The sequence below is a fragment of the Ciconia boyciana genome, chromosome 10, assembly GCF_034638445.1.
Source record: "Ciconia boyciana chromosome 10, ASM3463844v1, whole genome shotgun sequence".
NCBI classification, from domain to species: domain Eukaryota; kingdom Metazoa; phylum Chordata; class Aves; order Ciconiiformes; family Ciconiidae; genus Ciconia; species Ciconia boyciana.
Window position 1 is genome coordinate 1,539,288 of NC_132943.1, and position 69,814 is coordinate 1,609,101.

Sequence of the window (69,814 nt, forward strand, 5' to 3'; positions counted from 1 at the left end):
AAGCAAGCACCGCAATTCATTTTGTTTCAACCACGGCTGAGGAAATAAATTCAAATGTATTCCGCGTCTGGCGACACGGGATGATTGATCCAGCCCCGTGCTGTCGTGCCTTTGTTCTGCCGCGGGTGGTAATTCAATTAGTCCAACGCAGCACCCACACCTCGCTTTGCAGCTCTCCCGGCACAGGCAGCAGCGGGACGGCTCCTCGATTCCCCGAGGATCCCAAGCCGGGACAGCCGCTAGCTGATACAGGTATTCCTGGGTGACTCCAGTTATGCTGTACCGGGGGATGTGGAAATAACAACAAGAATAAAACTCTGAATGGAAACCAGGTGTGTCAGCATGCAAAGAAATCTCCAACTTTTACTATCGCATCACTTCTAACAGTATGGAAAAAATATATCTATATAGCACACAGGGGCAAGCGTACGGTGGACCAGCAATATAAGGTCGGGACTCAGAGCAAGGCGAGCAGTTAACTGGGAGAAACAAAATATGGTTATAGCAACCTTCATTCAGCAGCCTCTTGAGGGGAAGGAGTTAAAGTCAGCTATTGTCACACATCTTTCGTCATTCTTTTATTATTTTTATTTTCTTAGCACAGAACATATTTTGCCCACCCTGCGTGGTGATACCCAGCCACTCATGGGGCGATTTATAGTAAAAGCCAAAGAGGAAAGTCTGCTCTAACGGGGAGAGATCTGACAGCCCCGATTGATTTCTGGAGCTTTAATTCCTGGGGCTGGATGGGGGAGATAACGAGAAAAATGCCTACTTCTCTGTGCAGAGAGAAAGAGCGCTCCCCGCCTCTGTGCTACAGAGGAAACGGCATTTCATAAATTAATGTAAAGTCCAACAATTCAGCAGGACGTTGGCGTATCGGGGCTGCCTGAATTATAGAGCCCATTGGTTTTCAGCACGTACCTTGGGCTCTGCTCTTCGCTGTCCTTCAGAAAGCAGCCTGCGGACTCCCGACTCGGCGTTTCTGGGGCTGGGCTCGGCCAGGCCACCTCCAAAGACCCTGAAAGTGCCGCTCAGCTAAACCGAGGTTTATTTTTGCTGCTTTCAAGAGCAATCGAGAGACTGGCCTTTTGCGCACACTAAATGTGAAATCAGAAGCCCTTACACCGCTTGAATACGTAGTCATTTATTAAAGTAATAAAAAGTGGACTGGATAAAAGACAAACACATTTAAAACGAACAATTTTTGAAAGTTTAATATAGCTTTAGATAAAACTGAGCTTGCAGTATTAATGAATACAAGAGTTTGTTATTTTGTGTAATTCAAATAAACTTGTACATTTATACAGTTATAGACTGCATGCCAGAAAATGCATTTAGTTTATTCTAATTTGAATATGTACAATTTACAATATCATTCAAGCATAAATTCAGCAGTAGAGAACACAGACCGGCTGTGCAATCAAACAGGTACTTTTCCTTAGCATAAGCGTTAGGGCTGGGCTAAAATGTTAACTAGGGGAAAAAATAGTGGCCATGCCAGTAAAAATGAAATATTAACCAGAAATAACTTCCTAAAATGAATAACTAAAGAAAGTTATCATCCATGTTTGTACTTTCACTCTTAGTAATGAAAGACACGCATATTGTCACCTTAACATCCGTAACACATTGCAGTACAAGCCACAACCTCAGGAATCTTGCGTCCAGCAAGGACAGGTGCATATTTTGATTTAAAAAATCAAACTTTTCAGTTAATCATAACTTAATATTTTCTACGGCATTAATTTAATAAAAGTGAGGATACCTTCCCAGTGTTTCACATACTTCCAGATTTTGGTTTTTATACAGGCTGCCGAGTGAGCTGCAGCCACGCAGATTGCCAGTATATTTTACAGCTACGGCACTCCTCCCTGTCACTTATTTTAAGTTCAATTTGTAGAACACGTCCACGCTGCCCCTACTGAATTCAATCTTGTACGCAGATTCACGCCAAAGTTTCCCAAAGAAAAAGGCCGCTTGGCTCTCCCGAAGGCAGGACTTTGCAGCCGCCGAGCAGCCGCCCTGCCAGGGCACGGGAAGCCGGGCACCTTCCCCACGGTTTTGGGGAGGGAGGATGCTGGTGGCCCCGGGGCACGGCTGGTGAAACGCCATTGCTCGTAGTCTGGGGACACCTCACTTGCACTTTTCCATAAAGAAAAGCCAACCGGCCCTTAGGCCACCCCCCAAGCCGAGCACTTCAGGCGGTGGGAGCAGCCCCCAGGTAGGACCCCCGTGTCCCAGGGAGGGGGACCCCACCTTGCAGCTGCGCTTTCATACCAGAGCCCCAAAACTGGGGGCACCAGCACCACAGCGGTGTCACCGAACGGCAGCGGGTTGGTTGGGTCACGCCGCGACAGCATCCCGGGAAGGAGGCAGCGGTCCTCCGCCCGTCCTCAATAAACCAAAGGAGTTTCTGAGGAGGGGTGAGGCTGCTGGAGACCCTTCTTTCAAAACCAGACCGACCTGCTCAAGCCTGCTGGCAGGACTCACACTCGGCTGTGCCACCGGCTGAGTGCTCACCGTGCCGATTAACGTTCCTGGCTCTCTGGTTTGGACTTGGTGCTGTTCGTAGTGTTGGCACCTGGCAATTGTACATGGCTATTTTTGCTGTCAGACAAGGACTGGTAGAAGAGTTATGCGTGGTACAAAAATCAGCGGTATTTTACAAGACAACCTGAGGAAGCGTTAGCAAACGGGGGGGAAGAAGTCCAGGTTTTACCTTGCCACATCGGCAATCTGCTCACCGCGCACGTAGAGCACAGGATCAGCAGCCAGGGAGCAACGCACGCCCTTCCCTTCAACAATAACGTGCAGAGAAGTGCAGTATAGCCAATGGTGTAAAAAAGCATGCAGTGCCACTCAAAAATCATGATAAACGATCAAGAGAAACTTTGGAAGTTAGTACAAAGTCCTTGGGTGTACAACTGACGGGTCATACACTGCAACTTCCAGGGAAAGCACTGAGCCACAGCGGGGTCTGAGCCAACCCTCCAGCAGCGCTGAGTTTCTGAGTTCTTATTCCATGCCAACATTTATAACAAAACCAATTTTTTTTTTCCTCAAAGATCACCAGATCTGTTGTTATCAGTTATGTAGCGAGCGTCAGCATTCGTGCAGGATGGTCCAGAGCCCACGAGTCAGAACTGCCCGTCCACGACTCCTGAGCCACGCGTGTCCGTGTCTGGGACCACCTGGCTGCGGTCTCAAGGGTTCACATGCAGACGGTGTCACGCAGAGCCCTTTTCCTGGCCGCTGCGGGCAGTAGCTTTTGTACCCGGCGCTCTGACGGTGCCGCCCATCGCTCCATCTCGCCCAGATCTCCTCCTCCAAGAAGGAGCCCCCGGGAAGCCATTGCGACCTGGCCCCCAAACACAGACCACGGGTGTCCCCGGGCACCGCAACAGCCGACCTCCAGCATTTTGGGGAGGGTCTGGAGCGGCACGGGGTGCTCCAGCACCGCAAGGCACGATGACGGGGGCACCCGCACAACGCCCAGCCCTCCTGGCTCGACCTCACCGGAGCAAAACCAGATGGAAAAGGAAACCCAAACACAAGCAGAGAAGGATATCAAACCAAACATTTATACAAAGTATTACTCATTTTGAAACCCACAGGGTCAACTTCAGTTAAGAACATGTTTAAACATTATTTTCACCATAGAGAAAGCAGTAAGGAGCGATGCCACCGGCAGTGCAGCCAGCGGGCTTGGGACTTGCCTGCCCGGGCTTGGGACTTGCCATGACTCTGCACAGCTCCGGCCGCGAGACCGCGGCTCACGCAACCGTCACCCGCATCGCTACTGGCCCAGCTGGGCCGTCGAGGCAAGAGGGAGCGAAATCCGGGCACTGCGGAATTAGGGGGAATTGTGACCCTGCCTTTGGGGCGCAGCTCGTCCAGAACAGATGCCTGCTTGGCTTCATGGAGACATCCAGCTACTGTCATGTTTCGCTATTCTACCAACATGAGAAATCAAGCACGTCCCGCTTATTTAAAACGGTTTTCTTGCACATATATTATAAATCACGAAGATTTTAAAAAATTTTTACTAATCGTATCTAAAGTGTGAATTTTATTCATTTATTTATTGTTTTGCCTAGGCTTATTAATACAAGTTTCTTCTCTAAACAATGCCTTATGAAATACATTTATTTTTTTTTCCAGTAGCCTAGATGCAGGAAAAGAAACCCCAAGAAAATATTAAAGCAAAATAGAAACCAGCAGTTAATTTAAGGCTAGCAGATTTGGTGTTAGGAATTAACTAATACACCTTCTTTTAAGAAAAAAGACATGCACCATAACTACTTTGTTGAACAAAACATCACGATCCACATCAGAAAAAAAGAAAAAAACCAAAACATTTTCAAATCAAATCATAACTTACCCTGAAAGTTACCCACTCGCATGTTTTACCTACTACTTAAGAAATACAGGGGAAAGGAACGCCCCTTTCCATATTTTTCAGAATACACAGTATAAATATAGTAGGAGTCATGCCATAAAACTATATGCAAAAATTGCACACTATTATTGCATGCGTGTTGTGATACTACATGCCAACGAACATCAGCTCGCCGATCGTCCCATCGTTCGTACGTACAGCGCAGCCACCGCTACCGAGGGGATGCTCCCGCCCGCCGGCGCGCCGGGGACCACCGAGCTGAGCACGCAACCGGCTGGCGGAGGGCCTGCTCTCCTGCCCGCGCTGCCCTTGCCAGTAGCAGTTCAAGCTCTAAACGATCGCTAGAAGTCCCGTCGGGTTATGTAAACCGATCCGAATTCATTTTTCGCAGTTTGGGCGGAAGGTTCCCTTCCATCCTGCCGCCGCCCGACAGCTTCTGCAGCTTGGGCGGCAGGTCGGCCACCGACTGGCTGATGGGATCCGACATCATCTTTGTGGTCTTAGACACCAGTTTCTCCTCCGAATTCCCGGGGACCGAGCTGATCCGCTGGAGTTTCATGGGTAAATCCCCCATGCTGTAGGCCTTCTCAGAGGTGGTGGAGCTCATCCTGAGGAGTTTTTTGGGGAAGTCTTCCCTCCCAGTGATTTTCTGCAGTTTTGAAGGCAGTTTTGTGCCAACTTCGTCGAGACCATCCAGGCACTCCACCGAGTTATTCCTTTCCTTGCTGTTGCTCACAGCGGGCGCTATCAAGGGAGAGGACATGAGCAGCATCTCCTCCTGCTCCTTCACGCTGTACGGCGGGGTGGGGACCTCAAATGTCGCGTGGAACTGGGAGTAATCGACTTTAAAGAACCCCTCTTCCAAGGAGATAACAGGGAAGAAACGATGACCCCAGAGCACCTCGTCCTCGGTGTAGGATGTCCTGGCTTGGCACGTCATCCCTGCAACGAGCAAGGGAGAAAAACTTTCACCAGTTATGGACAACTGTGGATGCACATAAATCTTGGGGTTTTTTTGAACGTTTCAATGAAACAGATTTTCTGGTTTTAAATGTATAAAAGAAAAGGCATTGGCATGCCTACCATTTACATACAGTCATCCTCAAGGTGAAAGGAGCCAACACAGAGGAAGGAGCGTAACTGAATAATTCACATCTGCTATTATGGACGCTTCTGAAGGTGCCGCTGACAAAGGGAAACACAGGGCTAACTGATAACCCCGGCATTCAATTAGCGAGAGCTGCTAATTCCAGTGTAAAGTTGGACTTGTCAGGATCTTAAAGTATTACTAAGTTATCCATATTTTCATGATACTGATGAATGCATACAAAACCAGACCCTACGCTTGATGCATTGTATGCACAAACCAAGCCTGTGTTAGTGCATTCCAACCCACCGGTGAGCAGTAGGCATGTCCTATAAAATACATTTATTCCTCTTTAAGGGCTTCACCAGCAATCTGCTCACAGATCCATCGCTGCCAGGCTGAGATCCAAGCTTCAAAAAATCAGCAGGGAAGAAGAAATATGACTAAGAGGCACAACACTGCCCTTCCTCTTCCTCCACCGCCTCCCACCGTGGAGAGAAGTCCTCCTCCCACGCACCCAGACTTGGCCATCCCGGTGACCCATCTGACCTCGGAAATCAGAGGGAAACGATGGCTGTGGATCGCTGCAGGCTTCCAGAAGAAATCCTGCTGCTGATTTTTTTTTTTATTTTTGTAAACGGTATCTTTAGCAATCTGTAAAGAGAATTACCCTGCCATTTTATCCTAGTATAGCAAACTGGAAATATGACATTTGGTTTTCAGGAAGCTAAATGTACCTCGGCAAACACATCCTCTGCTTAGCTGGCAAGAATGCCTTTAAGTCAGGAGAAAATGAAAGGCAACTTTGGAAGGCACAAGAAAAATGATAGCAGGGCTGTAGCGAGGGGGAGCGGGGGATGGATATGCGCCTGGTGACATACAGCCAGAAAAATGAAATTTTATTACACTTCATGTTACTGCTAATGGAATCAAAATTTTAGTTGTGCATAGTGATTTCTACTGCTAATACGCCTGAGTCTATCACAAGACATAAAACTCAAGTTTTCTGTTTAATCTCAGGAGAAGAAGATGAACCCAGGGTTTTTTTGCACCGAACGCCACTCCCGCCGCCCGTGCAGGCACCTCACCTGAGCTCCCCCACCTGCGGGAGCATACCCTGAGACCGAGCTACCCTGCCCCTCCCACAGCCCCGGTAGGACGCTGCTTTACGCTTGATGATGCATTTTCACCCGGTCACCATGTGCTTCAGTTCTGTTTACTAAGTGAAGTGGAAGCAATCACAGACCTAATGGGTTTAGAAAAAAACTGCAATTTTTAGAAAAATGGTAATTAGAGTGAGTACTTCTTCCATCTGCGCCCTTCACGCTGCAGCTGTTCATTAGCCGTACCTTCGCCGCGAAAGCCCAGACCTTTCCTCCTCTGCTTCTTCAGACCTGACTTCTGAGGAAGACCTCATTAGTGAACGAACGCGCCTAATAACGCATGCAAATGGCGGGAGCCACGCTTGGAATCGGGTTTACGGTGCCTGTGAAGCAGATGGCTGGTTAACTCCGGTGACCCACGCTTCCGATAACAAATTGCTTAAAATGCAAATCTCTCTGTATAGAAAAGTCGGTAATTGTCGACCTCGCTGCGCCGCAGGCTTTGCGGAGGGGCTGGAGCCGCGCCGCCGGCACGATCCCGTGGGCCAGTGGGAACCCTGCCGGGGCGGCCACCCTGGCCTCAGCAACGCTGCTCTGCAGAGAGCTGACTGCTGCGGGGAAATGACTCGCACGGCTTTTTCCTTGCGTTGGCAACGATAAAAAAGAGAATTAAGCTTTCTTGTGCTATCAAAATGCCACGGGGGGTGTTATCGAGGGGCGTGGGGGAACGCGCGGGTCAGCAACACTGCCAGGGCTCGGGGAAGGGGACCAGTGCACGGGAGCAGCCAGCACCTGCGTCCGCATCCCCATCCGCATCCGCAAGAGATCCCGTGGCCGCTGCTGCCTGCCCAGGGCAATGCCGGGCACAGGACCTGCCGTGTTAGGCTCTCCCATCCCCGCCAGCCACCGTGCTATTTCTACCCCCCGATCTATCATCCTGCCATCCACCAAACCTGCTGCTGCCCGTAGGCTTTCAAAGGAGGAATTTCATACCTGCTTATATCGGAAAATGTATTCGCTGAATCTCAGGAAGATCAGCTTCACATGTTGTTGCACTGATGTAACCCTTTGTAAGCTCACCTGAGAGATAAACATTTCTGGGTACATAATTTTTCTTTAAAATCAATTTATCTTATTCACTAACAAACCCGAGGGTGAAAATTATTTAATAGCCTCTCAGGATGAACAGCAGCAACTAAGATGCTCGTCATTATAGGGTGTACCTGTCACGCTAAGCAGACGATGCTAAGAGCTGCTAAAGTGCTCTGATAAGCCCTTGGACAAGAAATCAATGCTCAGGTTTTCTTCCAGCTCCGCTGCGTTTCCCGGCTCTTCCTTCCCTTTCTGTTTTCTCAGCAAAGCCTCAGACTCCCAGCCACGAGCTTTGCAATGCCTTTCTGCTCTCACACGCTCTGAGCAGCCAGCTCACAACGGCCCGGCTGTAGCCATCTCCTTTGTATTATTATAGCAGTAACAACGGAGTTGCAGAAGGCGCTTGACGACCGGAGCCATTATCCACGTCCTTGCGCAGAACAAGCATCAGCTCTTCGCAAGCGTCCTAACGCACGGCCCGTGCACAGCGCCATGAGCTGCGTCTTGACCAGGCTGCCTGGACAGGAAAGCACCAAACGGAAAATCAGCAGGCATTTCCACGTTTTCCTACAGAAAAAGCAGGAGCGCCTGGGTGCGACCTGCCACTGACAGCCCTTCTTGATAACTACCTCTGGATTATTTCCCATTAATTTATGCTCAGATAAATATAGGCCTTTTATCTTAATGCAGATGTAGTTTCTTTCTGACTTTTAAAAAATAAGATGCATACAGCAGCAGGAGGCCGGCAGCCGCGCTGGGCCATGCCAAGGTCGGGTTGCCGACGGACACGTACCAGGGGACTGCACGCTGTGGTGGGCATGGGCTCACCCCCAACAGCCTCCAGATCAGGCCATTAACGCCAGGCTAGTAAGTTTTTCTCTCCTTTGGTTGGTATGAAAGGCTTTTCAATTTTTTCTTCTTTTTTTAATTCCCTAGGAAGTTATTCATCAGCAGGGTACGCAGCCAGCAGATCCTTCGATGCCTTCATCACGTTAATGGGCCTGTTAAAATTTTACCAAGTTGTCTATATTATTAATATTCATTTGCAGTGTAAATTTTAAACTCTCGTTTGGAAGCAAACACGCTGTATGCAGTGCATATAATTAAAAAGCCATCCGTTTGTCAAAGCACAAGGTTTCGATGCATTTTGTTCATCACTCCTAACACAGGCTTCCATCATGAAGTGCTCTCCAGAGCTGTTAACGGCCAGTGATTGCCACGCACATTAGCAAAGCTCTGCCCGCATACAAATCGCAACAGCACACCTGGAAAAGAGGACTACTTACGCATATATTCCAGCATAAAACCCAAACCAAATGTCCAGGTAAACCCCTCTCTATTATTTCAAAAACAGAGGCTGCAAAAACATTGTTCACTATGTCCAAGGGAAGAGATTTTCATCCAGAAGCACCGCTCCTAAGGGGGCAAGCAATGCTATTTTGTCCGAATACCCCATACTTTCACAAACCTCACTCCTGTGTATTTGGGACCAGCCCTACCCAGGAATCTCACGCTGTTTCCAGGAATTATATTCCTTCTGCAGAAACCAAGAGCTGGCTGAGCTTCCAAAGTATTAGGAATAATGAGCTTAAAGGAAGGCAAGGGCAAAGTCTGGGGACTCATCTCCTCATGGGCAGAGGCTGAAATGGTGTTAGGGAGGGCTTTAGTGTTAAACATTATTAGAAATTTTGCTACTGATTAAACTCAGTCATTTACACCCACCCGTAGTGACCTGGCATCCCCCTGTAGAGTCTGGCACATAACGCCACAGTCCGTAAGACAGGAAAATCCCAGCCATGCATATTTAGGAAAATCTTCCATTAACTTCCTTAAATCATGTACAGCAGAGCAGCTCTGGAGGATGAGCACGGGTTAAACCGATGCATTTATCTCCTCACGTTTGATATGAAAGTTGTTGTTTGTTTGGTTTTTTTTAATAATCATGCCTTCTCCGTTCAGCATTCGCTCTAGCTGAAGCGAGTGCTATCACTGGAGAAAAATGCATCTATCTGTCATATCAGAAGTTATTAATTACAAGTTGTTATTTCTAATGAGGTAGAACTCTTGGTTTTAGAGCCCTAGCTGACCTGAAAAAGTGGATGCAATTATCCCACCCTCAGCCAAGCAGCAGAGTATTTAAGCTTTTATTTTCCTCTGTCTCTGGCTATGGCAGGTTTAGACTCAATACCCCATTTCCAGGAAACGCCACCGAGAAACAGGGCTGTGCAAACACTCAGAGAGAGCTGACAGGGACCGGAGCCCCCAGCACGCTCGCTCAATAAACACGGAACACAGAGGAGGTTTGGTGCCGTTGGGATGATGTTGATGGTCAGATGATGATGATGATGATCAGAATTCCCCGACATCTGAAATCCTAATAATTCAGTTAATGACCCTGATAGCTTCTAGCTTTGCTACGGGATAAGGCCAGTTCCCCAGGAAGGCGAAGACATCCCAAAGGACAACAGTTGCCACCACCAAACCCACCAAAAATCCAGGGTCATCCTGCATCGCCCAAAGTCCTGTCCCACGTACGTTGGCCATGATGTCACTGGGCTCTGTAAGCCTGAGCTCAGTTACAGTCATCGCTGTGGTTAGTGCTGGCTTTAGACGGATTAGACACGTCCTGAAGTACCCAGGTACTCGGCCCCTCCTGAAGCGGCCAGAGAACGGCGAAAATACAAAGCATCCTATTGCTGTCAGCACAGCTGAGAGCTGCCTCCCCGAATTAATAAGGGGGCAGATGGAGGACAAAAAAATCTGTAAATAAGCGCTTGGACTAATTCTATCCTATAATAAGCCTCAAATTATTTCTAAATTTCTAAAGTACCCAGATGGAGCTGGCTGTATTCAGGCAATTTCTAGAACTCGTAATATACTGCCTTGAAAAAAATCACAGACGTGCTGTTATTTATATGGCCCTCTTACATTTTGTTACAGAAGTTGGCTGATAGTTGACAAATCATAGATCACTAATAAGCTTTTAACAGCCCCCCCGTGAAAGTCTTCAGAAGCAATCTAGGCACACAAAGGTTATATGACTCTTTTCTCTCTCCAAGGTAATGCCAATTTAATTCCCCTTAAATCTTTTTCTGATTCTGGGCTGCAATTTGCTGGCCAAGGGCTGGGTGCAGGGACAGCAGGAGGTGTCCTTCTTAACATGGAAACATGGAAAAGTTAATCTTCACCAGTCGGGGAAAGAGATAATTATTGCGGCATTGCGACGACTCAACAGCGCATCGTCCCAGCGGCACCAGAAAGGGGCACCTTGGCATCCCACCCGCCCGGACGGGAGCGAAGAGAAATCCTCCAGCAAAAGCTACCAGCAAAAATGCACAAATACAAGAAGTGTATGCTAATATTTTGTCAGATTTTTTTTCTTTTTTCTTATTAAGAGCTAGAGCCCTGCATGTTAAAATGCCTGGACCTAAGCCGGCTCCGAGAGGCTCCAAGCCTGTGCAGCCGGGTGGCTCTTCCCTTCACATGCTTTACTTTGCATTTTGGGAGGGGGATTTACCTCCCTTAAACCTGCAGTTTATCCATAAAGCCTCAAAAATATGTGTTAAAAATTAATCAGCCAGCAATGCTATATCAATTACTAAGAATTAAGCTGATTTACAACTGCAATCTAAGGCCCATGAAGGCAAGAGTCAAACTTGATGTGAGACTTGACATAAAAATATACCACGCTCATCCTGCACTCTTGCAGGACTCAGGGAAGATTTACCGCTGTAGAAAAAAGGAGTTGCACGACTTCCACAGCAATCTCTCCTCTTCCAGCGCTGCAGAGAAAATACGGGAAGAGAAGCTGGTTTTACCACATTTAGCGAAGTAACAGCGTGATATCCTGATGTTAACATCTGGCCCCCGCACCGCCCTGTATCGGAAACGCCAAGAGATGTCCGAGTTCTGCGATAAGCCAGAAAGTGGGCGCCCAAAACGGGAGGTCAGAACCCAAATGCGGAGTGAAGGATGCTCTCAAGCTTTTCCTCTCAATGTTCCTTGCCACGTTACTGTTTAATGTAAGTTAAAATGACAAGCTGTACTATGCACGGCTGAGAAATGTACAGCCTGACGGAAGGGTTTCTAAGCAGACAGAAAGCGTGGTGTCTAAACTCTAACACTTCCCATCTATTTGGAAAGAACAGCTATTTTTAGCATTAACATTTTCCCGTCATAATTTCAGGGGGTATTTTTTTATTAAGGTGGTGATAGCTTGAAGTGCAATAAAACTTTCTTGTCAATTTGTGGCTGCCAGCCTCTGCCGCTGTCTGCTGTCAAGGTCTGCTTTAATGCACCGGTACTTTTGCAGCCTGATTTTCTTTAGTAGAAGGGAGATGGGCAGCCACCTCGCCAGCTATGCATTTAGTGCTTCTGATTACTTTTAAAGTCATGTTTCAATAAAAACACCCTTTTGTTAAAGACAGAAAAAACATGGCATTTCCTGAAATGCAAGAGACAAAAAGAGTCTTAAAGGTTAACAACAGTAAAAAGGTGCCCTATGGATTCATGAAAACGTTAAGTACGTGCAATGCAAGCCCTGCCCGAGGCTGCCGGGGATGCTTCGGGCGGCGGGACGCCGGCAGTGCCCGAGCAGCGGCTCAGCAGAGGCGCGGGATTCGGGAAAGGCGTGAAACACAACCTGCCCCCCCGCCCCTGCCTCCCCGGCCAGGGCCAGGCAGGGACATCGCCCGTCGCCCTCGCAGCCCCAGCCCTCGCCGCAGCCAGCGGTGGGACTCGATGATCTTAAAGGTCTTTTCCAACCGATACGATCCTGTGATTCTGTGGCTCCGGGTGTGCCGCGGAGCTAGAGGGGAGACCTGAGAGGGGGATGAGGGCACTGGCAAGAAGAAGAAAATAGTTCAGACTGTGGTAATTGTGGGTAATCTGAGTTCTTTCTTTCTGTAATGAGTGAACGGATACGCTGCCCATTTTGTTCTTTAAGCTCACCTCTGGTTTCTTAGATCATGACACAAAGAGGTCCTGGGATGAGATACGAAGCAAAGCAGTGGCCCTATGGCTCAGCTTTGCCCTGTGGATCAGCTCCACAAGACCCGCGTCCCTTCTGCATAGCAGAGAGAAAAAGTGGGAGAAAACGTGGAGAGCCTGCCATCGCCCACGAGCCTGTGGCACCAGCGGAGAAGACACCGGAGCGGAGGTCCAGACGTGTCCTCGGGCACCCGCTCCGTACACACGCAGCTGGGACAGACGGCGGGCGCCGGGCGTCCAACCGGGCAGGGTAAGGCGGCCAGCTCCGCAAGGGAGAGCATCGTTTCCCTCCAAATTTCAATCTGCAGCAGGCCTTTCTGGAACACTTAGTGCTTAATCACCATTTATTACTGAGATCTAGAAAGTGCCCCAACACAAGGAGGTCAGAGATTAAACAAATGAGGCACGCGTGCAAAAGGGAACCAAAGGAGCAGAGCAAACCAAGGAACGCGATGCACGCGTTTATGCAAGAGTCAGACATCAGTCTTATGCTAAACATTTTAATTTCTCATCGCACTGAATAGCAAACCCAGGCTTCTGCTCTGCTACTCGATTTAGACACGCTGTTTATGCTCCGGCACTATAAATACCTCCCGGTTTAGTCAGACTGTGCTGTTCTCCCAGGAGCTATCTTGACACTTAAAAAATAGCGGTGACAGCCAAGGTATTTTTCTTATCGGCCGGTCCTCTTCTCAGGACAATTTTTAATCACTCACACACACATAGTTTCCTGACACCTTGCAGACAGCTCCTCTTGATGCTTACCAGGACCACAGCTACCCACCATTAGCACAAATTACAGCAGGTTTCGGAAAATGTCATAAAACCAGCGTGTAAAAGCAAGGCACGGCTGCACATATTAATAGTGTTCCCATGCCAAGGAATGCAACAGGCTACTGTCAGGTGAGCTAACCTCCCTCTTTTGTGTTAGCCACTCACCAAAAAAAAGGGGGAAAAATAAAAGCAGGGCAGCCTTCAGCGCTGCCCTTCTCTGCTCAGCCCGCAGACGTCTGCAGTAGTATTTTCCATTCTTTTGAAAAAACGGAGCCAGAAGTGCAGTTATCCGAACAAAACTGTCTAACGCACATTCAATGCAGTGATAGAAATTTATACTATCTGAGAATCTGACCTGGTATTTTTATTATCTCTTTTTTTTTTTAACCAAAACCCACCATATTATTCGGAAAGACTGATCCGTTCCCTTCTACCTACGTGCAGGAGTGCGTCAGGGCTGATTGCAGCCCCTTCAGCTCCTTTCTTTGAGCAGATTTTTTTTGCGGAGCCATCTGCCACATTCCCGGTTTTGCATCATTTCCCTCCTACCGGGATGTTATTGAACAAGCAGCAGCAGCAGCACCAAAATGGAAGTATTTAATTCCCTGCTCCATGCAGCTCTCTGCTAGGACGCACCGAGAGCGCTGCCGGCGTCGGGCATGGGCGGGAGGAAGGGGCAGGAGGAAAGGGACAGCGGGAGGAAAGGGGGACGGTAGCGGGGAGAGGCAACGCACCCGTTTTCGCTGGATGGGGATGTTTACAGGGTGCTCATACACAGAGCTGGCAATACCTACAAAGCGGTGCTCCGACATAAAATAGAGTTGCCCATCCGTGCTGTGGCAACGCGCAGCGGATGGTCTCCAGAGCTCCCCTCCGGCCTCGAGCATTCCGTAATTTTTACTGATAACACAGTCCTATGATAACTTTCCTCATGCTAACAGCTGATAATATTTTCAAAACCTTGGAGCAGACAGGGCAGGTTCCCCACCGGCGGCAAAGCGCACTCCGGGGAGCCGAGCGGCCAGCGGCAGTGCCGGGGAAGGGTGGGATGCCCTCGTCCCCCCCTCAGCCCCAGCCCGGGCACCGCGCGCCGCATAAGCGACCGAAATTCTGCATGGCTGTGGATGCATTGCAACTGGCAAGGGAACATCTTCAATAACCCAGAAACTCTTCCCAGCTCTGGGCTCCCCAAATTATTGGAAAGTAGAAGTGTTTTGTTTAACATTCGTCTATGCATAACTCCTGTCACAGAAGAAATAATTTCTAAAACTAAAAATGAACACTTCACCATAAAACGCACCTTTCAGCATAACACGATGCTGGAATTTCCCCGCCGAGATGACCGTTCTCCTCGTCTGTAAGGAAAGGCAGCCCTCCCCAGGATCTCCCCCGGTCCCCAGCTCCCGCGGCAGCGGTGGCAGCCGCGCTGTGCGGGTCCCACATGGCCAAGTCCCGTTGTCACCGGGCTCGGGGCTGATCGGCCGCGGGTGCTGCAGCAGCAGCCAGCACGGGGCCTCGTTAAACGGGGTTTGCTGCAGGGGCGAATGGCTGTGAAACCACGACCGAGCGGCGGCTGAAGCCTCGTGGCAAGCACGGGCGGCCGCAGCAGCGGCCACGACCACGACCACGGGCATGCCAGAGGACAGGGATGAAATCACCACGCTTCTTTTATTATTTCATGCCTGCTCCATCAATAGCAAGCTTGGATTTTAAAAGCAAGAAGTTCTCAGTTATCCTTAATTAATATCAGAATAACTTTCTTCCCTTGTTTAGTATCAGCAGTGATTTCCCTTCGCCTCCAAGCTGCCTGATCACCTCCTCTCCTTGGCTGCTGAAAGAAAAGCCAGGAGTAGCTGCCTCTGCGCTGGATTTCTCTTCAAATTGCAACTACAGTTCTTCACTAAGAATCAAAAACCTGAGTTCTGCAATTAACGGCATTTTGGCTCCGAAGTGCAGTGAAAAATGCAGTGGTTTTATTTGCAGCACAATGTAACTGTCCATCGGGGATGCTGGGGAAGAGACGCGGGAAGAAAGGATTGTTTTGTTAAATCAGAAGAAAATTGTCTGAGGCCAGCGGATGCCCCTGGAACATACGGCTAGAGTGAAACGTGAGAGAAGTCTGCCAATCAGTCAGTTAGAAAAGGGAAAAAAATAAGACATTTAAAATAAATTATCCTCTTCGAATGAGCGCATTTTAATTATGAGGCAAGAAACACAAACCCAAACCCCAACCCTTCCCTTCGAATACACAATTTCTTCAGCATTCCTACGCTTCTCCAAACACCCACCCAGCCATATGCCGCTGAGCACCAAAATAGAGCGCTTTAATCTTCAGGGCTTTGGCAGAGCTAAAAAAAAACCGGGAAGAAGTATTTCACATTAGAGACTGCCTTCCTGGGATGGAAAAACTATTTCTCTTCATACTGAAAAGTACCATTTGCTGGTGCTATGCAATACGGCCACGCAGTCGGTGCATTTTCGGGCTCCAAGGTCCATGGATGTCTCCTGACTGCTGCCTGCAGAGAGCGGAGGGAGCGTGGCAGCGGCAGCAGTGGAGAACGGCTTGCTGCAGCACCCGCTCCTCCTTCCCAGCTTCCCTGCCTGCATCCAGGGTACGGGAAAAGGCTCGCAGGGGACGCCTGGGAGACTTAAATATACCATAAACCTGGCAGCCAATTTCTAAGCTGAAAATAATGTGCCATTTGGTATGAACTGTATCAATAGAAGGATGAAATACAACACGGAGCTGTGTTTGGAAAGAAACTTTCCTTATTTAGTGTTGTTGGTCTAACATATGTATTAATTTGTTGAGTATCTTTGCAACACTAAACATTTTGAGGCAACCAATTCATCCTCAGAACTGCTTCAAACCAACCTGCTCCTGTACCACCTGACTTCTGCTCCTGACCTGCAGCCCAGCTGGCCCGTGGCCACTTCAAACAGGGAATTCAGCATGAGACACCCCATACAGACCGTGAGCCTGCCGTGAAAGAGGGGAAACCTCCTTTACTGTCCTCTCTTGGTGTACCAGGATTTAAAAATGATGGCGATCACCGACCGCCCTAGTACTCCTATGTACCCCATAGGTACCTCAGGGCTGGATCCAGGGGTGACGGAGGTACTTGGCTGCTGGAAACCAGGGGACGGCCCCCAAATAGAGGGGAGATGGGGGACAAATGACCTCCTGCTTTGGGAAAGGGGCTGCCTACAGCAAATCCATAGCAAATGCCTGGAGAAGGGGGCTGCCTAACACTGGCAGCCCTAACAACCCTAAACCACTGCCTTCTGTTTTGAGGGAATACTCTGTTCCTCTCTGCTACACAGATAACTCCTGACGTTGTGTTTAAACCAGCTTTTCTGGCTACAGCTCTTTCACCCGCACCTACCCTCTGCAAGAGTACCTGTCTTGCACTTGAAATGCTCGTAGGTCCCGGCTCCATCACCAGCATCTCCCAGCCTGGTACAGCTTGTATTTAAAATTAATGCACAGTGCTTAACACAAGATCCCTTGAACTAAACATAGCATTTGCCGCGCAGTCTTCAGTTTTAGCTGACAAACATTTCTTGCAAACACGCCAGGCACACAGAATTTCCTAGGGACGAGATGCGTCAGTTGTGTCAGTGCTGGGGGCAATGACTGTCAGGCTGGACTTCGGGCTGTAAAAGTCTCTTCAGGAAACCAGACACAACTTGCTGCACCATATATATATACATATGCACCATATATATATTTAGAAAACAAGTTATGCTCTTCAGCATAGTGCTGAATGCCCCTTGGCAGGAGAGCGGCCTCACAGGGTGCTACAGGGACGCAAGCACCAGCATCAATTATCTGTACCGTTCTCTAATGTCAAGAATTACACTTAAATTACAGCAAGGCCACGAGAGCAATAGTATTTGTACAGCTTTTCAGAAGCGATCCGCGAGAAGAGCATCCGTGCAAAGGCTGGGAGAACTGGGATGCTTCGCCAGGAGAAACAAACACCCAGCCAGGTGCCCACCCAAAATATGCAGTTTTAAGTAGTGCTCTTAGTCCCGGCAGCTCCCACAGAAAATAAACACAGCTGCATGAAGACGAGTGGAAAACCAGGCAGTATATCCTTGCAAATACACGGTTCTTCATTAGGCCTCATTTCCTGGCAGCAATTTCAGGTTTTCATGACAATTGTGTATCTATGTAGGTCCAGAAATGCTTCCGAGGTTTCAAAATAATCACAAACTTTAGAAAGCAGAATACCTTAAAAATCGGGATTTTCTCACCTTTATGCAGTAATTTGTTGCCGGTGTTGCCGGTAGTTCCTGCAATATGTATGAGCGCATCCATCTAACCCAACATCTATTTACATTCTGGGAGGCAATGAACATTCATTCCAGGTTCCTCTCCCTCCCTAGTGTGTTGTACACGCTTCACCACGGGCTCGGTACAAGCTTAAACAAATCTGCTGTGCTCCCTTTGATCAGGACATTTCACGTTTCGGTTTAAGTCAGATGCTACATCTCTCAGCCGTTAGCGAGGAGGCAAAACAATGTTCTCGCTTGTACTTTCTGTGCAAAAACCTCTACCTAGGTGTGAGTCCCAGATACCAGTGCACAGCGCTGCTTGCCCTTGCTATCAGCTGTGCAGACTCTGCTCAACTGACCGGTTGGGAACGCTGCTAAAATATTGAAGTTGAAATGGCAATTTTTTTAAGGATGATTTTTAGCATTAATTAACAGAAATGCAATTGCTTTAATTTTCCTACGAGCCATGACTGAGCCCCAGGCACCCGGTGGGACATAACTGGGTTTTGTCCTTCCCATCCGAGTGGTCCCTGGCCACAAAGAGTAGTGAAATAAGTTGCCCATTACCTTGGGTTTGCAGCCCTTGAAGACGGGGCTCGCTCAGCAGCACGCCGGTCCCTGTCCAAGGACAGCCTCTAAGCCCTGGCCTGATGACTGAGTGTTATCTTTAAGGCAGAGAAGATGGAAGACAAAAGATGCTTTTCTTGGAAAAACCATGGGACTAATTCACTTCCCCTTTGCTCCTCAGAAGAAAGCGTGTGGAGCTTTGTAGCTACTATCACACAGACGCTGGCTACGTGAAGCCATGCAACATGCTTTCTCAATAACAAAAACAATTTTAAAATGGACTGAGCACAGAAAGATTCGCACTCTTGTCTCTGATGCCCATGGCGCAGCTTCGGCAGCCTCGGGCGAAAGCCCGGGAGAAGAGCTCGGGTGGGCAACGGTGGGCTGAGCCCTCGGCTGGTGAGCGGTGTCACCATTCCCCGTTCACCCATGCAGCGTGCACCCATGCTCCGCAACTTCAGCCCTGGGCTCCTCCTTACAAACACGGGGCCCTGCTACCCCTTCTACCTAAGGACGCAGTGGTGGGAGTGTTAAGCCAACGAGTGAGCAGGAGACCACCGCAGGGTATGGTCCTGGCCCGGGTCCTTGCAGGAGCCAGTGAAGAGCATCCCGTTTCCATGTGCAACTGGTCCTAGAGGATGAGCATTATTTCTTGTTCGAGGTATTTTATCCGGGTGGTTTGGAGGCAGGCTCGGACTGGAGCTCTCGACACGTGAGCAGCTTCAAGACAAAAAAGAAGCTAAAGGGACAGCTCACCTTCAGTATTCCTGCCCAGAGGTGCCCTGGTCTGTCCTTCTCCATCCCCTCCTGTACCAGCCATCCCACCCTCTGCGCGGAGGTCCCTGGAGGACCCACCCACAACCCCATCTCGTGGGACTGGGGGGGGCACAGGCCTCGTGCCGCCCTCTGGAAAGGCGAGTTTTCCCTTGGCAGAGAGCTGTCAACTTCTCCATCCTCCTGCAGAAGCCGTGGTGGAAGTTGGCTGGTGTTGGGGCGAAGGACCTGAAGAGAAACAGGCACTACCTGGCAGCTGCTTTCTTCTCTTTGAATTAACGTACTGGCTCAACGTCTCAACGGTACACGTAAAGAAGACATAAATAAGCCTTACCACTTGTAACCAATAAACACTGGGTCTTTCCATAAATTTGAGATGTGAAAATCAGCCTGCCCAAATCTAAGGTCTCCCCTTCCTATGCGGTGAGCAGAGCATCTTCCCGTTACCTCCCCAACCTACCCAGCTCTTACTCTGCTAAACTTAGGCTTCCCTCCAGACAAACTTCTATAAAAAGCGTCTTCATGCATGCAGTAATTTTGTGTTGGTTTTTTTCCCCTTGGTAATATATTTGACTGATCTCTACAGATTATACAGGTCCATTCCTATCACCAGGTGCACAACATTTCAGAGCTGTTCCTTCATTTGCAGCATCATCAAACCTCTCCCATATTAAAATAAAAATCAAAATCCCAAAATAAAACAGGACCAACATTTCCTGATGCAAAGGCAGGAAAGGCAGATAAGGCTCAGAGTTATTGAATGCTGTTTTCTTCATATGGCCCCATCTTCCATTATGGTTTATATACAAAGCATCAAGAAGATAATATAGCAGAAAATAATTTCCTGCGGCGTGCACAGGAGTGAGACCATTACAGCAGTCAGCGAAGGTTAATTAGCGACTATATATGTATTGCAATGCGATGTCATGCAGCATACTTGTTATTTCCATGTGCACCCCAGGAGAATAAATAAGCCACAACTCAAAGCTGTACTGTACAAATAACTATATGCCTACGAGGAGTTTCTAATTTTATATACAGACCCTTTTCCTTACATTTGAACTGCACTGATATTAACTCTCACCGGGCGAGTTTAAAATCCTGTAAGTCTGGGCCCTTTTTTGATATTTTTGGGGAAAAATCAGTACTTTTCTTCCTGAAAATTTCAAAAGCGAGTCAGTATTTTTGACATTTCCTTGTGAATTTTGTACAGTATTCTTTTCCACTTCCAATCCTAAATGTCAGTGTACTGCTTTTGTTCTGGGAAAAGACCTGTTGGGCTGCGGAGGTGCCTCCGCACCTTCCTACAGGATGAGGGGGAAGGAGTTAACATGAAGCCTTGAGATGTTTGGATGGCCATCACCACGAAAGCCCTGTTCAAATTCAAGAGCAGCATTCATCAGTTGCCATCGCTTTTTCACATTTAGCCTAAAACCGAACAATAAAAATCCAAGAAAGTATTGAGAAAGTCTTTGATGCACACATAAAATCTAGCAAGCATTTCAGAGCTAAACAGTTTTCCCAATTCAAAGATTTGCGAATTACTTCCCAAAATATGCTGGTGGAACTGGTCGAATCCTCGGGGCTGGGCATCTGCCGTGCCACCAAGGGAAGCCGGCGTGTTGGCTTTGCCCAGGGCTGCCGGAGAGACCTGCGCGGGCAAGGGCGAGATGGAGGAGGGCAAGAGATGGAGATGGATGGGCAAGAGACATGGAGAAAGAGGAGGAGGAGGAGGAGGAGGAGGAGGAGCAGAGGCTGCCGGAAAGTACTCAGTTCACCAACAAGTACTCTGAAAAAACACCACCACCATGGAGCACTCCATGGAAAAACACTCCTCCTTCACCCCCACCCCAACTTCTCTCTTTTGTGATACTGTCATATTCAGAAATTCAACACAGCGGGCACAAACGCTGCTGGGACTGTGTGAATGATCATTCTTTGCCACGGAAAAGTCAGTTAAAGGTGTTGTCGATTTTTCTTTTGAGAAATACAGCTTTTTAACCCACTGATGGACACAACTCTATGTGCCAAATGCTAAACACACTGCTTCCATGTCCGAGCGGGGCCCCACGCCCTCATGCCAGCACTGTGGCATCTGGTCTTTTTCCCCTTTCCACAGCACCGTTGAGCATTTCTAGCTGCTGCAGTCTTTCACCAGAGCCCGTTTGATATGGGCACTTGTGCAGGGCATTCATTAGCCCCCCCGCCACCGCTTTTCAATGCAGCAGCAGAAATGCTACGCTGAAATGAATGAGATTTCCAATAGAGATATTACAATAAAGGACGACTAAATGTTCGGAATTCTCAGGGAAAAACGGGCGAGTTACAGCAAAACCGAAGCCTCTTTTCTCCTACTTTAAGCTCCACATGCTGGAGCCAGTGAAGATGGGCACCTCACTTCATTTGCGAAGGCTGGGGACCTGCTGCTACGACCTGTACAGCTCGCCCCTCTTACGCAGCCCGGCGAGCGCTGCCTGTGCCCCCTGCATGCGCAGGAGCAGGGCGGGGGGGTCAGCGCCCACCTCCTGTCCTTAGCAAGGAAAGGGACTCAGCACTTTTACGGCAAAATTCAGTGATTCTTGTAAAAAACAAGACCAGAAAGAAAATAATAAAAGCACGCAATAAACACACCATTTATCAGAGTAATTTAAAGCTAAGTGAACCAAGAAAAAGGTTGCCACTTGGGTAGGCTGGCATCGTGCACGCGTAAAACTGCAACTGCCCTGTTGGTTAAGTGCCACAGCCAGGAAACACGGCATTAGCCTCCGACTAGAGAAGCTGGTTTTATAATCCCAGACTGACTTACAGTGAGAACATTTTTCTAGGGATATCCTTAGTTCAAAAGGTGTTGGGAGGAGGGAGGGAAAGAGCGCGATGCACACGCGTCCCCAAGGCCAGCTGCTTCCAACCTGGGACCGCACTTTCAGGACTAATCCAGATCTCACTGCAGGAAAAGATAAATCCGTATTTAGCTATATTTTAGGGTTTATGCTTGGGAGAGACTGAAGTGGAGAAAACTTAACTCTGTAAATAAACACTGCAAATAATTTTGCCCTCGACACAATTCTCCCCCCATCCCTCCAAAGACAAACGGTCCGTTGCCACGCAGGTGGACTGCGACAGCGGCTGAGGTACAGCCATTAGCAGATCAAGGCACTTGCTTAACGTCCCATTTGCAGCTACGTTATTGTTAGGAAAACGTAACTTTCCAGGTTTAATAGAACATATGCATTTTAATGAATAATCAGCGTCCTGAGAGATAATGAAGCAAGTGGTATTTGCAGATCCTGTTCCCATTTTTCACCACTTTTTCTTCCCTACTGTAATTTTTTCCTGTATTAAAAGAGCTATGTACAGCCACTTTTGAAACACAAATTATAGCCAGTAGAAGAAAAAAAGTATATTATTTCCAAGGATGAACGCACAGACTGACACGCTCACTGGTGCATTGCTGAGGACAAACCTTCTCAGATCTCAGAGGGTCTTTGATGAACCCAAGGAAGCAAGAGGGGCTTGGGGAAGAAGTAGGGGAGTCTGAAGAGCTTGGAGATGACAGCTGCATCCCTATTCCCCTCACCATCGCTCCTCGCTGTAGCACCACCCACGGCAGCAGCACGATGGGGCACGGCCGGGCCCTTCTCCCCAAGCCGCAGAACGACCCAGGCTGCCGGCCGTTGTTGGGTGCATTGAGCAGGTCCCTCCTGCGCTGCCACGGGAAAGGGGCGCGCGGCCAAATCCCCCCTCCAGACCCAAAACTGCTCCAGCAGCCGTGAATTTGGCCCAGATTAATTGCTTTGCATCTTTCCCCTGGGGCTTCTGACTCTTAACAACCGAGATACTCCATCACAGGTTTTCCTTGCGAATGCACCATAAAAAAAAAATCGAGAAGCGTTTTGTCAAGAGCCAAAGCTCCGGCTGCCTCGCGGGCTGCCCGGGGCCTCCCGAGCATCCTCCGCCCCAGCCCACCGGCACCGGCACCAGCTGGCACGCTCCTCAGCACACCGAGAGCCAAATACGTGATTTAATCCAGACTGGATATAGCCAATTACAGCTGTCGTCTTAAAAAAATAATCAGAAAATATACTGAAAAACAACCCTGGGAAAATGATCCACAGTGAAATGCAGCGGCCAGGTTAACTGCAGGCATGATTTGGTTCCGCACTTGTGTCAACGCGTCGAACGAGTAAAACTGAATAGAAAGAAGGAAACTGAGAAAGTTGTGTTCCCCTCCGGGTTTCCCCTCCGGATCTCAGTGCAGCCCCGAGGCTTTGCCGCCGGCTCTCTGCCAGGCACGCAGCAACGCCTCCCCGGTGAACGCCCTCAGCGTGCCGGCTGTTGCGGCACCAGTGCTGCTGCTTGTCACGCTCCCACGCATCAGAGGAGCCGCCTCGACCGCAGAGGACACGGTCCCACCTCGTGGGACACCGCGCTCGGTGCCTGCCCCGGCCGGGCAGCGCGGCTTGCAGGCGAAGCCCAGGCACTCACCCCGACCCAGGTGTTCCTCATCGGGATTAAGCAGCACGGTGCGGCAGAGAGCACAGAGAAGTGACAACTTCATTTGGTGGGGAATACATTAAATTGAGAAAAAAATCAAATAAAAGAGTTTACAAGCTCCTGCATGCACAGCCTTGCACACGTTTTGTTATAAAGGCACGGTCACTTGCAGTTTTTCTCCACAAACTCCACATCTCAGCTTCTCATACATGAAAACTACTCAATAAAAATGCCATTGTTCCACGTTTCCATAGTTTTAAGTAGGGACGTTACACTTAACATACTCAACTTTGTAATAATGATCTTATGGTTGGACTCGATCCTAAAGGTCTTTTCCAACCTAAGTGACTCCATGAGTCTATAATCTGGGTGCTTCCATGGGGACAACTGGAATAAATATTTGAATCGCAAATTCAAATGTGCGATTTGCAATTGTTAGTGGACAGGCAGCGCTGCGGGCAGGGCGGCCGGGGCTGCGGGCAGCTGCAGGCGCTTACCCTCCCCGCCACCCTCGGTGCCATGCAAAGCTGGGGCCGCGCATCACGGCAGGACAACAGCTTACTGGTCACTATTCGGTTTCTTGCAAAGCAAAAATAATAATAAAAGCCAGGCCAATTTCATCGCCTGAAAGCCAGGCAATGCCACGACAGGTTGTAGGTGCGAGCACTGCCGACGCAGCTCCTGTCTGCAGCTTGGAGAGGGGAAAACCCTGCTCTGCAAGTGCAAAGTTGGAGAAAATACAGAGCCGAGCCCAAAGTGCAGACTGGTCTAGCGGAAAAGCGGAAGGAGAGGTTTAGCTGCTGCTCGGCTGAGGAAGAAGGCGTTCTCCAACAGCCAAGCCGGAGCGCGGCTGTCAGCACCGCCCGGGGCTGAGAGTTTTCTGCTGAAGCAGGGACCCGCACCGCGGCGGGCAGGGCACAGGGGCCGCTGCCGCAGGGCAGCCCGGGGCAAAAAACGTCCTTTTTCCACTCAAAGTCAGCAAAAGTGAGACTCCTTCTCTTGGAAGGGATTCAAGGATGCTCTTTCCCGCCTGCCAGCGCCCATTGCTAGGATCTGCAGCTCTTTTTCTCTCTCTCCCCCAAAGGACTTTCATCTGCAATATCAGGCTTCCTATGTACATTTAAATAAACAGTTAAATTTGCACAAATGCAAAGCAAAGTTGTTAACTTTAATCACTCTCTAAGACAAGTCCAGCCACATCTCAAAAATCCTGGCTTCTGCCAGGAGCTGCGCACCGACGTGACCAGGTACTCTCCAGAGCGTGCTTCTTCTCCTGTCCACTTGCAAAAAAATTAATAGTCCTTTTTTATTTTTTCTTCTTTTTGTCTATTACTCACTTCTCTGTGCACTGAGGTACGAAAAACTATTTTGTGCATTTTCAAGCTATTATCCTTCTCTCTCTGAAAGATGCAACGTTCCTGAGACCAAACAGACGGGGTCTTCTGCTGCTGGGTTGCTGCTGCTTTTCTGTTGCAGCCCCTCATATAAAACGTGATGTATATGTGCACTTCACGGACAGTATACAGCACTAAACACAAGCGTGAGCATCATTTCACGTAGCACTGGAGAAGCCCAAAGGTCTGCTTCATCCCACTGTGCCGGCTTCACCATCCCAGTCTCCTACCCCTTCCTTCATTCTCACCAGCAAACTATCCCACCTTTATGGGGCTTTATAACTTTCTGGATAGCAGCCAGTGCTGTTCATTTTATAATTTTATTTTTTTTTCCTAAAACACACATGCCTATTAGTGCCATTTACCTAGTTCGAGTCTAACAAGGAGGAAGGCGTCCATGCAGCGCGGCAGGCACCCAGGCAGGAGGCGATGGCCATCCCACCCCAGCTGCGCAGCGCCGAGCGCGCCTCGTCCCAGCACCTTCCGCAAACGCCGGGGAAGTTATCTTCTTAGTAGAGTCCCCAAAATCCACGGGTTCCAAACCACGCCTGGGCCAGTCCTACCTCCGTGTTCAGCTACCCCTCCGGAATAGCGTATGACACTACCTGAAAGTCATTAATTATTTTGTTTGTGTTTACTGATGTTCTCAGGTTGATCTGTTCAATGCTAATGAGCCATTTACTGTCAATTAGAAGCCTCTCTCAGAACAGAGTTCTAATTCCAGTGAGTGTTGCTGATTAATTAATTACAGCGTCAGCTCAGCCTTCTGCAGGAGCCTCTCCTTCCCTCGGAGCGAGGTCCCCGAGCCACGGCACCCAGAGAATATTATTTACCTTAACCTTACTGTTAGTGACACATTCGCATGGGTAATATATACCCACAAACACCCTCGGAGTGGAAAGACAGGACGGTTTCATGGGTATCATGGACCAAGCAACACCTTGAGGCATGTTTGTTGGGCAGGTTTTAAACTCTTAAGCTCTTCCAGGTAAAAAGAAAATTAAAAATCCATTTTTTGTTACGTATGAGGCGCTTGGTATAAAGCATTATATGAATTTTCCACAGCTTTAAAAACCCACCCAGGTCTGGCTTGCTGAGCAGTACTGCGAGAAACAGCCACAAGCAGAGAAATCTTGCACTGCAATGCCTGCTTGAAAAGAAATATTAAATATAAATCCGTGCTATTTCATCATGCAACATTAAGTCAGCAATGTTCCACTGTGGGAAATTTCATCCCCATCACTGCGTACCGCGTGAATTCAAAGCATCTGCAGCATAATGAGGAAGACGAAAGGAGCTCCAGTGAAACACCGTGGATATGCTTAGCACGACGGTTCGCGTCCCGTTAGATGATTGCTGCTAATATATGTGAAGTGTCACGCTACAACATAAAAAGGCAAAAAAGAATGAATAATTAATAGGGCTCTGAAGGGTAGTTTGGAAGATAGCTATATTTAGAGAGGGTCTGCTTTCTCTCCGGTACTTGGACTCGGGACCCTCGATTGCTGCAGACGGAGCGAGCGCCCCGGACCCCCTGCAACGGCACTGCCCCACCCCTGCTATGAACACCCGAGCTTTTACAAATGGAAGTACAACTTTGCATACAACCACCTTTTAATAAGACGGCGCCAAAGATATTCTCCAGGCACCGAGGCATGTACGAGCTAGAAGCGATGCCCCTTTCCTCTGTGCCGAAGCGTTGCTCCTTGGCACGATGCGGCAGGTACCTGCTCTGACGGCTGTTAACAAGAGCTGGCTTGCGGGCACCCCGGTGCAAGAGGAGAACATCCAGGTAGCCCCAGAGGACTCGGATAATCCCGATACTTTCCAGTGAAGTTTCTATACTGTAGACATCAGCATCTCCAAGAGCTGAAATCGCCATTCTCCTGAGATGCAAAATACTTGGGAGAAAATTCTGTGTTACACGGAAGGTGACAAACTGGAGACAAGGAACTAAGAAGAAAAAAAACCCACCCTAATTATAGTGCTGCAGAAGCTGGCTGAGAAGCAAAAACTGTGAGATACACTTGGCTTGGTCATGTCATGACAGCATGCGAAGTAGGTGTACATGGAAAATATTGGAAAGGATTTAATAATTTAAACAAGACAGAAGGTTCAGCTACTTTGAGATGAAGGGAAAGGCAGATGAAATCTGTTTCAGAAAACTGCCAGCCCAGCCAAGGGAGCACCCACAGCACGACACCCACTCCCACCCCGCGGGTGCCCCACGGACACGGCGCAGCATCGCCTTATCCCACCCATCTGAGCTACGGCCGCAGTACCACTGTGAGTATCGAAGGGACGGCAGGAAACCCAAAACCTCAAAGTATGCCCACACCGGCTTTTCTGTTCTACTGCTAGCGTCGCTTAGCGTGCGTAAGCTCTCTCCAGAAACTCTCAACAGACTATCCAGAAGACACGTCCCTGCCTCAATCCCAGTCCGGCTCTTTGCCAGGTACATAAAATAAAGGGGGCAACCAATTCTGCTCAGCTTTCCACAAGGGTTTTTTCACGACTGGAACTCATGTCAATAGAAATAGTTCTTTAAGGGCAGAAAAGCATAAACATTTCAAAGAGAAACCTGTTGGTGAACATAGATTGCTCAAGAATAATTCCTATGCAATGCATTACACAATTTGTGGGAAAAGGAAAAGATAGGGCAATAATGCACGCCATGGGCTGGAGACGCAAGCTTCTAGCTTTAGTTAAGATATTAAAAGCTCATTTTAAGTATTTACCCCTGTGGGCAACAGCTATTTAAATGGGAAATCCTGGGGGCAATGACTGCAACTTGCACACCACTGCAAAGTAAACGCTACCGGAGGCTCTCCTTCCTATCCCTGCCCCGCGTCTTTCGGAACATCCTAATAAATCTCACATCCCCACACTTGCCAGCTTCCAAAATATTTTTTAAAAGGGTCTTCACCTGTGTCGAGTGGTCCAGGACACACGGAGGCAGGAAAGCAACCCCTGTCACCCGCTGCCCGCGCCGTCCCGGCCGGACCCCCGGCCCTGCAGAACCAGCCCATCCTCTGAGCCACGAGCTGAAAACATCGGCAGCCATGAAAATCCTCCTGGAATATTTCGGCTTTAAATTTTAAGACATAGATGATCATTTTTAGAGAGCATTACTGTCGCAGGTGCCAAGAGGCTGTTTCTATATTGCCCTGATAAGGCGTTCGTACGAAGCGACTGAGGGGTTTCAGCTTTTCTCGAGCAAAGTCTCTCTCTGCTGTTCTCCTGGAAAGGCAGGAGGTGAAAAGCTGTGTTTTCACAGGTGAACTGGAGGAAAGGCAGGCTATCATGAGAGAACAGAAAATTCATCTCCAAATGACAACATCAATAGTACCGCTTTGAAACATCATTTCCCATTAGGAGTAATGGTAATAATATGATTTGAACAATAAATCTTAATGCCACTTTAGAAACACAGCAATCTGCGTGCTCTTCAAATGCCAAAATTGGGCTCATTTATGTTAAGAAAAATATGTTTGCCATTTAGTTTGTTATGTATTATTCTCCCCCCCCACTCCTTTCGGTTTTAAATATTCTTCTAATTCTTTTCTCTCTTTTTCTTACTCCATTTCCTTCCTTCACCAACAAAATACTTACTGGCACGTTCAAGCCCCAACCTGGCAGCAAAACTCCAAGAGAGGAATTCAGAGGATGACACCAGCTCCCAGCTAACTAACGACTGCCTACTCCATGGCCCAGGGCACCCTCAAACCAACCACTTCTTCGGATATTCTTTGCCTAAAGACACAGCAGCAACCGGGGAGAATTCAGTGGGACACCCACCCCTCTGCTGCTGGTCTCGAAAATCGGAGTATTTGAAATTAAAGCTTTTGCTGTTATATCCATAGCCAGAGGAATAAGAAACCACAGACCAAAAAATCGTTGACTTTTTATAAGCCTTTTCTAACGTCCCTTGATATTTTTCAGTCATTACTTAAGTTTCTGTTGAGTTTTGTGTGGTTCCCTATTTCTTTGATAACCCACAAACACTAATGTGCGAAGCGTGACGAGGGGGTGCAGAGCCAGAGCCACGGCTGCACGTGCGCTCTGCAGCTGGACACCTCTGGGCCAACTTTGGCCTCTTATCCAGGGTAATGATTCCTAAATTAGAGACCCTGCACTTCCAGTGCTGACACAGCATTTATCACTGCAGCTGTGAACTTGGTGGAAGCACAGTTTTTAATGTGGGAACTAAAATTACAGCTCCGGGAGCGAAGGTGAAAGGGGACGGCCAGCAGAAAGAGCCCAGGCTCTTTCTGGGATGGGAGCGATGGGCTGGGAACATCGGTCTGCAGTTCTCCACGTGCAAAGGAAACCAAATTCACCGCTGAAAGCAGCACATTATTGATTCGCAGCTCCGTCCAGGCATCATCTTTATTACCCTTGCACCTTCCTATACTCCGAGGTCTTAATTTTAACTTTAAAGTTGTTCCAACTCTTAGTTACTCTGGTCCCAAAAGCACTCCAGCCAGAAACCCACATCCACCCTACAATAAAAACACCGCAGAAGGGAGGGAAAGCATCGTGGATTTGCTGGAGAAGCCACTTTGCAATGCAAAGCCATGGAACGCCTAACAGCAATCGACAGAAGAAAGATTGAAAGACCTTAACGCAACACAGCCTGGTCGGACACGGTGGTGTACACATGTCCTTAATCACAAACAATTAGTCACGCCGTGTCCTCGGTTATTTACGCAGGAGATGGGAAGCGCTCGGCTTTGTCCTGAATTATCCTGCTGCAGACACAGATCGATATCTTAACGAGGAGCAGAGGAAATCTTGTTAGAAAAATTGTCGCTCCAAGAGGTCACCTCATTTTTACTACATTTATTTTTGCATTTCTGTGTTACCTGTCCTTAGACCTGCTCAAATTAAACACGTGGCGATTCCCGATGGGACTGGGGTGCTCGACTCACACCGGAGCAGGCGCGGGACCCCGCAGCATCTCAAAGTCATCGCTCCCACAAATATTCCATAAAACCCATTCTCCGCCTGCGGAAAGGATGCAGACGCTACCTCCCACAGCAGCAGTGCCAAGCGCAGCTACGGCATCCCTTCCTCGTGGCTTTGCCCAAAAAGCGAGTCCCCCGCACGCCGGCGCTGCCGTGCCGCAGCTCCGGGCACGGGCTGAGAGCAGCCGGGCAGCGCTCGCCCTTCCCAGACATTCTGGGCATTTCTCAGGTATCCTTACAGCCCCGACTGCTATCCACGCGTACGTATTGCACCTCCAGCCCAGCGCTCCTGCAGTTCACAGCACCGCCTCGTCGCCAGAATTAGCTGTTTCAGACAGTGCCTGTGCTGGGGGAACCCGTTAGGGTGAATGACTTCAGGAGGTGATTTTACATACATTTTTAAATTTTTGCCTTTTGAATAGGTAAGTAGGCTTTTGACATCATTTGCTCAGCTCAACCGCAGGTCATTAATTTTTTTAATTTTTTTTAAGCCGGCAGAAGCCCTGCTTGCTCTGCAGGGGCAGAGCCGACTGCAGACGATGTATATAAAAAAAAAAAAAAAAAGAGTTGCTAATCAGCATCCTCTGTTAGCCCTCAGTACCTTTAGGTGTGCTTCTCTTCCCTCATGGAGCACGACCCCGCCTCGCCGAGCCCCGCGCTGCCCCGCCAGCGGGCCGGCAGGGACCCCCAGGGTGCTGCCGCGGGGGGACAGCGGTGGCCTGCGGACCTGCACCCCTGCGGATGTCCCCTCTGCTTGCGCTGGGCTGCAAAAATCGTAGCACGCACGTCACACCTCCTGATAATGTCCTGTCACCAACACACACGTGCATTCTTGTAATTGCGAGTGATATTTAATGCAGATCATGTTCAACTCTTTTTTTTTTTTTTTTTGCCTTTACTATGCCAAGGAGTTGTCTTTCTCTCACTATACAAATTTTGCAAGCACATTTGGTGCTGGCAGAACAAAAAAACCAAAAGAAACAAGCAATTCCGCCACCAGACAGTAAAACGGTCTATGAAGTCTATTTATCCGAAGATTTATTGATTGTGGGATTAGAGCTGGTTCAGCGTGTTATCTGTGCGAGACTGTGGCAGACACGATGCAGTCCTGGGCTGGAAATCATCCGCTGCTTATTCAGCTTCTGGATTTGCTTTATGCCTGTGCCCTACCCGTTGCATTACAATTCTTTCTGTTGTTAGAGATTTATTTCATTTCTTTCCTAGAAGTACTCTTTGTGCTCAGGTTTTGTCACAAACGGAGGAACCATTGTATGACAAAGATGCTAAGACCTTGGCAATGACTTTTGTGTTTATGTGACTGTAGTGCTCCCTGATACACAAAATACTAGTGACGTGTCTGCTTATCCTGTGTCCAAGCACAGATACCGATAGTTTAAGCATTAAGTCCAGGCACTCCTTGCAAAGAAAACCTCAGTAGCATCGATCCCAAGACAGCACAGACCCAGCCGAGGAGTTGTGGACAACGACATTTGTGAGGGCTGATAAAAAGAAATACATGCAAATAGTACCTACTCTAAAGGATTGGTTGGGGAAAACCCCAAATGCTGACTTTTTCTCTGTTTTGCAATATTTGAGTGCCAAATCACCATGCTGGAGATGTGTCCGTTCCAGGGGACAGCCGGGGTGCGTAAGCAGACTGCCTCCCCACGACTACGAGGTCGGAAATAACCCCCACGGCTCTTCCCATGGTTCACATTCTGGGGCTCAGGGAAGACTGTGGCCTCAAGGAGAACATGCCACTGGCTCCCAAGGTACGGCATGATGGAAGGAGCATCACTGGAAAAGCGGGCAGGAGCCGCCAATTAAACAAGCCCTAGATGCAAGGAAGTATTTCAGCCATGATGACCAGATCCAAACCGAATTCCCAAATTCCCCGATAAAGCACAAATGTTGACTTTTGCTAATAAACTACAAGAGCAATTTAATATCTTTGTGATAAACTGTCCCTGAGCAGCACGGGATGCTCCCTCCGCCCCGCCAGCCGCTGCCGGACAGCACTGCCAGGAACGCTGCACCACGGACCGAAAACCGATCCCTTCTCGGGAAATGTGTGGTTATCTCCCGCAGGGAACAGAAAACGGGGCTGAGCTCTGTATCTTCATTAGGAAGTAAATCACCACGTCACATCGCTGGATGCCGCGGATGCCGAGGGGGCTCGGGTCTAGCTGGTCGTGGAGGAGGCTGGGAAGAGGACGGGAGGGTTTGAGTGTGCAGAAGAAAGCTCTCTACACTCAGATGACCTCTCAGATACTTAACTTCCACACCGTAGGTAGATAGGAAAGAGTAAAGGCTAGTCATAACTCTTCCAATGGCCGCATTTAGCTGGAAAACTCAGACCAGGCACCTAACACCACATCAGTTACCCGACTGCTGTATTTATCGATGTTTTTGAACGCAGCAGCAGTTACAGTATGATGATCCAAAGACTCCTCTGAAGCCCCTACAATCATGCATCACCTTGGCAATGGCTTGGCACATCGCATATTTATCTCTCAAAAATCAATATATTGCATAAAGCCCCTTAATAAATAACTGGCCAGCAGCAATGTGTGCCGTCACCCGAGCAGGGCACACAAAGGTGTCACGTTCTGTTTTCCTTACCTAAGTAATCCAAAACAATAATTTCTATCAAAAACCATCTGCAGACACTGAATATCAAACAACAATCAAGGCTCTTCCTAACTTTCACTAAGAAATTAATTGTTAGATATCAGACAATTTTTTTAAAGAAAATTGAAACTTTCTGGAACTTGTGACGCAAATTCTGTGAGCTCCTAAACATCTTTCCACGGAAATACATCGGAAATTGTGCTTCATGATATGAAACGCCTCTCAGTATTTAGGGATCCTCAGGCAATTAAGAAACTCTTTAGCAGAAAGTCATACGTGACAGGAGATTGAAATCAGGTCAGATTAAGAAAAAAAATTCTTTTAGTGACGTTAATTCTACCTCTTTTGCCGCATTTCTGCTCCCTGCCTACCAAGAGAGCTGTCTGTACCGGCCAGGGAACGTGCAGCTGTGTTCCATGAATGTATAATCCACAAAATGCAAATATTTTTTTGTCTACCAACTTGCCAAAATATATTTTCCTCCAAGCAAAGACCAAGCATGAAAAATTCCAGTCTTAGAAGTTAATTGACTGGAAAGTTATAAATAACTGAAAGCGGAGAATTACAGCTAAAGTACACTTCTGAGCCTGTCAGGGAGGAAGGCAGGCAGCGAGTACGCAGACCTCCACACAAGAACAAAAGTTCCTAGCCTCGCTTCAGAAAGCGAGAATTTACTGAAATAAGGGGAAAAAATGTCCTTTTTGGCGACAGGCTTGACCGTCCTCTGAAAGTGAGGGCTGGCAGCCCAGCGCGCAGAACTCCCCTCCCCGCAGCCGTGCCTTACCCGGGCGCTGTCGGGTCCACGGTGGGTGGGTGGGCGGGGAGGTCCGACACCGGCGGGGACCGGCACGCTGCCAGCCCTCCTCCCCGGGTGCCTTCAGCCCCGCCGCGGCAGCCTGCCCTGCCAGCACGCCCGCCCGAGGCACCCGGCCACCCTGAGCCAGTGCCTTGCTCTCGGCGACCACATCCTATCACCCCGCACATCAACTTCCCCAGGTCCAGCCTAAATAGCAAGGGTTTAGACACCATTGCTCAGCCCAGAAGGGCTGAGTTCGCTGTGCAGTGAGGTTTATGATTTATTAATCTACCGCACAAGTAATATGTTGAAGACCTACAGAGAGTTAGTAAGTAAGGAAAAAAAGACAATGAACCTATAATAAATAATGCAACTGGAGGAGGAAGCTGTTCCCAGGATCCCCAGCATCTTCTACCAATGCTGTGGTGACACACACAGATAAAAAAATTCTTTGCGCCTCCATGAATCCAGCCTACCCTGAACTCTTCTACTCACTGCAAGGTGATAAGCCAGGGGCAGGTCAGATCCAAAGGGCCCAGTTCTGCAGCCACTGCCGATAACCACGCAGGCAAGTTTCCTCAGTACCTCCTTTATTTCTAGCGTAGCTGGAAATTTTGTACAAGCAGAACAGAAAAGGATGGAGAATTGTGGACGCCATATCAGCTGCCTGTTTTTCACCTTCATTCTCTTCAACTTCTTTTTTAATAAACTTCTTCTGCAGCCGTAGTTTGCCATTTAGCAGTAATGCATTAATGTTTGAACCCTGTCACAGTTGTTAGTGGGTTTATTTTTGATTTCAAGATTAATTCAGTATAACAAGCCAAGATAACAATCTTTATTGGATGCCTCCAACACCAGATCAGTGTTAAACAGCTCAGTCTAAGCGTGTCTCTGTAAGGTAGCATGGCTCCCACGTGCGGAGAGCCAGCAGGCAGGCTGGAGCGGGGGCGGGCAGGGGGCTACGTCCTGCCAGCCCCAGGAGCATCCTGCCTGCAGGGATGCAGGGATGCGGGGATGAGGGGATGCAGGGATGAGGGGATGCAGGGATGCAGGGATGAGGGGATGCGGGGATGAGGGGATGAGGGGATGCAGGGATGCAGGGATGAGGGGATGCAGGGATGAGGGGATGCAGGGATGAGGGGATGCAGGGATGCAGGGATGAGGGGATGCAGGGATGAGGGGATGCAGGGATGAGGGGATGCAGGGATGCAGGGATGCAGGGATGAGGGGATGCAGGGATGCAGGGATGAGGGGATGCAGGGATGAGGGGATGCAGGGATGCAGGGATGAGGGGATGCAGGGATGAGGGGATGAGGGGATGCAGGGATGAGGGGATGCAGGGATGCAGGGATGAGGGGATGCAGGGATGAGGGATGAGGGGATGCAGGGATGAGGGGATGCAGGGATGAGGGGATGCAGGGATGCAGGGATGAGGGGATGCAGGGATGAGGGGATGCAGGGATGCAGGGATGAGGGGATGCAGGGATGAGGGGATGAGGGGATGCAGGGATGAGGGGATGCAGGGATGCAGGGATGAGGGGATGCAGGGATGAGGGGATGAGGGGATGCGGGGATGCGGGGATGCGGGGATGCAGGGATGAGGGGATGCAGGGATGCAGGGATGAGGGGATGCAGGGATGCAGCCCGTGGTCCAGGAGGCAGCACGCCCCAGCCCAAGGGATGCACACAGGCTGTCCTCCCCACCGCCTGCTTCTCTAGCTGCTCTCTCCAACCCCCACAAAGCCAACACAAAGGGGCAGGGAAGGGAGGCAGGAGGAGCAGCCCCCGAAAGGGAGGTGTCACAGCCCCGTCAGGACGGTGCCCGCAGGCTGCTCCTCGCGCTCCCAAACCCAGCCCTGCGCTGGAAGAGCCTCCGGGCTGTTTTCAGCCCAAGTGCATTTTTCCCCTCCATAAAATTCAGGAGCTCCTAAACACATTTCGGATGACTCCCCAGCACTCTCCTGAAACATCACAGCGTTTTACCCACAACAGGCTTTTTTCCCCTTTTTCCTGCCAAACAGTTTTATTATAATTTAGTTAGTTAAAAATAGCACTTATTGAAGGTCTTATTTTGTTAACACACGCAGATAAAACAGCTGTCCTCTTTAGCTTAAATCTCACCTTGGCTTGACCAAAAAAAAAAAAAAAGCAGACACATAACAAGGCTTTAAACAGAAACTACAACTATTGTATTTCGCCCATAAAACTGTGCGAGCCCTGCAGCCAGTACAAAGCGGCAGCAGCAGGCTGCAAATTATCCCTCCGTCTGTGGGTGAAAGAACGAACCTTTGCTGAGGTTCTTCCTCCATAGATGAACCCCCAGGTTTTGCAGCCCAGTTATGGATTGCTGGGAGGGGCTGGAGGCTGGAGTTATTTGCTTGGTAGGGTTGCTCTGCTTGATTTGCTCTGGGGTGTAACCGATGCTCAGCTGTAAGGGCCAGCCCCGCCACGGCACAGAAAGCCCCTCGCTCGGGCCAGCGCAGCCTGCTCCCCGCACGCTCCCCAAAGAGTCCCTCGGGTTGAAAAACTTCCAAAAGGCAAAAGAAACAAAGAAGTTAATCACAAGGAAGAAGTCAGGATTACTTCTGAGCCAATGAAGTCTTTTTCAAAAATGTACATCAAGCGTCGCTGCTCAGTGATTACAATAATCACACCGCGAAAGCCATTTAAGCCGTTTGGACATGCAATACTGGGGTTAAACCAGTTTTCCACCTCAGGGAATGGCTGCAGCCTCAGAGGGGTTTTGGGGAAGAAGCTGTAAACTACGGTCACTCAAAATAACCACTTCTAGAGCATCAGCAAGAGACGCTGAGGGCACGGCATCCCTCCACGTCCGGGCACTCGCGTTGTCGGCAGAACCGGGGCTCCGCTACTTCTTTCAGTGCAACCTTAAGAGTTCATCTAAACACGCCTTTTGCTTGATGATTACGAGTTCTGGCTTGACAAGCAATCTCTACACCGATGACAAATCCAGCGTGCAGGTTTCTGATGGGGAGAGCTTTGCCATAAATAGTATTTGTAGCTGTAAGCAGAAAAGCCTGCGTGCAGCTCCGCCCGGGCGGGCTCTCCACCCCTGCCTTCCCCGAGCAGCACATGTCCCAGCCGCTTCTCAGCCCACCTGAACAGCCCAGTAAATCACGTTATTTCAGAGCAAGCAAACCCCAGATAAGCTCTTTAGAATAAAATAAGTGTCCTTCAGCAATCTGAACACAGCAGTGATATTAGAAGGGGCCTCTTCTTGGGCTTGCAGAATGCTGATGGGAGAGGTTTCAGGGATATTTAACACTTTTTTTTCTTGGATTGCAATTCATGATCCCTTAGGTGAGCAGATGCATGAGGAAGCACCCGGGAGGGAGCTGCTGTGAGCTGAAATATTTAGCAAAAACCTCCCATTGTGTAGTGCTCTAAACAAAGAATAGTGAGCATAAAGGTATCCAGGACAAATAACAGGTATCCATGGAGAAGACAGCTGGGCGTTTCTTCCAGCTTTTAAGCAGACGGAACATCTGCCAGAGGCAGCTACCCTGCCGAATATTATTTTTTAAAAAATAAATAATACTTAAGAGGTATCAATTGGCTGCTGACAAAAAATACCGACAATATCATTAATAATTTATTGAGGATACCCATCCAGGGAAAGTCTGCATTGCCAGTTGATCTGATATGTTAACTAAGGAGGGGAGATAAGTTGCTACATACAAATAACAGCTAAGACTTCAATACAATACACCGAATACTCTCTTTAAAGCAGAGCAGCCCCAGCCCCGCCGCTGCTCCACAGCACCCTGGGGACCAGAGACCCGTCTCAGCCCGGGAGCCATCGGCCGCTGCCACGAAGGTGTTTCCTCAGCCGAGCTTGTACCTCCGAGGAGAGCCTGCTCCCTCCTGACTACAGAAGTGGGATGGAGGGCAGAAAAAACATTTCTGCCCCCCTCCCCCTCCAGCTATGCAAAAATCGAGAACACCACATATGAAACTGTAAAAGGAATGGCCATGTGGGTTTTTATAAATGTAAAGGACATAACGCTTACTAAGCTTTCAGTATGACCAAGGGGCTCTACCTTCAGTCAAGCACGGTCTCCCCGTAGGTAGGACTGCAAATACATTTGCCGCAGAACGTGGCCACTCGCATCGCCCACTCCCGTTCATCACTGCTTCCAGGTCTGAAGGTGAAAACACATTTAATGATACTTTGAGCTCTGACCCAAACCCTGAGCATCCCCGAGGCCAAGACAACCCACGGCCACCACGAGCCATCTCACGGGCACTGGGCTTGGGGATTTCCCTTTCAAAATATCCAGTGAGCTGCATGCCCCAAAACTGAAGATATTTCCTTTGTTTCCCCACCAAGGCTTGGCGAGAAACAGAGGAAAACGTGCATCACTTGCTGCGATGAGGACACTGACAGGTCTCGTCCTGCTGCCAAAGCCGATGGATTGAAAAAAAGAAAGTGGACACGGCATCTTTTGCATACTGAGACTGAGATGCCAAAGCCAAGAGGACAGGGAATATTCAGACTCGTTTCCACAAGACGTTGCTTTAGGAAATAAATCTTTGTGCGGGTCCTGGTGCAGAACCACGGGCAGGACGCGAGGACCAGCACCCAACACCCTCTGCCCGGTGCGAGGAGTCAAACAGAGTCACGTAGCCCCATCACCACCTGCTACAGCCACCCCAAACCATCGGAAACACACGGGAGATTGAGCCTGATGCTCACACAGGTCAGGCAGAGCTAATTATGGCGTTATTGCTAACGGCCGTAACTGAGCCTGCCTCCCAGGAGAGGCGGGAGAGCGGCTCCGAAACTGGGCTTGGGCTTTTGGAGAGTTGTTCTCCAAACAGAAAACACATCAGGAGATCTAGTTCTGGTGTCTTTTTTCACACGAAGTGAGCAAACAAACAAAAAATGGAATAATAGACCATAACTCTGTGATTAAAAAATGGAATAATAGACCAGAATTCTGTGATTAAAAAATGGAATAATAGACCAGAATTCTGTGATTCTGTGATTCTGTAACTCCAGGTAAGTGCCCCTGTTATGCATCAAATGACATGTACATGATGCGGGACGCAAAATATTAAAACAGGTTTAATAATGAAGTTCGCTACACATAATGAAGTACTCTTAACAAGTATCTAAAACTATGAGTAAATGGTTCACGGCAATATTAAAATATTCAGCAGCGTGCAGAAAGCGACCTCACTCCTAGCCCCAAACATCCACTTTGTTTATTATGTTCTCCCAATCGCACTGAATCACATTTTCCTCTTAATAAACTCGCTCTTGTAAATGTGAACCCACTATAAATGGTAACGTGCCTCCGCTTGCCCATGCATCCCAAACCTTGGTGCGCGTCCGGTACCACCCTGGGTCACTGCTCTGCCACCGAGCACCAGCGGCAATAAACGGCCCCGAGTGCCAGCAGCCGCGATCGCCCAGCCCGGACAGAGCCAGCGCTGCAAGGGGGTGAAGAACAAGACGACTACACACCTCCTGTGCAGCTGGGCTAAACAAAGCAGACCGGAATAGGCTGATTCTTGACAGGCTCTTACTGGCTTGCAGTCAAAAAACCCAGAATAAGCTCTGGGAAACAATGCAAAATGTCAACACAAGTCCGATGTGCCAGCTGGGCAGACGAATTGCACATCGTTTCAAACCGGTCGCCTAAAGGTGCGTTATTAAAACAGAAAACTGCGCAGGCTATTTCAATGAACAATGATTTAGTCATTTTGCTGAAAAACTTCATTCTCAGATTTAATTGTTTTGTGACTTCTATTTCACATAAAGGCAGAAAATGAATATTCTATAATTTGACTGTTATGTATTTGTCTTAATTACTGCATTTACATTAAGTTCATTTTTTGAGTTCAGCCTAAATTTGCCGTTCCTCCCCAGCCGATTTTGCAGGACAAAAAAAACCTCAGCAAATTGCGATACAGATTGTGCCCGCCACCCCAGGACCATTTAACGTGATTTTTAAAAGGGCAAAACGCAGACGGAAAACCTCCCCGCTCTGCGCCGAGCAGCGCCCGGCCGCCGTCCTGCTCGAGGAGGCTCGGCGCTGCAAGAAACACGGGGCAGCAGCAGCAGACGGAGCGCTGGACGTGCTCCGAGGAACCAGCCCCGCTGCACCCATCCCCTGGAACCATCCCCTGCCCGAGTGGATGCGCTTCTGGGGAAAACGCGCCCGAACGATGCTCTCCAGCCCGGGAAGCCGTCCACGTGCGCAAGGACGGGATGCATACGCCCTGCCCCGCACACAGCACGAGGAAATTCATGCCAGCGTCTCTCTGCAACTGTCTTGCCACGCCATAAGCATATGTTCAGAATAGGAATGGTTTGCTTTTTTCCTCTCCTGTGGGACACATTAGTTGATGTGTAAACAAAGAGCGTATGGGCGCTCATGTTTACAGGCTGCAGAAAACAAATTTATTAACATAAAATTCTTAAAACAAGGGCATTTGTGTGACCAGGTAAAACGTTTCCTTTGCTTGACTTGCTGTGTGAGCTGGTATCTCAGACAACAGAGAATTGGGGGGGGAAGTTAGCACAATACTGCTCATTCGATATTAAGTTAAAAAGACAATATTTGGTGTTTGAAAAGCGTGCTTAGCAGAAGGTGGATGCTCTGGGATATATCTTCAAAGGTACCAAACCAGCAGGTGTATAAATACCAAACACAAACCTTCCCTTTGCCACAAGTTGTGCCAGGGGAGGCTTAGACTGGATATTAGGAAATTTTACTTCACCAAAAGGGTTGTCCAGCACTGGAACAGGCTGCCCAGGGAAGGGGTTGAGTCCCCATCCCTGGAGGTATCTAAAAGCCGTTTGGCTGAGGTGCTTAGGGACGTGGTGTAGTGGGGGGCTTGGCAGTGTTGGGTTAACGGCTGGACTCGATGATCTTAACGGTTCTATGAAACACAACAAAGCTCTCTTCTTGGAGAAGGTACCTAATGGTGAAGAACAGCATTGTGCATTAAACCAGAAAACACACACACCGCGTCCAGTGCAACTGCACTCCCCGTGGGGCAGACGCTGCAGCGTGCTGCTCACGCCGAACCTTCCCCGAGACGTTTGGCTTTGTGGGTCCCGGGGACTAGAGGAAAACCTTCCTCCTCGTCCAACCAGGCTTTGGAAATTTTACAGATGACCCAGTAAGACTGTTAAATTTAAAAAATAATGTCAATCTCAACCTAAAAGACAGAATCTTTTCATTATTTTTCTTTTCCAGCTAAGTATCTCAAAGACATATTCTTAATTCTGTGAGCCCCATGAACTTTGCCCATCATTTCCAACACTGAAATAGTTTCCAAATTGAACTCCAACATCAATACAGGACATGTAGGATGCAGATTTTTTCTCGCTTGCAAGTCCTGTCTTCCTTCACAAGGAGAAGCACGTTCTTTTTCTAACAGGGCAGCTCTAGGGACTCATTTCGGCTATGATGATAGAGACAAATGAGCAACGGGCCATCACTTTGGTCTGCGGTCTCACCCAGGGGATGCCCCAGCCTCCTTGCCGGGACCGTCCCAGCAAAGGCATCGCAGGATTCAGGATGACCCAAACCCCGCCGTCCTCCCGGGCAGCTCCCCAGCAGCTACAAACCCAGGGAAAGGCCAGGCTCTGCAACCCGAGTTCTCAAGAGCAACGAAGGCAAGCAAGTCCATGATTAATAAAACGCAGCCCAACAAGAAACAGAGTCAGCAGACAATTCTTTATCTTAACTAAGTTTAATGGGTTTAATTTCATTGTTTCCGCTTTCTCAAATGGTTCTGTCTTTCCTTCCTCTCCTCCTCCCTCATCCCAGAGGACTCTTCCCTCCGTCCTTCCCACCGGGAAGGCCACAGCCCTGCAGGGACAGACCCACACCCCCTTTTTGCTGCACTTCATTGAAGAGCCCAAGTTGGGAGGAGCTTAGGCTGAGTTTAAAAAGGGTGAAATGCAGCCACTTATTTCATTTTTTTTCCCCAGAATGAAACAAACTCCAGATACTGGCCATGTATTTTCCCACCAAATAACCTCTCTCTACCTAAAGCAGAAATTAAGATACATATACAGAACGTATCATTGAATGTTTTACGCAAGGTACACTATCGATATGTTTGGAGACATGTCTTCATTAACAATCTGCTACACAATCGTCTTCTATCGGTACCACAAATCTTTTTCCTACTTAGTCCTGGAAGCTGAATTCTTACTGGTACTCAAATGAGTGATTTTAAAGCATTCGCCGATGTTTTGAGACTTTATTTGATGCCTTCCCAACTGTACCAGAACATTCCACCTACGGTGAATATATGCGTAGCTGGGTGGTCCTTCAGAAAAAGGTGGTAAATCCAGGTATCTCAGGGCGCTCCTCCCCTGCCTCACGGGCATGGCTTGATTTTGACCGTCGGTGCCGTTATTTGAAACGCCAGGTTTGCTGGGGTGCAAACAGCACCCAGATAAACGGCCGTCCCTGTCCCGGAAAACAGACGTATCACCCACCCGTGCCGCGGTGCACGTGTGGACAGGACTGGCATGTGTGCGACATTTGAAACAGGGCGGGCAGGAATCTCATTTGTCCTTTCCTGACACTTCTGTGAGTTAGTAGAGTTTCAGTATCAAGGTTTCACTATGAGAAAAAAATTTAAACAGAACGAGTCTTAAGGGAGTTGACTGCAACGATGGAAATTAAGAAAGCGCATTTCTGTACCTAATGAAGGAAACAGACCTTCACGAGAGCCTTCTACTGTGGCGGTTCACCAGGAGATCTCTGCACTCTTTCTCTGCACTCCAGATTTCAACTCACATCCTTGACATAAATAAAAAAGCATCTTTTTGGTGAGAGGCCACGCACGCACACGCATGCCGTGGCACACGCACGCACACGCATGCACACACACACACACACGCTCACTCACGCCAGCAGCTAAAAGGCTGCCAGTAGGACGTGGCATCCCTTTGCACCCTGCCAACACCAAATACGCTAAATACACTATTGTCGTGGTTTAACCCCAGGCAGCAACCCAGCCCCACCCAGCCGCTCGCTCACTCCCCCCCGGTGGGATGGGGGAGAGAATCAGAAGAGTAAAAGTGAGAACACTCGTGGGCTGAGATAAAGGCAGTTTAATGGGGAAAGCAAAAGCTGCGCACAAGCAAAGCAAAGCAAGGAATTCCTTCACTGCTTCCCATGGGCAGGCAGGTGCTCAGCCATCTCCAGGACAGCAGGGCTCCAGCACGCGTAACCGTGACTTGGGAAGACAAACGCCATCGCTCCCAACGTCCCCCTTCCTTCTTCTTCCCCAGCTTTATACACTGAGCATGACGCCGTATGGTATGGAATGTCCCTTTGGGCAGTTTGGATCAACTGTCCTGGCTGTGCCCCCTCCAGCTTCTTCTGCCCCTGGCAGAGCACGGGGAGCTGAGAAGCCCTTGGCCAGTGCAGCAACAACTAAAACATCTCTGTGTTATCAACGCTGTTTTCAGCACAAATCCAAAACAGCCCCATACCAGCCACTATAAAGAAAATTAACTCTATCCCAGCCAAAACCAGCACAACTATACACTACGGCCCACAGCTTTGTACACCAGCCAGAGGTGTCCACCTCATTCACCCCTCTACAGAACTGAATTTACTATACGTATACATATATTACTTATATATACTTCTATACTATATTTATTACACTACATTATGACCCTATGATCTGGCCCAGTATCAGCCAACAAAAATGACCTGATAAGCATAAAAAAGCAGCAAGAAACTCTCTCAGAGTTGAAACTCATCCTAGTGCCTTTATGTCATCAACAGCCGTGGGAGGGGTTGTGAAATACTGTCACTCCAGTGATTTCAATACAGAATAAAATACCTATAAAATTTTTAACAAGTTTAAAAAGTCTACATAAGTGAATATGCAAAAGTTAAAGAGAATGGAAAGCCTTTGTTAATAACCAAAGCACACTGAGAATGACCAATTATTTTCTTCTTGGGAACACATGCAAATCTTTGACAGTTCAGATGCATCCCGGAAACTCCTAATTTTGCATTTTTGAAGTTTTTCATTAATATTAAAATGACATTGCCACTATCACTCTTCCCTTAACAATTATTCCCTTAACTATCTTAATAATTCATAGCGAACCCCGCAAGAAATCACATTCATGTATGAAGCGTGGGAAGTTCAGACTCCCTCCTTCACCCTTTCCACCGTTACTACACAGGTAGAAAATTCCTACCTGTCTGATAAAAGCACTCGTTGGCTGAGAAAATCCCAAGGAAACTCCGTGCAACACAGATACACAGCCCCCCGTGATATCCCCGGGCAGATCATTCCTCGTCACTGCACAAGTGCAGAATTTACAGAAATCCTACAAACAATACAACAGTACAGCTGTACGCCAAGGGGCTGGGGGGCTGACGCACGGCATGGCCTCACCTCGTCCGTGCCCTCCTGAATTAGGACAGGTTACTAAAATTTGTGGGTATATACTAGGTCAAGGAGAAGGATGTAAATTGTAAGCTGCAATAGCTGTGCTTGCAAAGATTACAGCAAATTACGCGCCTTGATGTGTAAGGAACAAATGCATTTGAACAGAAAAGGAAAGAGATGGTTCATCTGATTGCTGTCATTTTACAGACCGCTCCTGAGGCAGCCCCTTGCTCCTAAGGATACTTCTAACAGCTAACTGTACGGCAGGATAACAACAGTTTTGTGCTTATTTATGCGAATGGGTTAGGATTTGATTACTAGGTCTAGCTAGGGAGTGCTCGGTAATGAGCATGTTGTGTCTTCATAGCTGAATTCTCAGGCGAAAGAATAAAAACCTTGGGTTTGTAACAAGTAAGATTTAATAGCAAGAAAAACCATCTGAAGACTGAAGGATGCTGGTGCTCAGCAGTGACTCTCCAGAATTTCCAAGTAATGAGAAGGTACAAGGAATTTTTTAGTTTTGAAAATAGGAAAAATTCTCATTATGTGGAAGAGAGGAACACAGCAAAGTACAAACTGCTCTAACCCCTTGTTTTGCATCAATGCAATTCTAATCAGTCCTGGTTTCCAAGCTGAAGCCAAGCTAGAAGGGCTTCACAGAGCTGGCTACCAGGTGCAAGCCTTTCCCAGGAACTATCGGTATCTCCAGCTTTGCTTTTCACCCCTCGATGTCCCAAAACCCTTTGGCCGATTTGCCACCCCGCTGCTCCTCCGCTGCCTCGGACGCGGCCGGTGCCCGACGCACCCACCGCCCTTCCTTTGCACGGAGCAGCACAGCAGCACGTGGATCCAGCGACGCGCGAGGGGCGAAGGCAGAGGAGGGAAAGGCAGGGGACGGGTAATTACACCCCACCGGGCTAACTCCAAATCACGGAAAAACACCGCACAAAGTAATCAAACAATTTTCATCAGCCAGAAGATAGCAAAGTGGCAAGCGAGGGCAAAAATGGATTTGTCAGAGCAAATCAGGTCAAATGGGTTTAATTTCCTTCTAAGGCAGAGGAACGGGGCTGCTGAGTAGGAGAGAACTGGACTGCCTGCAACAATACAATTTTTAAAATTTATTTTACAATAATATTAACAAACTAGAGGGAAAAATGAGAAAGATGCAATATAGGAGGAAATGGCTAAAAAGTGCAGCTCTTGGAAGTAGGAATATACTTGCTGCACCAATAGAAAGTGGAAGATTTTCCATTTATTTCCCATTAAATTCCGTTTAAGGCTCCAGGGTGGTCCCCGCTGCAGCACTGCTGCTCAGAAATGAACGTCTCCACCCTTTACAGTGACCACGGCTGGGATTTCGGGGGTGTCCAGGACCAAGGGGGCCGAGCCCCCCAGCCCTCAGGCAGCCCCATTCGGGGTGAACTCCACGGACCCCCGGGCACTGGGACTTCCCGCTGCTGCTCGCGAAGCTGCTCAGATGCGCTTGTTCTGCACCAGTGCAGCAACAGGAACAGGCAACTTGGCCCAACTGGATTTAAATTAGGTCGATAGTAGCAAGTGTCACTTTTGAGGGCTTCATTGAGGGTTAACAACAGGGTTAACAACAGGGTTAAACAATAAAGTCATTTGATGCAAATGACAAAGTCCCGCGGCCGCCGCAGCCGCCTCCTCCTCAGGTACCACCACCCGCACTCGGCCGGGAGGAGCTGCTCTTCTCGGGGCAAAACTGCCTGGCACTGAACGGAGATTTGGGGACAACCCCAAGCAGAGCTACCACGGAAAGAGCTATTAGAGAAAACAGGGACATGGCAAAACCAGTCATTCAAATTGCACCAGCAATTAAAATGCTTCCTGAACTAAGATAAAATTAGCCATCCTCAGATGAGTATTTTCATTCTTTGTTCAAACTATTTTGCAGGAACCTTCTTTTTTAGGATATGCCGCGCCTCGCTTCCAGACCTGGGCAAATAAAATGTCCCTCAGATTCACGGTGGCTCAAATTCAGATCCTGGCACAACCCACACGTGCACGCGAGTTGAACAGGTCTTTAAGCCGATCTTCTCGCAGACCCACAACAGCATTCTTGTGACTCCACTACCGGGGCTATTGTAGCCGAAGCTTTTTTCTGCCCAGAAATATGAAAAATCACTAAATCATTTATACGACTCAGTAGGAGAGGCAGTGATGGTAAGAAGACAAGAATAAAATGAAGACCTCCAATTTAGGCTTATTAACTGAAAAAACAATAGGCGAGAAACAGCACAATTTGAGCGCTGTAGAGTTTTCTTATTCGTTTATGAATTTGTCAGAGAGGGGCAATTCGGGTCTATATTTAGCAAGCAGCATCTCCATGTCCCTGCCTGCTGGTGGGTTTACAGGAGCAAAGTATTCCCTGCCCGGCACCGAGCACGAGAAAGCAACGCTCCTCGCAGCCACGTCACATTTGCTCCGTGAGAAATCCAAGCGCTTTGCCTTCCACACGTTTCCAACCAGCGCTCGCACAACAGCTCCGACCTGCCGGGGCTCGGCGCGTGCCAACGCCGTCCTCCGGCCCCACCGGGAGATCCTGCCCCCCGTGACCAAACCCAAAGGGCTCCAGCTGCAGGAGGGACGTAGCTCGCACGCTCGCGGGGAACGCGATATTAATATTTTTCTTCTTAGATACGTTCAATTTCCTGGAGGCATGGTGCAGATTTATATCAGAGATCAAGTTTTAGTGCTCCTGAGTTTTCTGGATGATTGCACATGTCAATCCCCCAGAGATTACGAGCTCGTGCTTAGCCCTCCAATACTTATTCATGGAAAAAATTGAACTAGATGTGTAGACTGATGGTACAAGGTCCATCTGTGCCAGCACACGTAGCACAAGATCAGCACAAGAAGGCTTGTTCAAGGAGAATGTATTCTGTTTGATTAAGCGTGAACAAGTATTTTTCGCAAAGACATGACTTCTGATGAATCACCAGTTATTCAGATTATATACGGTGAAAGGAAAGCTCCTGCAGAGCTCCCGATTAAAATCACTATCGTTTTTTCTCTCCTATATCTCCAAAGAGATCTAAAGGAAAAAAGGAGAAAGAGCCAGGAAGGCTTTATGCAGTGAAATTCAGTACTTGGGGGAATTGCTGCCTTACGCAACGGCTGCAAGTTATGTAAGGGATGCAGCTACCAAAACTGTTCTCTCCCAGTCGTGCCTCCTCAGAACTAGCACACCAACCCATACCCTTTTGCTACATTTTCCCAGAACCTTAAATCTTTTCATTAGCATTAAAAAATGCTTTTTTTCCCTTTTTTTTGGTCCAGCTGAGCCCTTTGGCTGTGCTGCACCTGAGCAGCAGCCACAGGAGGGGCGGAGGGAAGCTGGGCGATGAAAGTCCCAATTTCAGCACATCCTCGCTTTGACAGTGACGAACGTGGTTGCCTGCATGACCAACAAATATTGGTTTTTCCACTCACAGATTTCATGTAATGGTAGCACTGGAAAAAGATCTGCTGAACTGCTAAGACCACAACATTTTACGTGGCTATTTTATCATGTTTAGGCTATGCTTAGAAAAAAGAAAAAAAGAAAAAAAGCCACTTTCATTACGTAGAACTGCTGAATTGTTCTTTGCCTGTCACCTTCCCATCTAACGCACCTTACTGATGTCTCAGTACTAAAACAGCGGTGGAGTCTCCCTCCTTGGTGATATTCAAAAGCCATCTGGACATGGACCTGGGCAAACGGGTCTAGGAGGCCCTGCTTGAGCAGTGCGGTTGGACCAGATGACCTCCAGAAGTCCCTTCCAACCTCAACCATTTGTGATTCTGTGATATTTTGCAAAGAATTGGTTCAGAGAGATGATTTTTTTAAGCAAATTTAGCCATCAAGTTATCCCTGGCTTAGGCTGCCCAAGACCCTGGTCCCCTCCCACTGATGCAGAAGGTGAGGACTCCCCTCATCCCTTGCCAAAGACCACGATGAATAGGTCCACGACACGCGAGCAGGTCCATAATCCACCAAACCCAAGCTACCAGCAGCTTCGTGCCATCCTCGCGCAGAGAGGCGAACCCAGAGCAAGCGAGGAGCCATCGATGGTGGAGCAATGCCGGCATGCTCGGTGCTGGGCAGAGGTCTGCTCTGGACCTTGAGCTCCTCACTCTACCTCTCTATCTGAATTTCTATCCTGCCAATACAATGAGATTGAGGATACCTCATGAACACCAAGGTCTGGTCACAAAAACTACTGTAAGACAGTGGAGAAGGAGAGCGAGAGGGTGAACAAGGTATAATTTATAAAGTCTACCAGCTATCAAGTGATGCAACGTTTTGATTCTGGTTAGCTCCTCCATTAACTCCAGAGTATTTTCCCTCTCTTCTATCCTCCGCCCACAACGCTTTGCCCACATCTGCACAAAACCCCCAAAATCCAAATGGTAAGATAAAAACAGAATAAATATATTTTATGCTCCACCTTTAAAGCTGCTAAATTTGTATTGGGGTTTCTTTGAAGCTAAGCGACCTTGAGAATAATGCATAGGAAAAACATTTTTAAATAGCCCTAGAAATTATCTAAATCACATTAGCTTTCAGATCTGTATTACAGTTCTGTGTTCACTCAAGTTGTTTCAGTTTTGAAATCATGCCCGTGTAGCTGTTTCTGAGAGAAACCTTCCTATGGAGACCTACAGTTTCACAATTCAAGCTATTCATGTTTTTAAAAGTAAAACCAGTGGAATATGCCTTTGATTCCATCTCTATTTATTTAATTAAAAAGCCTGGCAGGCTGTTTGATTTCTTTAATCAGAAAATGATGTTAAAAGGTTTCCAAAACAACATTTAATGAGTTTTGAAAATGGATGCATATACCATTCCTGCCAGGTTTCTGTACGTTTCAGGTTCTTATTAACTGTTCATTTTTTTTGGTAATTTCAGCAGCTTATCGGTAAGTCGCAGGATAATACAGTAATTGTGAAAGGCTACGTACTCCTAAATGCGTGCGGAGGCAAAGCCCCAGGAGGGGACTCCAGCGTAAGAGTCAAAACTTGTTCTCCCCATGAACACCACCGGGAAGGTTTGCTGACAACGGAGCTTAAAATTCTCCATCACAATAATGTGAAATCAGGACAATAGGTTTTGAAAATAAACGCTTGGAGTGTTCTTCAAAATTATATGTTATCATAATAATGGAGGGGTTGAATATATATCAAAAATAATCCTAAATGATTAGCAATTACCCTTATGAATCATACCCATCTTTGGATTCTGAAAAGCCATTTGAACATCTCAGCTGTGAAACTCTCCCATTGCTGACTGACGCTCCAAAAAATGGACACACACCAAAGCCCAGCGCCAGCGCTGAGCATCCTCCAGCGCTGCCCGGGAAAGCTCCGGGCTGCTGTCGGGATGACCCCGGAGCGCTCCCCACGCAGGAGCTCTGGTCTGCGGGTCATGCAGGAGGCAGGGAGGAGAGGCAGGAGCCACCGCGGTTACCTCCAGCATCCCTGGCCGTGACCCCTCCCGAGACCTCCTAAAAAAAGGAGATATTTTGCTTCGGTTTCCTAAAAGGAAGGGCTGGCTGGAAAGGGACGGGAAGGGAAGGAGAGCCAGGCTCTGCTGAGCTCAGCCCTGCTGAGACCCCCGAGGGGTCTTCCCTCTCCCTTCCCTCGAGAGACGCGCTGGGTCCCCACCTTCCACGCGTTATTATCTCAACAACCTAAAAGCTGTAATTAAGGAGGGTAAGGAAAGCATAAAGAAATGTTTATATTTCCAGAAATTAAAATTTCAGTGACGAGGCAGTAAATTAACTTAATCAAGTTGGGAGGCATCTATGAGAATCATTTTTATATGATTTAATGAGAGAAGGCATCGGAAATGGTGATTTTAATCAGCCAAGTGGGATTTATAAGCAAGAAGATCCTGCTTAAATAACTCATTAGACTTCTCCAAGAAATCTTTACTGTCCCTGCAGACAGTCAAAACAAGATTTATTGTATATATTTACTAATTCTCTAAATCCCTTGGTAACATTGCATATCAAAAGTCAACTGATTAAAGCAGAAAACAAAGTCAAAGAAAAAAAAGTCTCCATAAGCACCTGCGAAAGAAAACCAAGAGGCTCTAAGTCCTTATCAGAAGACAGAGCTGACTCAAATCAAATGCTATTAGGCCTCCTAAATCCCTATTTATTATAAATACAAGGTTATATTAGAGAGAGAAATACTCAATTACCTACTAATACTTCTTACAATTTGTAAGACACCTGCACCCTGGCCCGCACCAGCCGGCGATACCGCAGGACTGGAACGGGAATAACATGGGAAACGGCAAAGTCAGGGGACTTACCCTTAAATTGTGCTGTCCTGGCATAGCCCATCTGACGAGATACGACTCCCAAACGCTATCTCCTACGGCACCATGCGACCACACGTGAATGCAGAAATGCGACAATATTGCTAAATATATTTTGAAATCATGAGTTATAGAGAGGTTAAAGGCTGAAGCATTTCAAAACACGTCGAGAGCCCAGAATCCACCCCACCAATCCTTCCAGTGGCTTTAATTCTCTCTTATTTTTTCTCTGTTGAACCAGAAATCTGCATTTATTTTACAGGTATTTCTGCCTCCTTCAGTTCCAGACTAAAGGCCGCTTCTGTCACATCACTACAGCCAGAAGAAGTGCTAAGTGTATACCATGAAATAAATATTTCTGTTATTATTTGTTCGCCGTCTAATTCTTGACGTTGGGGCCAGCAGATCTCCATAGGACACCAGAGACGCGCGTGAGTAACTCGGTTCTTTACAAAGGATGTTGTAGATCTGAGCGCAATTTCACAGCACTTTTCAGGCAGACACAGAAAATAATTTACTTGAAAAACAAACCAGGAGCGTAGGCTGAAAGCACTAGCTCCCCCTTTAAAGTCTGCAAGTTGAAGAACTTTGATGAATATCAAAGCCTTTTCCGTTAAATATGCTACAAATTACCATTAGCAAGGAGTCGGGGTAGGACCCTCCTACAGCCCAGGCAGGGGCTGCTCCGCTGCGGGACGCTGCAAGGACTTGGCAGGGGGAGCAAACAGTGCAATTCCTCTGCGCTGTGCTCCTGGGGAAGGTAAGAAAACCATTTATCTCCATGGTGTCGATGCTCTTCAAGTCAATTTGGGGGGGGGGGGGGAAGAAAAAAAAGAAAAGAAGACAACAGCTTCAGAAAATTGGCTGTATTATAAGGTTGCTTGATGACTACGTGCAGAAGCCGCATTATTTTATCAGATCCTCTGGACTGGTTGTCAAGTCAGGAGACGCGGCGCTTAAGCCAAGCAGCACATCTAGCGCTGGGGCAAGTTCCTCCTAAACCTGCTGCTCTGCTCGGCACACATCTCCCCACTTGGGAGTGAAGACATCCGAGTGAAATCAACTGTTTTCACAGGGAAACATTAGAGCTGCAGTCCAATTTTAAACACAAAAAATAGTTCCCAGGCAGGGTTTCCCAGGAGATGCCCCAATGGAGAACGCTGCCTTGGTGTGCAGCAGCACGGGGACACGGCCGCCGTGACGCCAGCGCGGGAAGGGGTGCGTGTCGCCGCCCGACTTCAGTTTGGCTTTTGGGCCTCTTGCCCTTGGAAAGAAGCCAAATGCCAAGACTGCATCATTGTACAAATTAATCCATTTTCATCACGTTCTAGTATTGAAATACAGTTTTCTGAGTTTCAAAATCCAGTTCAATTTCAGTTCAATTTAATGATACAAAATGATGATGATTTTTTTTCATGCAGTAATTGATAGGAGCGTAACGGATAACCACCGCAAAGGCAGCTCTCCAGGCTGAAAGGTGGAAAGTTCCTCACTCTGCAGTAAACATCTATTTTACCCCTGGGATGCAAGAGCAACCCAACCTAAGAACAGGGCTGTAGGAAAGATTTGCTCTCCGGAGGCTGCTGCCCTATCTGCACAGGTTTCACTCATAATTAAATTAAATACCGCTCCCAGTAGGATTAACAGAACACTGTGATTGTACTTCAAAACTCAAAATACAAGGCTCTACAGCCGAGGTGTAAGACGGCAGCCATCAGAAAGGACTTCCATACCACCGGAAGGGCTGGAAGGCGGGCAGGAGCATCGCCTGAAGTCATCCCAGACGTAACTCAACCTTCCCCTCCGCTCAGCCTTGGCCCTGACCTCCCTCTGCTCCTTCTGGGCTCCGCCGGACCAGACACACAAAGAAACCCTAAACCCCTCTCCCGTTCGGTGCAGATCGGTCCCCGCTTCAAACACTCGCGGCTGTGACCTCGGCTCGTTCGCAAATCAACCACAGTTTATTTAATCTTCCCCCAACCTACTTCCCGCAGGCTACATATTCATCATCCGCAGGACTCCCCTGAACTACACGCAGATCAATGGGGCTCGCTCGGCCCCTGTGAGACCCACCGGTACCACCACTGCTGTCTCTCCAGCCGGAATTAATTGGAAAAGCCTTTTCAAATGTATGACCTACTCACTGACTTTCCGAGACCGAAAAAAAAAACCCCCAAGCATCGTTTTTACATCTAACCAAAAATAGCGCCCTGGTTTCCAAACAACTGCAAGTTATTTCTGTTCTTCCCACGCCAGCAGACTTTAAGACTTGTATTGCACTTCTGGCATCATTTACACGCTACAGCGAGGGCAGGTAACTCTTACGCCGAGGAGGAAGAAAGCACAGACCAAGTCTCCTCCCGGCTTTATCTACAAAACATCCAACAGAGTAAGCTGCAAATTATTTTATAACATTTCTAATAACCCCCTTCAAATTATTGCTTCTGTTCTGGGGTGCCTGTGGGCTGGTAGATGCAAACCATAAGTTAAGACAGCTTAGATGGAAGATTTCTGCGACACATTATTTCCACAAAGAGAAGAAACCTATTTTGCCTAACATGTACTAACAATGATGTTTTCTCAGAAAACTGCCTCTGAATTAAATCCCTTTTACCTTAGCAGAGGTATTCAGGTACATATCCCATATGAAACCATTCTTCTTGACATATAATGTACATTCGCAAACACAAATTGCACACGTTTGCCTACATAGGTTACTGTATGTTCCCAGAGCAAGACCTCCGTCTTGCCACACGTGTTTTGGCTTTAAGGTGAATGACAGGGGAGGTGGAAACGGTAATAAAGAACCCGCTGGAAGAGCACCAGGATAGAGACGGGTCCCGGCTTCCTGCAAGTTTTAAACCTACTAAGTGTCCACCCCTCCTCTCTTAAAAAAAAAGGGCATCCTTTAGACGAGATTGCCCCTGCCCCCGCGTCTGTTCTTGTTTTCTTTACCTCAACCAGGCTCAGCAAAAGCTACCTACTGGAAACCATCAGTGCGAAGTGCTGCAGCCTAAAATAAACCCGCAGTGCTTGTGCCAACGGCAGTGCCACGCAGCCAGGCTTCTTGCCCCTCACCACCACCTGCGGCTTCCACCTTCGGATCTACGTGCTCTCGCCATCGCCGGCATCGGCTCTCCGCCAGCCCGCCTGCCCTCCAGCTCTCTGCTCTCCTCCTCCCTCATTTACTCACATGTTTAAAGATGTTTTTAACTTTAAACCCCTTTCGTCCCTCCATGTTTTATCGAGATAGAGCACGTTTTGCTCTATTTTACCCAAAATTCATCTCATCTTATAAAACTAGGTCACAAAATTTGCAAGTTTATATGAGTTAGGCTTTACAGATCCAGAAAATACCACCGTTTTTTTATGTTCTGTGTATAATGCCTAAGTCTGAAAAATTTACAAAAATAAACTCAAAAGTATACAAACGCACCGCTTTGTTTTAAAATTCTAACGAGTTATTTACAAAATCCCTTTTCTTCAATCATTTCTGTTTTAAAACAGTTCTGCTAGAAAAAAAACCCAAACAACAACCTGGAGTGCTTTGGTCTGCGTGTCAGCCCTGAAATCCTCACACGAGCCAGCTACGCTAACAGCAGGGAGGTTTTCTTGAAATATCGGGGAGTTTTTCTGGACCGGCACGGACGATTCACCTCTGCTGGCCCCAGCCTCCCTGGGCACCGGGCTCAGCTACGAGAACGCTGCAGCCTGCGGCTCCCGGACGTTGCCTCCTGCGCTAGGAAAGCAGTCCAGCGCAGAAACGCTGGGACACCAGCGTACGGACCGAAAAACGACCAAAGCTATTCTGAATATTCCCCGCTAAGCGCTCCCCCGCGGCAGGCAGCAGCCTGGGACGCGAAGCAAGGCACTCGCATCTGCCTCCAGCCCGGGCCGCAGCCGCAGCATCGCTGCCGGGCGATGCCGCAGGGAGCACAGCCCAACCGGCCCCGCCGCCGCAGCCCCTGCCCGCGGCGGCAGCCGCGACGGAGGCTTCTCGGCCTCGCTGGGAGCACCGCAGCGCGTCACCTTGGTAACAGACACATTGCCAAAAATCCCTCAAACATTTCCACTTGGTAGGAAAATACAACTTTGGCTGTCTCGAAGCATTTGCAAAAATGTGACCGTGTCGTTGGAACAAAGGGCAATCTGAAGCGCCCAATTTTTCGAACGCGGACGGTGAGACCTGCGGGGTGACATCTGCTTCGCGGAGCGCTTGCTGTCTCTACTCACCCGTCGTTTCCACAATGCCCTCCAGGATGACGACGATCTCAAACTGCTCCGTTTGCATGCTGCGCTGGGAGAGGTCGTAGAAGGGGCTCTTGGCATCTATCACGTGGCAGATGGTGAGCGGGGACACGAGGAAAAGCTGGTCGGCCCCCGTGCTGAAGCCCACGTCCAGCTCCAGCTGATCGAGCGGGAGGAATTCGCCCTCCGGGGTCTGGCGGGACTGGACAGGCAGCGAGGGGAGAGACAGAGAGAAAGACATCACTGCTGGAGCAGCCGTCGCCGAGGCACCCCGACAGCACCCCGCATCCCTGCCAGCGCTCTGCACCACCCGTCACGCGAGGCAAACCTCGGTCCAGCCGCGTGGCCGCGACGCGGGTGGAGACCCAGCGCTGGCCGCGGAGAGGAGGGATGAATCATTTCTAACACGCATCTTCAAGCAATTGCAGCTCACCAGCACAGGAGCCCTGGAAGGACACGGGCCACCGACCCGAACGATGGCTCTGCCACCGACCCGCAGCGTCACCCACCAGGAGGGGAAGACGCCGCCGGCGTACCTCGGGGCTCTGGCAGGCAGAAGCCACGCAAAACCTCACAAAATCCCTGCTGTGACACCGTGACCCCAGGCAAGGGCTCGCAACCAGCCCTTGGGTCCCTCCACAAACAGAAACTCCTTTAATTTAATTACCAACTTACCCATGAGAGAGAGTTCCCCAGCGCTGGCTAACAACAACCCACATCAGCCCCAAATCAGCTGAGCACACCGTTCTCCAGGGAAGTTTTTAGATCCCTGTCCGTTTGACAGAAGAAGCCTGGAGAAGGGGATGCTGTTACTGCTTTAGTTAGAGCTGCCTGCTAAGACACTACAAACCACAATTTAACAGCTACAGAACAAGTCCATAAAATCACGCCTAGGGCTGAAACCTCAAATTCAGCGCTCCGGCTCATGCACCGCGCTGCAAGCTTCGCAGCCCTACTCCGTACGGAGCACTGCGATCAGCACAGCCCTGCCCCAGCGATCCCCCTCCAGCTTTGGTTTCTTCTCCCCACGTTATGAATAGGCAGGAGCAGAACATTATAGCCCTTCCCGGTCATTACTTTTATTATAGGATTTTCCATTATTTGCTACTCAGATTTTAAAAAGAAGTTTTACAAACTGTTGTATTCATCATACACAGACAAAACCCAACGTTAAATCACTACTCGAGACGCGTTTCCATCATTCCCGACATTTTGAGCCGACGCGAAACTTCCCCCATGGAGCAATACCACTGACTTGAAACGGGATTTTTTTTTTTTTTATGGGAGCACGATCACGCTTGCAGGAAGAAGCGTAATCTTTCCCCTAACTTCTCCTCTAACTCCGTTTCCATTCTCCTCATTATTCGGACCCGCTGCGCTCTGTATGTAACTGGATGGGGTGTAGATGCCCCGCTGGACAGGGACCAGCACGGCCGTCACCTCCGGACTATCAGCGCTCCTCCCAGTGACACCAGCGGCTCCCAGAGAAACCCAGTCCCGTGCCCCCGGTAAAACGTCCGGCACTGGCAGCTGCAGGGGGTGGGAGGATGCCGGGTGCCCCCGGGGCACGGGGCAGCCCCAGCAAGGGGTGCAGCTACGGCCGAGCCCCCCAGGGTCGGAAGCGGTTGGGAGCCTAAAAGCAAACGGCAGCAGACAGAGCAAAACCGGATTATGCGCCTCGTTAAGGATTTGGTTTCTATTTTTAAATTTTTCCCTGAACGGTGGCTGGATTTGAAGGAGATCTAATCCCAAACAAACAATCGTGCCTTTCGCTGCCCTGAAGTTTCGGCTAAGAAATGTGCTTAAATTTTTGTGTGTGAAAATTCAGATTTATCACACCTGCCTCTGCCACCCCATCCTAGCACACGCCGTGCAGTTTTAGATAAAGACATCAGAGCCAAGAAACATCTAGAGCACATCTGCATAAATATCCTGCCTGCGGGGCTTTGTTTGTTCTTTCTTTAGAGGCAAGTCTACTTTTCAATAAAAAGACAAAAACGCGAGCAAAGCACCAAATAACACCCGTAAGCAGGGCAAGGAGCAGCTCCAGGGAGGGAACTGCTTCCATCAGACATCCCACCCCCCTACAATGTTGTTACAGCCACAGGGGAGGCGAAGGCTGGCCCATTTCTGGGTGACGTCGTCACTCTGGGGACACCGAGACCCCCTCACCCGGGTTGCCTTTGCCTTTGCACAGAGGAAAACGGTGGCCCCGGGTCAGACCCAGTGAAACACAATTAGGAATGGCATGCACCAGGCCTCGTTATGAAGGCTAAGGGTTTGGGGCAGCCCTCTGAAGGGCTGGTTAAAAGCTCTGGCTCCTGTATTTAGGACTTCAGCTACCACCGCTACCGTCCAAAATGTTTTGGCTTTGCGTGGCACTTCTCCATGGATGCTTTCCAAGGAATACCCAGCAGTACCTGCCCCGAAATCTCAGCCTGAACCGACCAGCCAAAAACCCCCTACCAACGCACAGGAGAGGACGACAAAGCAGGGTGAACTATTATTTTGCAAAAAATTCCTCTATAATGGACATCTTAACAGATGGAACAGTGATGAAAAAGGGGAGTTAAAGACAACGCGGTACTTGAGGGACACGGCAAAGCCCAGAGACAGAGGCACAAACTACAGATGGGGTGAAGAAAATGATGGGGAAGAAAGGTTAAAAATGGGTGGGCTGGGCTGCTGCCTGGGTGCCACGAGCTGTAACCGCGGCTGCGGCGCGGGTGGGACCTTCTCCCACTCCCACGGCACCGTCACCCTACCACCGCTTGCACTGGGGCTCGTGGGATTCCTGGGGAATCCATCACATCTGTCACAAAAACCTCCCATTTTACGGCCGCAGGAAAATCAGGTGTTACATTATTCCGCTGTGAAGTCATACCCATGAAGTATCATTGCCTCTGCTCTGAGGGAATCGAGATAAAGACTGAGAGCTAAAATGTTATAGACAAAACAAATCTTATTTTACAACTGCCCCTGAGTTACCGGCAGCGTTCAACCCAAGGCAGGGTGTGAGAACTCGTACTATTGACTATTTTGCTATTCGAGCAAAATACATTTGCCAAAAGAAATGACCTTGAGTGACTCTTTTGACTCAATGTAATGTAGGGAGGAAAGTACAGGGCTTCTAAGTTTCACTCAAGTTCTTTACAATCCTGGAGATTCATTTAAAAAGTGAATATTACAGTGAATGACTCTTTGCACTAACTTGCCACTTTTAAGGCCTTGTATTTGTTTTTTTTTCTCCAGTATGGTCTAAGCTTACCAGGGAATAAAAAAAAAAATTAAGAACAGTCTATTGGGATTTCCAATTTTACATAGATTTTGCAAGCAGAATAAGCTTTTACCAAAAAAAGAAGCATTTCAGCAGAAAATCTATGAGCAGCCCTACAATCAATTCTGCCCTCCCGGTTTTGCACTAAACCTGCAATAAACGCTATACGCAAAGCAAAGCAGAAACACCGAAGCAGCAATCCCCCTCTGCCACAGACTCGTGCTCCTGCAAGCCGGAAAGACTGTCCGTGCGTGGCAGCACCCCCTGGAAGGGAGATCGCTCTCCCTGCCGCAATCCGCTTTTTCCCCTCTTTTTTTTGGCCAGGAAGCCCGGCCAAGCACCGCTCCCCCACCGCAGCGACAGGACGTACCCTGCAGAGACGTTTGGTGGGGGATGCGCAGAGCCAGCTCTAACTGTATCCACAGAAAAGCCGTATTTTAGCCCTTTATTACTCTTCTCCATCTCCCTCCACATGTCTAGCTGCCCGTGTACGGAGCTCCTGCGGGCTGGGCAGCTTCGGGCCGGGGGAAAGCCCCTCAGCCCAGCAGGCAAGGGGCACTGCGGGATGCCGGCAGCACAGTGTGCCACCACGGCCACGATGCAGCCGCCGGCACCGCCGGTGCCACGTCAGTGCCATGCCTCACGAATGGCCTTTTCCTAACACGACTGAAGCTCCGCGACGCAGGGACAGCTTGCTTTGTTGGCGCTGCTGCTCTGGTAGGGTTCCCTGAGCTCCTCTCGGTTTCTTGCTGGTTTTTACACAGCTGAAAAACCTTCACCTCTGGCACTGCTGTCACAAAACCAGAAGAAATGATGGCTACGAAGCCGCTCTTTCACATATTTAAAGTTCAGGAGATTTTTTGGAGCCACACTAAGTTTTAAGCTCCAACTTTTAAAATTCCCCCTGTGGCACGTCTGGATACAAAAAGGGCTAATTTCAAAATTTGTAATGGAAATGACTCATTTTGATTCTTTAAAGCTATTAAAGATGTATGTCAAATGTAACGGTCCGACCTCTCCCTAGTCAGGATGGCCTCGTCACACAAGGCAGTTGGAGGGGTCACCGTGGTGCCCTCTAAAGACAGGATGATTACTTACCAGGCTAATTGCACGTCATTCAATTTACCCATCTAAACTTCTGACACGAGGAAACAATCAGGGATAGCTCGTATCAGGGAAAAGCGTAACTGATTATTCAATCCTGCTGATTATTCAAAAAGAAAAGAACGGGAATAGATGCCGCCAGGTCAGCTGCAGCAAGTGCATCTTCACCGGTGTTGGTCCCCAGCTACAGCAATCATCCGGGCACGGCAGGAAGGAGACAAACTAAATTATGGAGATTCTTTAAATTCCTCTTCCCCCCCGCTTGTCGAGTGCGAGCACTACCCCTCCTTTTGGCCACAGACTCCCCCATGGCTTGGGATGCAGTGAGGGTTCTGCAACCCTCACCGAACGCAGCGGTGATCCTGCCTGCAAAACCCCCGTCGCAAACACGTATTTGGGCCAAAACATGACAACTTCAGAAGCCTCTGAGCAAAACGCACTTGTGCTTCGTCGCATCCGGGCGCAGCGGACGGGGGATGAGCATCCCTCCATGGGGGGCAGCCAGAGGAGCGGGGAAGAAAGCAGGGGGACCCCGCCTGCCCCTGCAGAGCACCCACCCCGAGGGCAGGGCACCCACATCCCCTGCAGAGCACCCACCCCGAGGGCAGGGCACCCACATCCCCTTGGCCATGGAAACATGCGGGATGCCCTGCACGCGTCAAAACGTCACCCGAGTCGTCCCCTTCCACCCACTCCACGCTTACTGCATCTCCCCCATGAATATGCGGCCGTTGTTGCAAGTCTCAAATAAACACTCAATTTTCCCTGGACATACAGGGCCATTAGCACGATTTTTAAAAGTCTAACCCTGGCATTCTGCTTTCCATGAAGTTCATGCACCGTATAAATAAAGTTCTGCCTGACTGGACTCACCGTTGCCCGAAAGCACAGCAATATGCCAGAAAGGCAAACAGCTTTCTTTTAAAATGCACACCAAGGAATTCAAGCTACAAAGTATTTCCTTGTCAGAGAAACGTAGCATTTTATAGAAATATAGAAATATATAAATATGCATGTAAGCCCAGTGCTGAACATAAATATTATCCTACAAGGCTGCCGGTAAATCAGGTGGTTGAGAGTAAATCTGGTGCCTGACGGCTGAGCCTGAAGAGCATCGCAGGGACACGGAGGCAGCCGCGGGCAGGAGCGAGGGACGGCGAAGCTCTCCTGCCGAAAGGGCGCTCGGAGAGGCCGGCAGCTCCGGGGCAGCGCAGAGGTGGGGACGCGGAGGGGGACGGCGGGACGCCCCCGGGGGACGGGCAGCGGGGCGAGCGTGGCAGGACCGCACTTACTTTGAGCAGCTTGCAGCGGATCTGCGCGGAGACCATGTGGCTGTTGCGGAGGTTGCCCACCCTGAACATGAGGGTGAGCTTGCCGTCCCGCATGGAGATGGCGGCGTGCTCGCTGAACATCAGGGTCTCGGCCCTCTTCTTGGGCTGAGACATCTTGATGAACATGCAGCCGATGAGGAAGGCGTCCACGATGGAGCCCAGGATGGACTGGAAGAGGAAGAGGATGATGCCCTCGGGGCATTTGTCCGTGATGTAGCGGTACCCGTAGCCGATGGTGGCCTCAGTCTCTATAAAGAAGAGGAAGGCGGAGGGGAAGTTGTACACGTTGGCCACGCAGGGGGTGTAGCTGTCGTCGTGCGCCTTGTTCAGGTCGCCCCGCATGTAGGCGATCACCCACCACATGGAGGCCATGAAGAGCCAGGCCACGGTGTAGGTGAGGATGAAGATGAAGAGGTTCCAGCGCCACTTGAGGTCCACCAGCGTGGTGAAGAGGTCCGAGAGGTACCGGCTGGTCTCGCCGCCCAGGTTCCCGTGCTGCACGTTGCACCGCCCGTTCTTGTCCACGAAGCGCTGCCGCTTGCCCCGCGGTGCCGCCCGGGGCGGGGGCAGCCCCCCGCCGCTGGCCGAGGTGCTCACCACCTGGTACTCGTCCCCCAGCTTCCGCCGCAGCGCCGACATGCTCCGCTCCGCTCCGCGCTGCTCCGCGCCGCCCCGCGCCGCGCCGCGCAGCGCCGCCGCCCGCCCCGCCCCGCCCCGCCCCGCCGAGCCCGGCCCGGCCCGGCCCGGCCCGGTCCCGCCCGGCCTCCGCGCCCCGGCTCAGCCCGGCCCGGCGCCGCCGCTCTGCGGGCGCGGGGGCACCGCTCTGCGCGGCCGCCACCCACGCGGAGCCGGCGGCGGGGGCGGCGCGGCCCCGGCAGGGCGCCCCCCGCCCCCCGCTCCGCCCCGCGCAACGCCCCGCGCAACGCCCTCCGCAACGCCCCCGCTCCGCCCCGCGCTCCGCCCCGCGCAACGCCCCCGCGCAACGCCCCCCGCGCAACGCTCCCCGCTCCGCCCCGCGCAACGCCCTGCGCAACGCCCCGCGCAACACCCCGCTCCGCCCCGCGCTCCGCCCCGCGCAACGCCCCCGCGCAACGCTCCCCGCTCCGCCCCGCGCAACGCCCCGCGCAACGCCCCGCGCAACACCCCCGCTCCGCCCCGCGCTCCGCCCCGCGCAACGCCCCCGCGCAACGCTCCCCGCTCCGCCCCGCGCAACGCCCTGCGCAACGCCCCGCGCAACACCCCCCGCTCCGCCCGCGCAACGCCCCCCGCGCAACGCTCCCCGCTCCGCCCCGCGCAACGCCCCGCGCAACGCCCCCGCTCCGCCCCGCGCACCCCCGCGCACCGCTCCGCGCACCGTCCTGCGCAACGCCCCCGCTCCGCCCCGCGCACCCCCGCGCACCGCTCCGCGCACCGTCCCGCGCAACGCCCCCCGCTCCGCCCCGCGCACCCCCCCCGCGCACCGCTCCGCGCACCGCCCCGCGCAACACCCCCCGCTCCGCCCCGCGCACCCCCCGCGCACCCCCCGCTCCGCCCCGCGCAGCGCCCCGCGCCCCGCCCCGCCCGGCGCCCCCGCGTCCTCAGCGCATTCCTCCTCCCGCCCCCTCATCGTCCTCCTCCGCTCCCCTCCGCTCCCCTCCCCGCCTCCCCGCCGCGGCGCAGCACCGCCGAGCCGCGGGACCCGGCCGGGAGGGGAGAGGGGGGCCGGGGCACCCGGCTCCTTCACGCTGCATCTGGCTTTTATTTTTCTCCGCCCTTCAATCCCCCCGCTTCGCTCAGCGACTGGAAGAAAATCGCTAGGAGTAACTGCAAGGCCAAGGAAGACCCCTGGTCAGCAAAGCTAATTAGCGGGATGCAAAATGCACGTTAGCGAGAGCAAAATCCCTGCCCGCCAAGCTGCCCCAGCAACACACGGCGGGCTGAACATTCTTCGTGACGTGTCTGTGGAAAAGCCGGGCCACGCAGCCGTCCCACCGGGCGCGGTTCCCGTTCCACACGCGGGCATTTCTGGGTGCCGTGGTCAAGGTAACTAGCACAGGGGATTTTTAAAAGCGGTGGATTGGAGTATTTCTCCATCGCTGATAGCCATTTTTAATCACTCTGAAAATAGTGGGTGTGTTCCAAAAGCACAGCAGAAAACCAAGCTCCCGTGTTTGAAAGGAGTGAACAAGGCAATGACAGACTTCACCGCAGGCCACGATCGCCGGCGAAACAACTGAATAGCTGACGAGTAACTATTTGTAAGGCATTAAAGGAGAGGACCGTAACGGTCCGTCAGCTCGGGTTTATGGAAAATACGAGTTTTAAAAATAACCTGCTCTGCCTTGTGGGTCCAGGAGCAGACCAGTGAAACGCAGCCGGCTGCGAGAGCGGGTGGGATGAAGGCACGCCGCACTCACCGCTCGGAGCCCGGGGCTGGGAAAGGCTGGGGCAGAAGTACACGAAAATTACGTGGTGAGCAGAAGGTCTCACGTGATGGACGCTTGCAGACAAAAGCAAGGCAGAAGCGGGACCAGGAATGTATCATTATCTCTGTCCTTGGCAATTACACGAGTGCAAATGGGACGTTGCGTCCAGTCCTCGTATCCATCGTTCAAAAAGGATGCGAATGAGAGGGGGTCTGGAGAGCCGCCACGGGAAGATGAGAGAGGGGGACGACAGCAGCCGGGTCCGTTCACGTAGCAGAGAGCCGCAGAGCACAGCCCGCCTGCGGCGGGGGGGAGCGGGAAAGCTGGTCCAAAAATTCGGGCAAGCACGCGTTTTCAAACAAAAAATGAACCCAAACCTGGGAATTGTATCGAGGCTATGGTGGATGCTTGCCCACTGGGGATTTTTAAATTATTTAAAAGAACAAAAAAAGAAAAAGCAGGGGACGATCTAGTTCAGAGACAAAGCAACTGAGGCCGGCGCAGACCCGAGTTAAACAGCAGGGCCAGAAGCAGGTCATGGCGATGCCGGTGGCCGTGGCACCGGCCGGGCTCTGAGCCCTCACCAGCGGCGTGCGGGATGTTACCTTCGTCCCGCAGCATCCCTCTCGTGTGTTTGGAAAGGCTACGCACTGAGGAAGCTTAGAGTAATGCAGTTTAAATGTTGGATTTCAAGGGGGGGTGTAAAATTATCTTGCAGGAACACTGACCGAGACCTTGCACGGTATAAGCAGTAGCCAGGTTTCGGTGTGGTTTAGCTTGCCCGGTTATCTGGGCTGCCAGCTAGCCAGGCCACACGGACTTAGCAGCTCCCTGTTAATGAGCAGGCACAGAAAAAGACTTTTAAAAATCAGCTAATGAGGCCAAGTGAAAAAACCTCCACGGCGCGGGGGGGCCCTGCAGGCGAGCGGCAGGGCGTACCCGGGAACGGCGAAGGCGCAGCGCCCGCGCCCGGGCGCTGAGCAAGTGCGGGGTCCCTGCTGCAGGTTTGCGGTGCCTTACGGCAAGCCTTACCCCAGACAGATGGGTTTTACCGGGAGGGGAGACTGGGGATGTCCATCGTCCTCGTTACTGTCAGGCTGTTTGTTTTACACTAATTATTCTGGCTCTTTCTCACATTTCTTTTCTGCAATAACTTGAATAAAGTTTTGTACTAGCTTATGCAAACCTAACAATGTTTTTCCACATTATATTTTTCTTTAGCAATCTGGGCTGCTGCTGTGTTTCCCTGATAACTTTTCTATTTTCCCGTCGAGAAGCTGTTTGTGTTTTCTGCTTTCGGTGCGTCCTGGTGATTCTCCGAGTCACCAAGGTCCTTGCTCCTCACCCGCTCCTCCTCCGGTGCTCCGGCCCACGCCGTCTGCTCCCTGACGCTGCGCCAGGAGGCTACGCAGAGCAGATTTGCATTGTCAGCTGTTAGCCATGTTGTAAAGCACATTCCTAATTTTCTAACCCTTAATCGCTTCACCTTCTTCAGCAATTAATTTCCTCGCCTTTTCACCAGAAAACGTGGACCTGTTGGAGCGGGTCCAGAGGTGGCCACAACAGTGGTCCGAGGGCTGGAGCACCTCTGCTACGTGGACAGGCGGAGAGAGTTGAGGCTGTTCAGCCTGGAGAAGAGAAGGCTGCGGGGAGACCTTATAGCAGCCTGCCGGTACTGAAAGGGGGCTTATAGGAAAGACGGGGACAGACTTTTTAGCAGGGCCTGTAGCGATAGGACAAGGGGTGATGGTTTTAAACTACAAGAGGGGAGGTTCAGACTAGATCTAAGGAAGACATTTTTTACCCTGAGGGTGGTGAAACACTGGCCCAAGTTGCCCGGAGAGGTGGTCGATGCCCCATCCCTGGAAACATCCCAGGTCAGGTTGGACGGGGCTCTGAGCAACCGGATCTGGTTGAAGATGTCCCTGCTTATTGTAGGGGGGTTGGACTAGGTGACCTGTAAAGGTCCCTTCCAACCCAAACCATCCTGTGATTCTGTGATTCCCTGCCACCGCATTTATGTTTCAGATTATTTTTTTGCTGCAAAATTAATTTACTTTCACCAAAATGAGTCTTATTTTGCTATTTTCTCTTCACACGTTTAATGTCTCAGGTCCCCTACCTTACTTTTCTTCCTGCAATGTATGATGTCTGTTAATTTTGCCCCACAGTTAATACAAACACTGGGTAAGGTTCATCCCAAGCTACAGCTACGCAGTGTTATGCTACCGGAATCCTCCTGTACCTGGGTATTTCTTTTTTCTTCCTACAGCCCCCCCTGCTTTCCCAGGCTGGCCTCTCTCGCCTCTTCTCTCCCATCTGTAGGCTAGATGTAGGCAAAGGTTTTATGTTATTAATGACAATATTATGGTTACAGAACTACAATAGTCTAAGGGGAGCTATTTCCTCCTAATTACTGAAATTAAAATCAAAATTATTATTGCTTTCGGGGAGACAAGCAGATTGACAATGTACTTGTTCTGTCATTCATGGTGAGGTAAAGAAATAATGCAAGTGGAAAAGAAAGTGATAGACATCAAAAAAAAAAAATGTCCTCCATCATACGAATGATCTTGGTGACAAGAACAGTCTGCTCTCACGAATGCCCTGGGAAGAGTGATTTCCTCCCAGCCAGGAGCCCAGAACTGATGGAAGTCCCTGCTAATTTCATTACGCTGTAGCTGCAGGACAACGTGAAAACACCCAGGAACTAACTGTGTCTTAACCTCTAATTCCTTCTGATGTCCGTGATGCTATTGGCTTCATGCCTGCTTCTCGATTCAGTCCAGATCTCAGCAGCTACAGAGTTAGGAAGGAATAGCCCAGAACACTCTTTTCCCCATCCAAACCACAAGCTGATTGATTTTTTTCCTCAGCAGTTAGGTGTGCCATTGATACGAACAGTCCTGCCACCAGGACGGGAGGAGGCAACGATGCCTGGCAGCGCAATGAAACGCTTATCTGGATGCAAAGCCACTCAGGAAACCCATGCGGGGATTTCCAATTCAAATTCAAATTGAGATTCTGAATGTTCTTGAGTTGCGGAACAGAAAATTCCACCGTGAATCATCAAATTAGTTCAGAAGCAAATGCACACCGAAATCAGAAACACAGCTAACGAACCGCGCAGAATTTCTGCGTCCCGAGTGGCTACCTAGCTACAGCCCAGGGTGCCCATGGGTGGACTGGGCTGACTTCCATGTCCTGTGGCACCGGTTATGGCAGAGGTCAGCATGAGTTACGTTAGAGGTCAGCACTGGTTATGGTAGAGCCTTGACGTGTCTGTGAACCGCTGCGACTGCAGCAAGTGCCCTCCGCCTCCCGGCACGCTCTCTGCCAGCGCAAACAACCTTTAGCTCTGCCTCTCGCCTGAAAAATCAAATTCACAAATGCAAAAGCCTGCAGCCACAGTGGGATGCCGCCTGCACCAGATACACGGGCCACGGTCCCAGACACCCTGCTGCAGGGGCGGCATTTTGCATCAGTGCACTGAAGTAATGAATTTGTTTCCATTTTTGCAGGAAGGGCTGGGTAAATCCAAAGAAAAACCCATGTGGTGAAAGAGGATGTCAAATATAAGCACAAGTGTTATGAGATATTATGGTGGCCTCGCTGAGAAGACCCTTCTGGATGGTGATGTTCAACTTAACCATACGGTCATGACCGTACCATCCCAGTCACGTTCATCGGTTTGAACGTTTGGTGTGTCTGAAGGCTGAGAAGGAAAACTGGAATTGAAGCTCTGACCCTTTTGAAGTCCAAGGCCACTGACTGCAGCCGGGAAGGTTCACCCGAAGCAGGAGAATGCAGAAGGAGGCACGTATTGCTGGTTCTTAAAGAGCTCTGGGAAGGGGCAGAATATTCCCTGCCGCTGGCACCTCCAGCTGCCGCCCAGGGCCATGTTTCTGAGCCTTCTCCTCAGGACAGACGCTGCGCTTTACGTCTCACTTCTTCCCCACGAGGCAGACAACCTCTGTACCAGCAGCACGACAGTAATCGAAAGCGTTTTGCTTACACCGCCGTGTGACAGCAGAAATACGGCAAATGAACTCGTCTGCAGCAGCACTCACAAACCAGGAACTGCCAGGCACGGCCAGTTCAGTCAACAGCTCCTTATCTTCTAAAATAGAAGTCACAGCTAATGTTAATTCACATATTTGCTACATGGTTCATTTTGGAGAGGCAGGGAGTTATTCTCAGGCATGCAGAGAATACGGCATGCAGACCCCCCGCCGCCCCAACCACCCACACTGCCTTCAGGCGATTGTAATTCTGCTGGCTTCAGAGGAACTACTTCTGATTTATGTCCAACTAATTTGTAGCAACATCAGGCTTCAAAACTTTGAGCTGTCAAATGCAAATGGACACAAACATTTTTTTTTCCCCTGCTATTCTGAAGCTAACGTCAGTTTTACGATTACTGGTAAAACCTGGCAAATTCAGAATGCCTTGTATTCACTTTCCAAATTTAGGATATTTTTATCCTGTTTCTGCTGGGCTGAGAAGCCAAATGAAACATTTTTTTGCAAAACGCGGGTTGCCTGACACGATGGCTGCTGCCGCCTTTGCTGCGGCGGCTGGAGAAGACCAGAGGTGTCCCACGGCTCTCACAGCACAACCCCAGCGTGGCCCACGTACGCGTGTGGTAGTCCAATGTTCTCTCCTATCTCACTTTGAATATGAAAAAAATCTAAAAACTTGTTTTGACCAATATGGGAAAAATATTGGTCAAAAGATGGTCTTGACCAAAAGAGTACTTTTTCCAATGTGGAGGTTTTCTTCCCCATCCATGCCGCTTTCATGCTTTTTTTTTGCAGGTTTTAAATGAGCTGCTGGCCGTGCCGAGGCTCCCCTCGCCCAGGACGGATTTCCTCCATTAAGAGGGCAGCGTTAGTTGGCTGCAGGAGGCATTGGGTTGCCCTGAATAGGTCGTCAGAGCTATTGATTTCATTGCAGCGCCTGCGTTCGCGTTGGCACTTAGGAACCTCTGCTTTAATGATTGATGCCCGTTTGCTGCTTTGTTCTTGTGAGGTCACCCATAGACCAACATCCAAAGGGGGGGGGGGAAATAAAAATGAAGTGTTTCTTCAACTGCTGCATATACCAACCCTTTCTGCCCTGTGGGACTCCTCGCAAGGTATCGGGGAAGCTAAAAATATACCTGGGTTCAATAAGCACCAGGGGAAATTCAATGAAGACCTATCGCGGGGGAGTGGGCAGACAGACACCATCTCCAGTCGCTGCCCCGGGACAGAAGGGCTGGATGCTCTGTCAGCATTTGGGAGAATTGTTACCAAATCCCGTCTCTCCTCTCCTCCCCGCGTACGAGTATTTACCCCACGAGAGCACAGGGCGCCCGGCAGTGGGAACCGCCATGTCCTGCCCTGACATACGCAGGTCTTGCATAGATGCTTTTTTTTCCACATTTTTAACTCAAAATAGTTTGGAGTAGAAGTGGTGCCAGAACAACACTCACCAAGGGATACAGTGGAATTGCTCTGTGAAGACGCTGCACGGGAGGTACACGTGCTAATTACCCGAAAGCATCACCAGATCCGTATTTCTTCCAGTGCACTGTGTTTAACCTCCCTCATAAACCAAAATGACGGTATCACCAATTGAATTTTTGACAGCCATCGTGGTTTCTGAAATATATTCTTTCCTGTAAGAAGTGCAGTGTCTTTTGTGCAAGTTCTTGAAAAGCTGCAGCCGGTGCCTCTGCCGAGATTTAGAGGCTCAGGGCTGGACTGGAGAGATTAATAACCAAGTGTCTGCAGCAGCTTCTCTTGGTTCCAGGTCAAGCCATGGATGAAGAAGGTATAAGCAGGGTTATTAAGTTTGCAGACAATACCAAACGTAGAGGCAGTGCGGGAAGAGTGAGGACAAAACTAGAATTTTAAAATGTTTTGACAAACTGAAATAATAAACTGGAATTTTTTAAAAAAGTACAATTCAATAAGAAGAACTTCAAAGTACTCGACCTGGGGAGGAATAATCACCTTCAAAGCAACACAGTGACAGGGAAGAGTGACTACAATAGTCCCATAAAAGAAAGACAGGCCGGCATATACTTATAACCAACCCAAGTTTAGAGCAGTAGATCACCAAAATACACAGGTAAAGCTGGCAAGTTATAGAAAAATATGGCTGTGTTGATCAGAAAATGAAATCAATCTTCATTTCAGATAAGCAGTTAAAGCAGAAATGCAGCAAACATCTGTTTCTATGGAGAATAAATGGCTATTAGCTGAAGACAAGCACTCAAGTAGTCTCTAAATTTCCCATCTGTGCTATTAGCAAACTAGCATTTTCCCCATTTTTCCTATAAAACAAGTGTAAATCATTACAATAAAATGCTGTTGCTATCAGAAGTTGTTACTGGGGCTGGGAAACGTTTTCCCTCCTGCGGATCGATGGGCAAGCTGCAGCTCAGCAAAAAGCACGGACGTGCCCGGGCCATGAACAAAGCCCTGCTGCGCTGGCCGTGGGGAAGGGCAGCGGCCAGGCTCCGGCAATGCGCCCGCGGGAACGGTCTCACCAGCAGATAACTGGGAATCCCGTTTCTCTTCGCGTTGCTCTCTTCCCTTTCCATCCAAAGAAGGTCCCAAAGATGGGAGCCCGCTGGACGGGGACCTGGAGCAGCCCCCTGCCCTGTTAGTGGCTGCTCCCCCCGTGCCCCTGCCAGCCCCAGCAGCCTCTGCTGCCAGGGGAGCAGCCGATTCATTCCTCGGCGATGGAAAACATCCCGGCTTTCAGCCCTTTCTTCTCCCCACGGAGAAAACAAGTCCTGGCAGATGCAGAAAAAATAGAGGAAGTAACTTAGTAAAGAAATACCTGGCTTTTCCTTAGGAAAAAAAGCCCCCAGAAGAAAGCAAAAAACCCCTCAACCAACCAACCAGCCAACCAATAAAAAAAAAAACCAAACCCAAAAGCCAACAAGAACCGTCTGGAGATTGTTCTTTCCCTGTTCCAAAGATGTGATGATGAGTTTAAAAGAAAAAAAAAAAGAAAAAAGAAGTATTTTAGTATTTTGACCTGAATTGGTCAGGCAGTTGGACTAGATGATGGTTGTAGGTCCCTTCCAATTGAACTACTCTACTCTACTCTACTCTACTCTACTCTACTCATGTCCTACTGTCTGCTTTGTATTGTACTCATCCCTGGAGTGAATGAGAGAGGTCTGCCTTGTCCCAGCGTTTCAGCTTGCCTTGTCTCCTTCCACCACCAAATCTTGCAAAAAATACCGTCATTAAATCAACATACTGCAGCGAAGACAAGAATGGAAGAAATAACTTGTTCTAGTACCAGAGCAAAAGCTCTTGCAGTGAATCAAATGAAAGGGGAAAAGTGA

The 69,814-nt window shown here is 49.5% G+C and overlaps 1 protein-coding gene across 1 annotated transcript; it reads right to left on the reverse strand.

Moving 5' to 3' along the window:
- Positions 1–4,188: 4,188 nt before the first annotated feature.
- KCNJ3 (potassium inwardly rectifying channel subfamily J member 3) lies at positions 4,189–60,737 on the reverse strand. Its single transcript, XM_072874263.1, has 3 exons — positions 60,020–60,737; positions 54,332–54,548; positions 4,189–5,344 (listed from the first exon to the last, which is right to left on the reverse strand). The coding sequence occupies exons 1-3, from the start codon at positions 60,695–60,697 to the stop codon at positions 4,761–4,763; spliced, it is 1,479 nt and encodes a 492-aa protein (XP_072730364.1). The 5' UTR covers positions 60,698–60,737; the 3' UTR covers positions 4,189–4,760.
- Positions 60,738–69,814: the final 9,077 nt, after the last annotated feature.

What these genes read in the sequence shown, in the direction of transcription:
- KCNJ3 (XM_072874263.1), bottom strand. Translation starts at nt 60,697, where the DNA reads ATGTCGGCGCTGCGGCGGAAGCTGGGGGACGAGTACCAGGTGGTGAGC. An exon ending in TCCGCTGCAAGCTGCTCAAA is followed by an intron (nt 54,549 to 60,019) that starts GTAAGTGCGGTC and finishes CTGCCTGTCCAG; the next exon opens with TCCCGCCAGACCCCGGAGGG. An exon ending in GGGCATTGTGGAAACGACGG is followed by an intron (nt 5,345 to 54,331) that starts GTGAGTAGAGAC and finishes TGCTCGTTGCAG; the next exon opens with GGATGACGTGCCAAGCCAGG.